This window comes from Salvia hispanica, chromosome 1, assembly GCF_029641045.1.
Source record: "Salvia hispanica isolate PSC_SH4W2 chromosome 1, Shi_PSC_v1, whole genome shotgun sequence".
NCBI classification, from domain to species: domain Eukaryota; kingdom Viridiplantae; phylum Streptophyta; class Magnoliopsida; order Lamiales; family Lamiaceae; genus Salvia; species Salvia hispanica.
The window spans coordinates 29,342,951-29,403,898 of NC_142692.1; the positions used below are offsets into that span (position 1 = coordinate 29,342,951).

At 34.9% G+C, this 60,948-nt stretch overlaps 1 protein-coding gene and 2 pseudogenes across 2 annotated transcripts; all 3 read left to right on the top strand.

Annotated features, from left to right (window-relative positions):
* Positions 1 to 31,057: 31,057 nt before the first annotated feature.
* On the top strand, positions 31,058 to 35,953 carry LOC148933566 (SKP1-like protein 21). Of its 2 annotated transcripts, XM_089062845.1 has the most exons (10): positions 31,058 to 31,217; positions 32,424 to 32,515; positions 33,021 to 33,242; positions 33,385 to 33,576; positions 33,665 to 33,775; positions 33,997 to 34,075; positions 34,391 to 34,512; positions 34,673 to 34,857; positions 35,083 to 35,210; positions 35,467 to 35,953. In XM_089062845.1, exons 2-10 carry the CDS (start codon positions 32,480 to 32,482, stop codon positions 35,505 to 35,507), a joined length of 1,116 nt encoding a protein of 371 aa, XP_088918971.1. In that variant the 5' UTR covers positions 31,058 to 31,217; positions 32,424 to 32,479; the 3' UTR covers positions 35,508 to 35,953. The 2 variants fall into 2 exon arrangements, with proteins under 2 accessions (XP_088918971.1, XP_088918972.1); XM_089062846.1 differs by lacking the exon at positions 32,424 to 32,515 and having other exon boundaries at positions 31,067 to 31,217.
* A 1,543-nt stretch (positions 35,954 to 37,496) lies between these two features.
* Positions 37,497 to 43,051, top strand: LOC148933567 (conserved oligomeric Golgi complex subunit 7-like; annotated as a pseudogene).
* Positions 43,052 to 51,350: 8,299 nt separating this feature from the next.
* Positions 51,351 to 56,682, top strand: LOC125221260 (conserved oligomeric Golgi complex subunit 7-like; annotated as a pseudogene).
* Positions 56,683 to 60,948: the final 4,266 nt, after the last annotated feature.

Consider the following 60,948-nt stretch of genomic DNA (forward strand, 5'->3'; position numbering starts at 1 on the left):
TGGCATGAGTGCTCACAATCACTTTCTGATCTCTGAGACTATAGAATTCATAAGCTTTCGTTCCTCTAGGGTATCCTATAAACACACAAACCTCCGTCCTAGATTCCAGCTTAGTTGGATCCTTTTCCAATTCATGAGCCGGACATCCCCATACTCTGAGATGTTCTAGATTGGGCTTTCGCCCATTCCACAACTAATATGGGGTAGTAGGAACTGATTTAGAAGGTAAGTGGTCTAAGAGATAGGTTGCGGAAAGCAACGCATGCCCCCAAAACAAAGTAGGTAACCGTGCATAACTCATCATCGATCGGACCATGTCTAATAAGGTCCTATTCCTTCTTTCAGCTACGCCATTCTGCTGGGGTGTGCCCGGCGCAGTCATTTGGGATTGAATTCCCGCCACTGATAAGTAGTCCAAAAACTCGGCACTTAGGTATTCGCCTCCGCGATCAGATCGCAGGCATTTGATAGTCTTACCATGACGCGTCTCTACTTTAGCCTTAAACTCCTTGAACTTGTCAAAAGTTTTAGACTTGTAGCGCATCAAATAGACATATCCAACTTTCGAGAAGTCATCTATAAAGGTGACGAAGTATCGATAGCCGCCCCTTGCCTCGGTTGACATTGGTCCACACACATCAGTATGAATGAGCTCAAGTACTTCCTTGGCCCTATTTCCCTTTGACCTAAAAGGTCTCTTAGTCATGTTGCCTTCGAGACAGGATTCACACTTCGAAAATGGTTCCTTCTCAAGACCTTTGATAAGATCTTGATCAACCATCGCATGAATCCTTCTTTCGTTGGCATGACCAAGTCTAAGGTACCATAAGTATGTGTCATTCATTGAACTTGAAGGTTCTTTTCTTTTCTTAGAAATTTTCGATGTTGCATTGAGTTCTGATTTACGTTGATTAAATTGTGTAGAAGTGATTGTGTACAGATTGTTTTCCATGATACCACGACAGATATAAGAGCCATCTTTCTTAATAATACAATTGTCATTAAACGAAATCGAATATCCATCAAAAGACAATTTAGAAACTGAAATTAAATTTCTTCTAAAAGAAGGTATCAACAAAATATTCTTCAAAATCAAAAATCTATCACTAGAAAAACGTAAATAAACGTCTCCCACTGCAACGGCCGCCACTTTCGTAGCGTCGCCCAGCTGGACTTCGATCTCACGATCATGTAACCGTCTTGTCACCTGCATTAAGTCAGGATCAAAACATATATGATCAGTTGCTCCAGTATCAATAACCCAAGTATGAGTAGATGTCGAAGCCAAACATGACTCGACTACTAGAATATGGTGCATACCTGTAGCCTTGCCCTTTTTAGGACAATTTGGCTCCCAATGACCTTTCTCTCCACATTTGAAGCACTTTCCAGTTTGCTTCTTGTCACTTCTCTGTTTCTTCTTTCCCTTAGTTATGTTAGCTGCCACTAGGTTCGGTGCCTTTTTCTTTCCTCTTCTAGGCTTAGACCCAGAGGAATTAGGCGCCAAACTTAGCATGGCTACCTTAGCTTGAACCATAAGGTCCTCCGCCGACTGAAGTTCAGTCAGCAGCTCAGCCAAAGTATAATCCCGCTTGTTCATCTCGAAGTTGAGCTTGAACTGCTGGAAGCTAGGGGGAAGACTCTGAAGGATTATAGTAACCTGGGACTCGGGATCGATCGTCCCTCCCAAAACCTCAATCTGATTGAGGTGGCTCATCATCTCGAGGACATGTTGCCTCACAGACGTGTCTTCCTTCATAGACTTCGTCATGATACTCCGAAAGGCTTGAGACTTAGCCGTTCGATTCTGAGTACCAAACAGATTTGTAAGATTTTGCATAATCTCGGCGGCAGTCGCCATGGCAGAATGTTGATGCTTGAGTACTGAAGACATAGATGCCACCGTTTATGCGCATTCTGAACTCCCACCGAGGCGTTAGCCGCGGGGACTGGAGGCTGCGGAGTAGTGAGTACAAACTTGTACTCTTCAGCTGTGAGAACGATATCCAAGTTTTGTTTCCATTCTATGTAATTTTGGCCCTCGAGTTTGTTTTCTTTGAGAATGGCAGAAAGAGGATTAAAAGACATCTTGACGGATTTTATTGCACTGCAAACAGAAGATTTTACTATTTGTCATAAACTTATGTAAGGAAATTGAGTAGATTAACCATAGAACTTTTCAAAATCTTACAACAGCAAAATTAATAAATTGTATCCTCCTTTGGAGGTTAATACACATCAAAACTTTGGCAATTTTACTGGTCACAACACCGACGCATCAATATCTTCCTCCTTTGGAGGTCAACACGCCTAATGTTGCCTAAGCACGACCATCAGATTTAGCATTACAGAATTTTATTTCTACAACACACTCCCATAACAATGTTCATGTGCTGATAACAAAAATCAAGCTATCTCATAAATTCTGATTGAACCCTGAAACTTGCAGTTCCTTAGGATTATTGTCCCCACTTTGCAGGTGGCAATAATATTGGGAACCACTTTCTAGTTCATTCTATTTATTATGTGAGAAGTCCGCCCTTATGAACTTACTGTTTTCGTAGGATTATTGTCCCTACTTTGTAGGTGGCGATAATATTAGAAAAGCAGCTTCACAAAATTTTGGCAGTCCAACCGATGGAGACCATATATAAACTTTTAGTTCATAATTATTGCTTAGACATTTTAGTTATGGTTTTCATCAATTATCCTTTAGCCTTAAGGCAGATTAAGACTAATTAAATTCTGTTGGTATTTAATTGACTGGATAATTAAATCTTTTATTATCTTTAATATCTTAGTTTAGGAATTATTAATCTAGAATTTAATTCTTATTCATATCATACTATAAGATATATCTAAAATAAAGTACATTATTTATAATCTTAATTAGACATGAAAAATTAAATTCATATAACTTCCAAGTTCAAGATTAGGAAGAAAATTAAATTATATTATTTAATGTAATCTTACATATATCTTATCTTATTATAGATTCTAGATATATTATATTTAGGAAACTATTAAATTATTCTTATCTATATCATCTAGGATATAAAATATTCATAGATATAGAAAATAATCCAAATATTCCTAAAATCTAGGGAAATCTTCCCTAAATATTTTATTTCATTAAATAATATTATTTTTAATGATTTCTATTAATTAATTAATTAAATAATCATTAAAATAATCTTTCTTCAATATCTTGCGATTCGAGGTTTGCACGAATCATCACGACGAAGATTTGAAGATTCCGCACGGAGACTCTTACCGGAGCGGCGTGTTCGCCGCCCGACAGCCGCCGGGAGTCCGCGCCGATGGCGCTCTGCTTCCTCCTCCCTTCCGCGGCATCGCCGCATCTCCCTCCGTCGACGTCAAGCCAGAAAACGCAGCCGGAGCCGCGACTTTCCGGTGATCTCCCACTGCCCGACGAGCTCGCGCGCTCCAGCAGCCGCCGTCTTCCGGCGTTGCTGCTCTCGGTCGCGCCTGGTTAGGACTGGGTCGACTAGGGTTCTAGGGTTAGGGTTAGGGTTTCGTCGGATTCTTGGCGCCTCGGCAGCTCTCGGACGAGCCACCACGCCGTATTCCTTCGCGCGACTTAGCAGGCTGCCGGCCAAGGATCGCTGTCTCGACCGGCGACGCGCACGAGCCCATGCTCGTCGGCGCGTCGCCGCGTGATCGCGTCCTTCGGCTCCCACTTTTACGTCGGCGATAGTCGAGCTTTGATCGGGGTCGGCTAGGGTTTTGCGGGTTCGGCCGGTGGCGCGCGCGAGTCCTATCTCGCCGACGCGTCGCCCCTTGCCCTTGACCCTCGGCTCCCACTCAATTCGACAACCCTACTCCGATCGCATGTAGTGCAATTCGTCCCGGCGTAAACGCCGACGAATCACACATCTCATACGTTCGAATAATTCAAGTTCTATGATTCGAATGTTCTTGAGTTCATCATGCAAAAACATAAATTATAAAAACACAAGAACATGCTTCGTAATCAAATAAGACATGCATACATATATTTCGCGAAATTTAAATCCAAATAATCAGAGCCAAAGACTGGCTCTGATACCAATTGATGGTGCTGGCAGCGGAAGCGGTTGCATAAATAACAATCACATAATAGTCAGATCTATTTAGCAGATTATTTAGACAAAACCTATTCGCGTAATTATCACATGTATCATGCTCATAACTTGAATTAATCATGCTTTAAAAATAATGAAACCTAAAACATGCTTTTCTACGGAGCAGAAAAATACCTAAATAATTCTCCAAAGAATTGAAGATGGCTAGCTTCTTCTCCACGTGTTGCTTTGAGTACTAGACCACAAATCTTCTCTCTGGTTCCCGAACTGTATCCCAATATCAGTGTGGGCTGATCTTACTAGAATACTAGGACTTAAATAAAGAAGACAGAAGAAATCCTTTTTGGAATAGGAGAGGAATTCGAAAATTCCTTCAGCTTAGGGCCTGAAACTTCCGAAAATTTTAATGATAAAATTGTGTTGTTTCTGTCTCCTTTATTCTCCTATTTATATTAAGTTCTTTTTGGGCCCAGACAGGGATCTATGGAAGGTTTTGGATATGGGCTCATCCAATTTACTTTTTACTAATTAAATTGAACCCACAATTTAATACAAGTTATAATTGGAATATTACGAGCAGCCACTACAGAAGTAATATTGAACTCTCCCCATCCAAATCCGAAATTACAAGTAATCCGGGTTTCCGTTTAACTTTCATTTCCCGTGCTTAAGATTAAAATGTCCATTAATTAATTAATGTCTGCTACTGACGTAATTAATTAACTTCTTATTAATTCCAAGAGTGGACTTAGCATGAAACACTTATTTATTATTCATAGAGTAATCAAACTCCAACTAGCTAGGTTCCGAATAATAAAACCTTGTTTCGCGCTCCTCTTGAGGACATTATCAAACGAGACTCTCCTCGTGCACGATTCAATATAATAGCAATCCTAGCACCGCTAGATATTGATCACCACTACCCAATATATCAGGATAATTGGGTTACGAAAAACCCGCACCATTTGATAAGTCAAAGTAGTGCATAATCAATACCGTATGCTCAATGCTAACCTACATTGATTAAGAAACAAATATTATCAAGACCTCGCCTTTCAGTAGATAGCCCAAGGCAAGTCTTGCTGTTAGATCCGTTCAGTGCTATACCACACCAATGTCGTCTTATTTCAGTAAGGCTTAGAAATATTCGGACTGACATTGCAACCTTTCTCGATGGATAGTCAAATTCCATCTAGGTTGTGAAATTCATCTTTTTCTTTGTTTAGAACTGACTGTGTTACCTTAAAGTGGACGATGCCCACAACCGGTCTACTAAAACAAAGACTTAGACTTTGTTAGGTTTAACTTATACATTTAAACATGCATTAACACCCATTAAATGTAAAACATAACAACATTATGACAAAAATAATCTGTTTTATTCCTTGGAAAATAAAATAAGAGTTTTACAGTATTCAATCACTCGAAACGTGATTTCTAGTATACAAACTCTAACAACCTCCCACTTATACTCAAAACACTTTCGAGTATACAAAATGTGCTAACTAACGTCAAATTCTCCCACTTATACTGAAAGCGGATTGAGGTCTTGAATTAGTCGAACTCCCATTCCTTCAACATGGCTTTCATACGGTTTTACCGCTAATGCCTTCGTGAAAGGATCTGCCAGGTTGTTTTCTGACTCAATCTTGACCACTTTTATGTCTCCTCTCTGCACTATATCTCGTATAATATGATACTTCCTCTCTATGTGCTTGCTCGCTTTATGAGCCCGTGGTTCTCTCGAATTTGCCACAGCACCAGAATTGTCACAATAGATGGTGATGCTCTTGGGCATATTCGAAACCACACCTAAGTCCATAAGGAAGTTCTTAAGCCATACAGCCTCTTTTGCAGCCTCCGAAGCGGCCACATACTCGGCTTCCATGGTAGAGTCTGCAATGCATTTCTGCTTTACACTCTTCCAAATTACGGCTCCACCTCCTAAGGTAAACACATATCCGGAAGTTGATTTTCTCGAATCTACATCAGCTTGAAAATCTGAATCTGTATATCCTAAAGGACAGAGCTCGGCTGCATTGTAAACTAGAATATAGTCCTTAGTCCGATTAAGGTACTTGTGTATGTTCTTTACGGCAGTCCAATGTCCTTGGCCGGGATTGAATTAGAGATGAAATTGAGAAAGGTGAGATGAACTTATCTATGAATGGAAAACAAAAAACAAATGAAACTTTAAAACGTGGACATGTCGAAATTGCACGAAACATTTTTTCAAGGACGGAAAGAGTAAATCATATTTTATTGAATTAAGTTAAACAAAATACTTAAAAAGTAACGCACAAGTGTTATAATAAAACAATGGATATATAAATGAGAGGAACTATAAACACTTAAAAAAAGAGACAATGTATTTATCAAATGTATTTTAAGACATACGTGAATCTATACCAACAAAATAATAGGTATTCATAGAAAAATCAAATGATATTTAAACCTCTTACAATATCTCTTAGTTCCACAAATGAACTAATAAGCAAAAAAACAGAAAATATCAGTAAATACAACATGAAAGGGAGGAAATATATCATTTTACTATTCACATTTACAACATGTATAAAGTTAAAACATCATTTAATGCTAAATTTTTCATATAACAAACTATTGAGAAGTCCAATTATTAAAATATTAAATTGAAACTTAAATAGCAATATTCAATATGAAATATTGAGAAGTCCAGTTACAAAAATATTAAAATAGGCATTAAATAGTAGATTCAATAGTAAAATATCATTTTACTATTCACATATACAACATGTATAAAACTGACTGCACATGCATAATTACACAATACTGAAATCTACAATCAAATTGTTTAGAAATAAAATAGAGAAGCAGAGTATATTGCTACAGTAAACACCCATGATAGAATTATACACACAAAACACTAATAGATTTTTTTTAAAAAAAATAACAACATATCAAAATATAAGAACCAATTTATTAGTCTATTGATATCAATATCTAAAGCTTGAGACAACGAAGTACTACGAAGTACTTATTCAAAGGTGATTTGTAAAGAAAATCTACTGGTATCCAAATATAATTTGCAATAGATATATAGTACTAATTCTATGACACTTAATATATCTTCAGCTAAACTGGATGTATTAAATATGTGCAATAATAAATAGTTTATGCATTGGAAATAAATTGGCAACATAACTTAACCTTGATGCAAATATTTATTATGGGTAGTGATAAAATGCAAACTCATATATTGCACAAACGTCATCGTTCATATAAAACATCTTCAGATAAAAATTTCCTACTAACAATCCAAACGAAATTGGGACGGAAAATTGAATAAGAAGATAATAAAGTAACAAACAAACGTCTCAAAGAATGAGGAGATGCCCAGATACTTGCCTCAGTAATACCATCAACATATTCCTTATCATCATCCAGCAAACCTAAAGCAAAAGAATATTAATTCGCAACATTAGCATGATAGAAAAGATCAATTTCAACTGCAGGAATTTCAAATGAAATAAACTTATCAATCTGCTCAACAACAATCATTCTGTCTGCCTTACTAAGAAAAAACAATTAGCTGAAATCACATGTTCTTAACTCACCTATTTAATATTTTAAATCTATATAGTTAATATTTTATATTTTTTATAGAATATTACATAGCAAAAAGTATATTATACAGTGTTGTTAAATTGTATATTATGTTGCTAAGGTTGGTACTACAATCTAGCCCAATGGATTACTAAACCCTATGAGGATGGATTTAACTTCGATCACTTAGTGAACACTATGCTATTGAGTCAGTACTACACCCTAGCTTCGCGGAAATAATGCGCATATGATGATATTGATAGTAACCAAATAAGTACGTAATCATGTATTATTTATACATGTGAACTTTAGTACTGCTATATAGTATCAAATTGTTATACCTGTGAACTTTTTTCATGTACATTGGAACTTTTGTAAATTCACATTCATAGTAAAAAGTCTTTAATTACTAATACACTTAACTTTATTATTGCGCATGATTACAAAAGGCATAAAATCTTATTCACATATGTTATTTTACTTACAATATTTAAGAATAAATATTTATTGAGTTAAATGGAGAAAATAAAATAATCGATAAATGAGGAAAAAGTAGGATAAATAAAGTAAAAGTTGAATAAAAAATAATTGGCATTTAAATAACATAGTTGTTATGTGAAATCATTTTAGATGAATAAAAATAGATTGTAAGAATAGGTGATTGTGCAAAATAATTCCTAAATAATAGCCTATAAATTAATTGCAATTTAACTTTTACATGTTTGCACTGTATTTGTTCTTGTGCTGTTCAGAATCAATGAAATATGTGAGGTCCAATTATCAGTCAATAATAAAGTTTTTGTAAATTTTCAAAATATCTGCTCGTGAAGAAAGGTTTACTTCGTTATATTTTTATTTTAACTTTGTAGGCACTATGTTAAATTTTTTTTATATAAAATATTAATTTATCTGTATAAGCAGGAAAAACATTCGACCATCACGTCAAATTTTTGAATCACCTATTTTGTTTTGACCTAGCCTCATCGATATCTTAACTAATGTGTAGCAATAGTTATGACTTATTAGGAATAGGTGAATGAAAATGCATGTTGGCACTTCTATTTCTCTTTTCTTACACATGTCAAATTGTCTTTTTTCTTACACATGTCAACTTTTTGTTATTTTATCATGCACTTCAACTTTCTTTACGTAGTAATCAAGTACTATTGGCAATTATTAAAGTATAATCATACTAATTTATCTTTCTATGTTATTTTTTAAAATAAATATTCATAAATATATGTTAATAATTTTTATAAATGTTTGATTATTTAATATTAAAAATAAATATATCTAATGGAAACTTGAATATAAATGAATTTTTTATTTTTGAATTTATTTTATGAACTGTAACTGATCTAGATCCTAATTAATTTTCGTATAGTACATTTTCACTTAATTTTTTAATTGAAAAATATATTCACTATCCTTAATTCTGCTACTCAAGTAAGATCTTATATGAGTCATCTACTTGTTCTATTCTTAGTTTGTCAAATTCATCCAATTTGAGATCTTGTGCTTTTTGTTGTAAACACAATTTGAGAGCAAAATATTTGGAGTCAAGACAAACAATTAAGGTACTTTTCATTTTCAGTCAAAGATAATGAACTATATAAATCTACAGAAATTAAGGTATTCTTCATTTTCAGTCAAAGATAATGAACAAAATCTCTGGAGTCGAGACAAACCATTTATATATTCCGTACATTTTTTAAAATTTCCAACAAAAGGAAGATTATGTCCTTAATATTTAAATTTAGGTAATTAATTGTAGGCATATATAGTTCTTGATATTTTAAATAGTCTATTGACTAATAATCTAATATATTAATAATTATTAAAAATTAGTATTTTCTTACGAAAGATGTTAAGAAGAAATTATATTTTATGAAAATGCAAGAAGGTGACAGTTTGATTGAGTATATTTAACTTAGAGAGGGCTAAAATATTCGTCTACTTTGTTAACATTTATGATACTATGTAAATAAGTTAGCATTAATAAGAATATTTTATTTAAAAAATTAATGAGTATAGCTTTTTTTTTTCTATTTAAAATTTAAAATTTTTATTTTTCATAAAAAACAATATTATAAGTTACTGTTATACATTTTTTTGTCTTTTTCGTAAAATCAATAAATTTAAATTATGGTTGTATGTATATTCCATGTAGCTATATTTACCATGATATAACAATTTATTAGAATAAGATGCTTGGTTTAATTTTGTTTCAATCTTACCTACATAATTATTAAATAACACATTAACCCCACAATACTATTAATAAATTACAACTATAAATTACACAATAAAATAGAATTTTCTAAGTAATTTATTTATAAATATTTATAAAAAAATTACATTAACTTTAGAATTAAAATATATTTAAAATACTGCAATAATATATAACATAAATCAAAACTAAAATACTGTCAGTATTTAATTTGACATTTCCTTTATTTTATTAAAAATAAAAAATTTACAAACAATAATATGGAATAATTATGTAGATTACAAAAAAAAAGAATCTAATTATTTTTAAAATTTTATATAGTTAATATTTATTTTTTATAAAATATTAAATTTTTATCTCATTCACGATATCATACAATAAATTAACTGTAGCATAACTTTTCCCAAATTTTCCCCTCATGTTGCAGTTTGAAAGTTGTCAGAAAATCCTTTAGAATTCTCCCAAAAAATTGTCAGTAAAGCTTGTAAGTACTATATGTATGGATTAAAGTATGGAAATAAATATACATATTTTTAATTGTATGTCTTGCACATCTTTGCCAAAAAATTGACAATGACCAATTTAATTTCATTTGATTTAGTTTCTAATTCAATTAATTTATTACGATAATATTTTTTCTTCTTTTTATAACTTTAATTTGATTGGAATTAAAATTTGGAAAAACTATACATATTTTCAGTTGTTTGTTGCATATGTATGCTAACAAATGATTAAATGAAAAAAATGGTCTCAATTTTAAAGTTTAGGCTAAAAAAATGCTGTCGACATTTTCAGTCTTTTTTCTAACATACCGTATGAAATTGATTGGTAGTAGTTGAGACAACTTGATAGTCAAAAAAAAAATGAAATAAATAGGATGATTTACTTTAAGGAATGAAATATGCATTAATCATTGATAATATTTTCGGATTAAAAAATTATGCTACTCTTTCCTACTTTTTCCTCCCATCTCTCCTACTTTATCTTTCCTCTCTTACTTTTTCCTTTTTTCTCTTTCTTATTTTATTATTAATGAATTAATTAACTAAACACCACTATCTAAATTCTTGTGCCAAAATAGAAACGTCTCGCTTAGGTAGGGAAGAAGAGTGCATAAAATTATATTAAAATAACAACCCATTTGAATTTCAAATCACAATATGGGCGAATATATGAGAGAATATTGGTAGCAAACATTAGTCCACTTACAACTTTTTGCAACTAAATAGATACTCACAGGTTCTAAAACTCAAATTTCTTACCTAGATCAAAGTATAAATATCTAACATAAAATCAAAATTAATAAATACAAAAAAATTAAATAGTGTCATTTTGATTTTGTAATAGTTGCTCATCTCTAACTATTAAGAAGTGGAGCATGCACATCAGATAATCTACACTATATATAACTCCTTAACAATCTTTATTGAGCAGTTAATCTACACTATATAACTCCTTAATAATCTTTATTGTGCAATTAATCTAGAACATATATACGCAATCTTTAAATTTGTTTGGGTCCAAATTTATTTCTAGGGTTTGGTTCACACTATATATAACTCCTTAGAGCATCTCCACTCTTTTTTGGGGGAAAACACATTCTTTTTTAAGAGAGAAGACCCCCTCTTTTTTTTTTTTTTCGGGAAAAACCTGCTCTTTTTTTAGGAGGATATTTTTTGTTACATAGAAGTCGCTTATTTTTTGGGGGAAAATCTTATTATGTATAATTGGGTTTGATACTATATTCAAAAGTTGATTTGATGTCTATTTGATTGTAAGTTTTATCAGCCTTAAAGTAGTGTTACTCACTATTAACCAATAGTTTTAATGCATGAAAGTACTTTTGTCATATCATAATTATTTTATCTCCTAATCAATAACAATCCTGCAGTGTTTTAAAATATTTTAAAAATAAATAAATAAAATGAAAAGGTTGTAATGATAGTTGCCAGATAGCTTCCTCTCATTTCCTTCCTAAACCAAAATTTCAATTCAGAAGGGAAGTCTCTTAGAATTCTCCCAAAAAACTCAAGATTACTTTATTACACAAATGTTTATTTATTACAGCATAGAAAGAATATGTTTACTATTTGGTTAATAATTGAAGCAATAAAATCAGCGTTTTAACTACTGGGCCAATATAATTTATACTTGTGTCAAAAAGCTAATTATTAGGCTGATAGCTCACCTTTTTTTAATATTCATGTTAGAAGTAGAGAATAATAATCACACGCAATGAATAATCTAGATATATGTTCCATAAAGTATACATTATGTTTCATGATCGTTTTTAATATTTTAACATATGATAGGAAGAAATTTTATTAAAGTGGGTGCCAAAATGGGACAGCAAAAAATTGCGGCTTTATATAATAATAATAATAATAATAATAATAATAATAATAATAATAATAATAATAATAATAATAATAATAATAATAATAATAATAATAAAGTATTAATAATGTATAATATTTTAAAAATTATTAAAACTTGTTAAAAATAATAATTAGTTCTATTTTTTAAGAGTTTTCATATCTAAAAATATTACTCCGCATAAAATTGTTGAAGTAAAGTCATGGGTTCCAATAATCTAAATATATTTTTATTCATATTTAAATATTTTTAAATAATAATTTCTTGGTTATTATCAATAATCAATAATTTAAATAAAGTAGAATTAGAATGAAATGGCTATTAAAAAAAATGAAAATTATAAATAGAATTAGAATGGAGTCGCCATGTAACAACAATAACAATCAAAATAATTTATTTATTCAATTAAATCAGTCATTAACTCTTTAAGTTAGATAGATCGATTAGAAAAAAAATGAAGAACGGTTGTCTTCCTCGTCTAAAAAAAAAAAACCAGATCTGAACTTTTCTGCAGCTTCTACCTCTGGACTTCCCCCATATTCCTCCTCTATTCTTCACAACGATTCTTCTTATTCCTCTCTTGTTTACTTTCAAAGACTGAAGGATTTGGCGGGGGTTGACCGGTCAAATGTCAATTATTCAGTTCCAGATAGAACGACTGAACGACCACATCAAATGACCTTGTATTGCTGCTTCTTATTCTGAAATTTCCTCAATTTTTCTTCGTATAGTGTGTTGAAGATGTTGGAACTTGGAAGAGAATTATATCTATTTATACAATGTTCATGTAATGGGTGGAAAAATAAATAAATACATTAATGAAAAGAAACTATAATAGTGAAACATTATAATAAGAAAAATAAAATAGAGATCACAAACTTTAATTATCTGCAAAACATAAATGGTGAACATAAACAGTGAGATATTAGAAAGAAAACAAATTAGAAAGCTATAAAGAAAAGAGATAAAAAAGTAATCGTAAAATTGTAGAGAGAGAAAGAAGTACCTGGTTTATGGCTGTCTATCATGGAATTGATATTTATAGAGCAATTTCTAAATAAATTTTGGCTTTTTAAAATTCAAATTTCAAACTTTTGGCTCTGAGAAAGAATAACTTCCCTCCTACGTATTATTTTATCTCCAAGACTCCAATCCGTCATTTTTTGTTGGGAGAAACCTTGTTTTGTGCCATTTGATTTTGGCTCTATATTAAAAAATGATGATGTGACTTATTTGATTGATTGGATCTTTTATCAGCTTTAAAACAATAATTTACACTATTGACTGTTGGTTGCAATGCAATATTGACAGATAATTATTTTATCTATTAGTTAATAACAGTTACTGCTCTCTAAAATACAATTTAAAAAAAATGAAAAAAAAAACGTTATCACTTTTGATTTAGAATTGGCAGAGAACTTTTTAATTATTTCCCCCTAAGACTGAAAATTGAAAAAGGAGAGAAATCCCTTAAAATTCCCCCCAAAACAACTGAGCTTTTAAGATATTTTTTTTGTGAATAGACATATAGCGAATGTGATCTCAAATTGTAGAGGATGAAAAAAATATGAATTTTGGTATAATTTTTATTTATTTATTTCATTTAATATATAAAGATATTTGAATAATAAATAAAATATTTATTGACCTATGAAATTGTAACAAATGGCATAATCTCATTGGTCAATAAAATGAATGGAGAGAGAGTAATTGATATCTTATTTTTATTTGATGGTTTAAAAATTATGATTTGACTAATTGACATCTTTCTTGGGAGTGATTCTTCTGACCATTAGTTAACATATTGGTTGGATTTGGAGTATTATAAATGAGGGAAATTCCATCTGATTTCCCCCTAAATTTCCCTCCAAAAAAACTGTGGCTTTATATATTTATATACATTTAATTTTTCATGTCTAGTTAAGATTATAAATAATGTACTTTATTTTAGATATATCTTATAGTAAGACATGAATAAGAATTAAATTCTAGATTAATAATTCCTAAACTAAGATATTAAAGTTAATAAAGGATTTAATTATCCAGTCAATTAAATACCAACAAAATTTAATTAGTCTTAATCTGCCTTAAGGCTAAAGGATAATTAATGAAAAACCATAACCCTAATATCTAAGCGATAATTATGAACTAAAAGTTTATATATGGTCTCCATCGGTTGGACTGCCAAATTTTATGAAGCTGATTTTCTAATATTATCGCCACCTACAGAGTAGGGACAATAATCCTACGAAAACAGTAAGTTCATAAGGGCGGACTTCTCACATAATAAATAGAATGAACTAGAAAGTGGTTCCCAATATTATCGCCACCTACAGAGTAGGGACAATAATCCTAAGGAACTACGAGTTTCAGGGTTCAATCAGAATTTATGAGATAGCTTGGTTTTGTTATCAACACATGGACATTGTTATGGGAGTGTGTTGTAGAAATAAAATTCTGTAATGCTAAATCTGATGGTCGTGCTTAGGCAGCATTAGGCGTGTCAACCTCCAGAGGAGGAAGCTATTGATGCGTCGGTGTTGTGACCAGTAAAATTGTCAAAATTTTAATGCGTATTAACCTCCAGAGGAGGATACAATTTATTAATTTTGCTGTTGTAAGATTTTGAAAAGTTTTATGGTTAATCTACTCAATTCCTTACATAAGCTTATGACAAAAAGTAAATTCTTCTGTTTGCAGTGCAATAAAATTCGTCAAGATGTCTTTTAATCCTCTTTCTGCCATTCTCAAAGAAAACAAACCCGAGGGCCAAAATTACATAGAATGGAAACAAAACTTGGATATCGTTCTCACAGCCGAAGAGTACAAGTTTGTGCTCACTACTCCACGCCCAGCTGTGCCGGCAGCCAATGCCGCGCAAGCACTGGGAGATGCGTATAGACGGTGGCATAAGGCGAATGAGATGGCTAAGTGCTATATGTTGGCTTCTATGTCATCAGTACTCAAGCATCAACATTCTGCCATGGAAACTGCCGCCGAGATCATGACGAATCTCGCAAATGTTTTTGGTACTCAGAATCGAACGGCTAAGTCTCAAGCCTTTCGGAGTATCATGACGAAGTCTATGAAGGAAGGATCGTCTGTGAGGCAACACGTCCTCGAGATGATGAGCCACCTCAACCAGATTGAGGTTTTGGGAGGGACGATCGATCCCGAGTCCCAGGTTACTATAATCCTTCAAAGTCTTCCCCCTAGCTTCCAACAGTTCAAGCTCAATTTCGAGATGAACAAGCGGAATTACACCTTGGCAGAGCTGCTGACGGAACTTCAGTCGGCAGAGGACCTTATGGTTCAAGCTAAGGTAGTTATGCTGAGTTTGACGCCTAATTCCTCTGGCTCTAAGCCTAGAAAAGGAAAGAAAAAGGCATCGAACCCAGTGGCAGCTAAGAATGCTAAGGGAAAGAAGAAACAACGGGGTGACAAGAAGCCTACTGGAAAGTGCTTCAAATGTGGAGAGAAGGGTCATTGGAAGCCAAATTGTCCTAAGAAGGGCAAGGCTACAGGTATGCACCATGCTCTAGTAGTCGAGTCATGTTTGGCTTCGACATCTACTCATACTTGGGTTATTGATACTGGAGCAACTGATCATATATGTTTTGATCCTGACTTAATGCATGTGACAAGACGGTTACATGATCGTGAGATCGAAGTCCAGCTGAGCGACGCTACGAAAGTGGCGGCCGTTGCAGTGGGAAACGTTTATTTGCGTTTTTCTAGTGATAGATTTTTTATTTTGAAGAATGTTTTGTTGATACCTTCTTTTAGAAGAAATTTAATTTCAGTTTCTAAATTGTCTTTTGATGGATATTCGATTTCTTTTAATGACAATTGCGTTATTAAGAAAGATGGTTCTTATATCTGTCGTGGTATCATGGAAAACAATCTGTACACAATCACTTCTACACAATTTAATCAACGTAAATCAGAACTCAATGCTACATCGAAAATTTCTAAGAAAAGAAAAGAACCTTCAAGTTCAATGAATGAAACGTACTTATGGCACCTTAGACTTGGTCATGCCAACGAAAGAAGAATTCATGTGATGGATGATCAAGATCTTATCAAAGGTCTTGAGAAAGAATCATTTTCGAAGTGTGAATCCTGTCTCGAAGGCAAGATGACTAAGAGACCATTTAGGTCAAAGGAGAATAGGGCCAAGGAAGTACTTGAGCTCATTCATACTGATGTGTGTGGACCAATGTCAACCGAGGCAAGCGGCGGTTTTCGATATTTCGTCACCTTCACAGATGACTACTCGAAAATCGGATACATCTATTTGATGCGCTACAAGTCTGAAACTTTTGACAAGATCAAGGAGTTTAAGGCTAAAGTAGAGACGCATCATGGTAAGAGTATCAAATACCTGCGATCTGATCGCGGAGCCGAATACCTAAGTGCCGAGTTTTTGGACTACTTATCAGTGGCGGGAATACAATCCCAAACGACTGCGCCGGGCACACCCCAGCAGAATGGCGTAGCTGAAAGAAGGAACATGACCTTATTAAATATGGTCCGCTCGATGATGAGTATGCACAGTTACCTATTTCGTTTTGGGGGCATGCTTTGCCATCAACAAACTATCTCTTAGACAACTTACCTTCTAAATCAGTTCCTACTACCCCATATGAGTTGTGCAATGGGCGAAAGCCCAATCTGGAACATCTCAGAGTGTGGGGGTGTCCGGCCCATGTATTGGAAATGGATCCAACTAAGCTGGAATCTAGGACGGAGGTTTGTATGTTTATAGGATACCCTAGAGGAACGAAAGCTTATGAATTCTATAGTCTCCGAGATCATAAAGTAATTGTGAGCACTCATGCCACATTCTTAGAGGAAGACTTTGTAATGAATCATAAGTCCAGCAGTGAGATAGCTCTAGAAGAGCTGACTCAAGTCACGACTTCCATTAACCAAGAACAATTACCTAGTGTAACAACAATTCCAGAAATTTCAACTAATACTCCAGATGTTGTAGTGCCGCGTCGCAGTGGGAGGGTCTCTCACGAGCCCGAAAGATACATTGGTTTGGGAGAGTGTATGGATCACTCCTCGGACAACAATGTACATGATCCCTGGAATCTTGCAGAGGCGCAGACAGATGTCGATCATTGCGAATGGGTGAAAGCAATGGATTCGGAACTACAATCTATGGTAGACAAAGACGTCTACGATTTGTCTGTCCTACCCGAAGGCTGTACTGCCATTGAGAGTAAGTGGATATACAAACGTAAACGTAGACCCGATGGACGAGTTAAAGTCTTCAAGGCAAGACTAGTGGCTAAGGGGTATACCCAAAAGGAAGGCATCGATTACGATGAGACCTTCTCCCCAGTGGCTATGCTCAAATCGATCCGTATACTTTTGTCTAGAGCAGCTTACATGGTTTGGGAAGTATGGCAGATGGACGTTAAGACTGCGTTTTTAAACGGGAGTCTTGAGGAGACAATCTACATGGAACAACCCGAAGGCTATGTAGTAAAGGGCAAGGAACACATGGTTTGGAAGCTTAAGAAGGCCATTTATGGCCTCAAGCAAGCATCTAGATCATGGAACCAGTGTTTCGATCAAACCGTTCAAAAGTTTGGATTCGAAAAATGCCCTAATGAAAGCTGTGCGTGTATAAGAAGGTTGAGAAAGGAAATGTTGTGTTCTTAGTTCTATATGTAGATGACATTCTTCTAATTGGAAACAATAAAAAGATGTTGTCATCAGTGCGGACTTGGTTGTCCAGCCAGTTCGAGATGAAAGATATGGGTGATGCGGGACACATTCTCAGTATCAAGGTTCTAAGGAACCGTGCAAAGAGAATGTTGTGCTTATCCCAAGAATCTTACATCGATACAGTACTTAGACGTTTTAGCATGCAAGATGCCAAGAAAGGTTTCCTACCTTTTAGACATGGCATCCATTTATCTCAAGAGATGTGTCCTAAGACAACATCTGAGATAGCAGAGATGAGAAGAATACCATATGCCTCGGCAGTTGGTAGTCTCATGTATGCTATGCTTACTAGACCTGATATTTGCTTTGCTGTTGGCATGGTAGCAAGATATCAATCAAATCCCGGCCAAGGACATTGGACTGCCGTAAAGAACATACTCAAGTACCTTAATCGGACTAAGCACTATGTTTTAGTTTACAATGCAGCCGAGCTCTGTCCTTTAGGATATACAGATTCAGATTTTCAAGCTGATGTAGATTCAAGAAAATCAACTTCCGAATATGTGTGAAGGCGAGCAAGCACATAGAGATGAAGTATCATATCATTCGAGATATAGTGCAGAGACGAGACATAAAAGTGGTCAAGATTGAGTCAGATAACAACCTGGCAGATCCTTTCACGAAGGCATTAGCGGTAAAGCCGTTTGAAAGCCATGTTAAAGGAATGGGAGTTCGACTAATTCAAGACCTCAATCCGCTTTCAGTATAAGTGGGAGAATTATTAGACGTTAGCACATTTTGTATACTCGAAAGTGTTTTGAGTATAAGTGGGAGATTGTTAGAGTTTGTATACTAAAAATCACGTTTCGAGTGATTGAATACTGTAAAACTCTTATTTTATTTTCCAATGAATAAAACAGATTATTTTTGTCATAATGTTGTTATGTTTTACATTTAATGGATGTTAATGCATGTTTAATTAAGTTAACTTAACAAAGTCTAAGTCTTTGTTTTAGTAGGCCGGTTGTGGGCGTTGTCCACTTTAAGGTAACACGGTCAGTTCTAAACAAAGAAAAAGATAAATTTCACAACCTAGTTGGAATTTGACTATCCATCGAGAAAGGTTGCAATGTCAGTCCGCATATTTCTAAGCCTTACTGAAATAAGATGACATTGGTGTGGTATAGCACTGAACGGATCTAACAGCAAGACTTGCCCTTATGCTATCTACTGAAAGGCGAAGTCTTGATAAATATTTGTTTCTTAATCAATGTAGGTTAGCATTGAGCATACGGTATTGATTATGCATTACTTTGACTTATCAAATGGTGCGGGTTTTTCGTAACCCAATGATCCTGATATATTGGGTAGTGGTGATCAATATCTAGCGGTGTTAGGATTGCTATTATATTGAATCGTGCGCGAGCTGAGTCTCGTTTGATAATGTCCTCAAGAGGAGCTCGAACAAGGTTTTATTATTCAGAAAACTGGCCAGTTGGAGTTTTATTACTCTATGAATAATAAATAAATGTTTCTTGCTAAGTCCACTCTTGGAATTAATAAGATGTTAATTAATTAAGTCCATAGCAGACATTAATTAATTAATGGACATTTATATCTTAAGCGCGAGAAATAAATAATAAACAAAGTGGAAACTCGGATTACTTATAATTTCGGATTTGGATGTGGAGAGTTCAACATTACTTCTGTAGTGGCTGCTCGTAATATTCCAATATAAGCTTGTATTAAATTGTAGGTTCAATTTAATTAGTAAAAAGCTAATTGAGGGAGCCCATATCCAAAACCTTCCATAGATCCCTGTCTGGGCCCAAAAGGAACTTAATATAAATAGGAGAATAAAGGAGACAGAATGATTCATTAATTTCTCTACAAAATTTGGTTCCTTTCTCTCTACAGAAGGAAGCGAATTTTTCTTGATTTTCTCCTCCGTGAGAATATCAGCTCTCCCTCCGTGAGGAATTTTTCTATCTTCTTTATTCGAGTCCTAGTATTTTGATAAGATCAGCCCACCCTGATATTGAGATACAGTTCGGGAACCAGAGAGAAGATCCGTGGTCTAGTATTGAAGATCATCACGTGGAGAAGGCACGATCAATCGACGATTCTTTGGAGAATCAAATCGGTAACTCTAAACCATAGAATTCATGTTTTAGGATTTATTTTCTTTGAGCATGAATTATTTGCGTTCTAGCATGCAATTATCTGTTTAACATGTGAATTGATTAATCGCATAATCGGTCAAATAGATCCGTATCTGATTTATTTGTTTTGTACAAATCTTCCGCTGTGCAAGGAGCTCCAAACCCCAGCAATTGATTGTCATTTTATGTTGATTTATTATTTGAATAATCATTACATATAATGATGACAAATTGATTGGGATTGTTGTTTACGTATTTTGTGTACGTGAATTTGTTTCAATTGTTTCCTAATGGAGAATCAAATCGTTCGCTTCATGATTTTGCGGAGATTTCCGCAAGGAATCTGACCAGCGCGTCGTGGCTGAGACTGGGTGAACTCCAGCAGCTACGGCGAGGGCAACTAACGACGCAGCTGCACAGATAGCAGCGGCGATCTGCCATCGAGATAGCAGGTTTCCAGCGGCGACAGTTTTACGAGTGCGAGCCCTTCAAGGGCAGTTTCCGGGCTCGGAGGAAGCTGTTGTCACAGCGGCTGCGAAGGCGACGTCGCAGCAGCGCCGGAGAGGAAGCAGCAGCGGTGTGCAGCGGGTGCGACGACGCAGCGACAGCAGCGTCGGCATCGTGCAGTGCAGCACCGGCAGAGCGACGACGATGCATTAGCGTCGGAGGCGTCACGCTCATCGAGCTCGCGAGACGAGTGGGAGCCCAGCAGCGGCTGCAGTTCAGTGGGAGTACGACAACGCAAGATTAGGGTTTCCCTATGCGTAACGTCATTTTGTCTCGTCTCGTGACTTCACTTTCCAAAATTAAATTAGGGTTTCCTAACCCTTAATTTTGGAAATAATTCAAAATTATTTTGAAAATTAGATTTGAATATATCTCGTAGATTTTATATATTATATATGATTTGATTTTGTATTAAATAATGGATTAATTATAGACTTTATCCTTATTTTATGGATTTGTAGGGATTTAATTCCTAGATGAATCCTAGTTAAATTTGGATAATGACAATTTAATTTTTATTTATATCCTATGGATTAATGTGGATTTATCCCTAGACAAATCCTAGTTGGATTTAGATAAATATAATATTATTTTATTCTTATCCTATGAGTTTATATGAATTTGTTCATTGATAAATATTAGATGGATTTGAATAATGATAATATAATATTTTATTCTTATCTTATAGATTTATCCTTATCCTTTGGATTTATATCCTAGATAGATTAGGATAAAGATGATATATAAGAAATCCTTATTTAATTGGATTTAGATAAATTTATTTATCTAAGAAATCCTAACAAATGTTTGATATATTCTGGATGTCTATTCTAAATAGAATTAGATTTGTATAAATCTTGGTTGATAGGATTTTATTTTTATCTTATGGATAATGGTGGAATTGTTTCTATCTGGTTATATCCTAGTACGATTTAAATAATGATAATCATAGATCAACGTTATCTTGAATTGTAGGATATGATTTTATCGAAATAAAATCTAGAATAATCCTAAATGGGTTTAGATAGTACATACTATCTTGATAAATCCTAAATGAATTGGATAAACATTATCCAAGATAAAACTTAATTATTTAATTGATTCTCCCTTGACTAGATTAAATAATTATCGTTAATTATCCTGAGTGTTTAAAATGTCATGCATTAAATAGATTTATCTGTTTATTTGGTGTTTATCTATTTTAAGTGGATTATCTGCTTTATCTGCTTATGTGATAATTATGCAAAAACCATACAAAATGTCTAAGTGATGATTACAACAATTGCGTTGTATACGGTCTCCATCGGTTGCACTGCCAAATTTTGTGAAGCTAATTTTCTAATATTATCGCCACCTACAGAGTAGGGACAATAATCCTACGAAAATAACAAGTTCATAAGGGCGGACTTCTCACATAATAAATAGAATGAACTAGAAAGTGGTTCCCAATATTATTGCCACCTGCAGAGTGGGGACAATAATCCTAAGGAACTGCGAGTTTCAGGGTTCAATCAGAATTTATGAGATAGCTTGGTTTTGTTGTCAGCACATGAACATTATTATGAGAGTGTGTTGTAGAAATAAAATTCTGTAATGCTAAATCTGATAGTCGTGCTTAGGCAACATTAGGCGCATTAACCTCCAGAGGAGGATGCAATTGATGTGTCAGTGTTGTGACCAGTAAAATTGTTAAAATTTTAATGCGTATTAACCTCCAGAGGAGGATATAATTTATTAATTTTGCTGTTGTAAGATACATAATTGTTTTGTGGTTATTTGTGATTATGTATTGAGCATGAGTATGTGATAATAAGTTTCTTTGCCAAATCTTCATTATGTCATTTAATATTTGTCTGCGATCCTTAAAGAAAGAAAACTCGAATGCCTAAATTATGTAGACCGGAAACGAAAATGGATAAAATTCTCATCGCTGAAAGCTTGGAGTTTATACTCAATGATTCATGTCCTCCATTTCCTCGACATAATTCCACGAAGAATGTTCGAGAATACATTATGCATGTACTTGACAAGCTATTTGAGGAATAAGGTCAAGCTATTTTCCTTTAAGTAGCTCGACAAATCTTGGTTAATGACGATGAAAGATGGTTATCAATAGAATCTGTTAAGATGATTCGATTGGAGTATCCTAAAGTGACAGAATGTTTTGAGGATCTTTTGATCACTCAAATAGTTTCTGACATAAGTCATCTCCTAAAGTAACAAGAAATGACTATAAGAAGGTTTAACTGAAAAGTAGAAAATCTTCAGAATAATAGTCGTTGTGTTACTATTAGAGGAAAGTAACATGATAGATGACGAATTCATAAAGGCTGCATTTTTCTTAAGTCCTAGTTCATTTGAACAAAAGAGTAGATATGGAAATGGGAGAGCCTGGATTGTCATCGAAGTTTGTTTAAAGCGAGAAAAGATGTTTTGTGAGTTGGATTGACCTATTTTATAGAAGGACAATGACTTACATGACAATGCAACTTCTAAGTAAGAGATCTTGATCCAGTTAGTTTTTTGTTGCAGTGGGAGCTATTAATGCTCAACTATTGTTTTATGGTTGATGCTTAAGGCATCATAGTATTAAAATAATATAAGTGCGACAAGGTTGAGTATTCAAAAACACATCAACTTCTTAATCACTGAATGATAAAGTATTTATGGCTCTTAGCCTTAAGGCCAAGAAAATTTTTAGAAATTGTTCGAACTGATCTAGACTATCAAGATTTTAACATTTCGTTAAATAGCTTGACAGTTGAGAAAGTCTGTTTAATGCACTATGAGTTAGAATCATTTGATTTTTCAAGAGATTCAGAATTCTTATAGAAGTGCAACATAGAAAGACTAGCAAGTCTTAATGGTTTACACCATAAGGAGACGAGCAAAGGGTTATGATCAGTAGTGGGAGTCTAATCTCCATTAACGAATCCAAGCATTCATCTAATGAATGGGATAGTTATGTAAGAAGGAATCTAAGTCTTTCTAAGACAAGTTTGATTAAGTGATGAGTTGTACTCATTATAATCTTATCATTGATCGGATAAACATTAAAGAAACTACCAACATCAGTACCTTCTACAAAACACGAGCTGTGGACTAGAGCGACTCTAGTCTAGCACATCTCAAGGTGTAATGTTGTTCCAACACGTGTTGGAAAAGTGTCCAAGAAATTGGAGTTGAGTACTGAGGCATGTTTAAGGTTTTGTCCCAAATGATGTAAGGTTATAAGTTCTGTAATCTTCAAAGATATAATTCTTGTATGAAGATCGAGAGATGAACTACAAGCCTAACAGCGTGATAACTCTCAAAATAAAGAGAGAGATATCAGATTTTCCACATTACCAAGAAATCATACCATTAGAAACTTTTGCACTAATAAAATCAACTTCACTACCTAAGATTGTAAGAACCATATCGTAGTGGGAGCGTTCCACTGGAACACAACAAGTTCTTGGGTCTAAGAGTGTCGTAAGACTCGGTCTTAGATTAACTTGAACATAATCCCTTTAACTACAACGTAGTATTGGTTAATTTGGATAATCATCTTTGAAAAGGTGATAGATTCCATATTACAATCTAAGATAGACAACATGTTTTACAAGACTTGCAATACTACCTACATGCTGTGTCAGTCAGTGGGAGCAAGTATCTTTGCAAGTGTAAATGTGGATCTCAAATGGCTAGACAATGATAATGGGTTATGCCCAAAGAGAATTATCTTCTCGCTATCGTTGTGCCAGGATTTATTCGATCATATTGTCTATTAGAACTTACATAAATTAGAAGTATGTATTATGATTGTCAAGACAGCCTTCTACAAATAGAAGTCTTGAGGAAATCATCTACTAGAACATTCTAATGGAATATGTAATTAAGGGCAAGAAACGCATGATTTGAAGCTTATAAAGACCTTCATGGTCTTAGGCAAACATCTAAATCAGAGTATATGTGTTTTATCAAAATTGTCAAATATCTGGAATTTGACTTTTGCCCATAGCAGTGCTGTAAGCACAAGGAAGTTGAAAGTGCATTACATATGGTATTATTGGTACTCTACGATGATGAAATCTACAAAAGTTGCAAACAACTAAGATTGGCATCTGGCGTAGGAAACCGGTTGTCTACCCAGTTTAAGATAAATGATTTAAGAGAAACTAATTACATTCTTAGCATCTAAGTCCTTTTAAGATCGCTAGAAAGAATGTTGAGATTCTCTTAGGAATCCTATATCTACACACTGCTTGGAACATTTAAGCATTAGAAATTCCATGAAAAGGTTTATACCTCTCAAGATGGAATTGTCTTGTCTCCAGTTAAGTGTCGTTTGACGCTTAGTGAGATCAAGAATTATGAGACTAGTTTCGGAGATAGTTGTCTCATGTATGCTATAATGTGTACTAAGTTTGATATTAGTTGTGCTTATGCATAGCAAGTATATATCATATTAACCATGGCAAATGATTTTTGATTGAGGTAATGAATATACCCTAGTGCTTGAGAAAGACTAGTAACTATATTCTAGTTTACCAGTCATTCATGTAATGTCTTTTAGGTTACACTGTCTTAGTTTTATGACTAATCAGTGATCGAGTAAGTCATCCTCTAAATATGTGTTTACCTTAGGAATATCTTCCTAATAGCTTTAATCGTAAGTTTGAGTATGCCTATGAGTATTATTTTTTTTATTACTCTAGTAAAGGCTAACTCAAGGGACACACGAGTTTATTAAGCTAAGCAATCACATATGGGGATGAAATTAATTAAAGATCAAGTACGCAGCAAAGACATTATGGTGAAAAAGATATTATCAGAGAACAACCAAGCAGATTTTTCTTTCACCTTGTGAAATGAATGGTGGTTCGATATATCTAGTACAAATACCTGCTTTGTGTATAAGTGGGAGAGTTTTTGGCAGTGGGTATACTCGAAAGCATGTTTTGAGTATAAGTGGGAGATTGTTAGGTTTGGTATACTGAAAAGCATGTTTCGAGCAAGTTTCGCTCGAATAGAATCTTGCTTGTATACGTAAAACTCTATAATCCACTTTTAACCCGATTCAGTATTATTCGAGCAGTTTTGCACGAATAGAATCAGTATATTATTACATTGTGTTTGCTTGTCCATTTATAAGATGTTTTATAAACATTTAAATGTATAAGAAGCAAACAAAGTCTAAGTCTTTTGCTTAGTAGACTGGTTGTGGGCGTCGTCCACTTTAAGGTAACACGGTCAGATCTATGCAATGCTTTGCAAAAGAAAAAGAAGAATTTCACAACCGAGATAGGCTTAGACTATCTATCGTGAAAGGTTGCAATGTCAGTCCGCATATTTCTAAGCCTTACTGAAATAAGATGACATTGGTGTGGTATAGCACTGAACCGATCTAACAGCAATACGTGTCTTTATGCTATCTACTGAAAGACTAGGTCTTGATAAAATACTATTTTTTAACCTACATATGTTAGCATTGAGCATACGGTATTGATTATGCACTACTTTGACTTATCAAATGGTGTGGGTTTTTCGCAACCCATTAATCCCGATATATTGGGTAGTGGTGATTAATATCTAGCGGTGCTAGGATTGCTATTACGTTGAAACGTGCGCGAGGTGAGTCTCGTTTGATAATATCCTCAAGAGGAGCTTGAACAAGGTTTTATCCAGTTGGAGTTTTATCGCTCTATGAATAATAAATAAATGTTTCTTGCTAAGTCCACTCTTGGAATGAATAAGATATTAATTAATTAAGTCCATAGCAGACATTAATTAATTAATGGACATTTATATGTTAAGCGCGGGAAATAAATAATAAACAAAGTGGAAACCCGGATTACTTGTAATTTCAGATTTGGATGGGGAGAGTTCAATATTACTTCTGCAGTGGCTGCTTGTAATATTCCAATGTAAGCTTGTATTAAATTGTGGGTTCAATTTAATTAGTAAAAAGCTAATTGGGGGAGCCCATATCCAAAACCTTCCATAGATCCCTGTCTGGGCCCAAAAGGAACTTAATATAAATAGGAGAATAAAGGAGACATAAATCATTCATTATTATTACTCATAATTTTCGTCCCCCTCTACCTAGAGGAGTTCGAATTTCTCTCCTAAGTGGAGAAGGATTTCTTCAGTCTTCTTTATTCGAGTCCTAGTATTTTGATAAGATCAGCCCACCCTGATATCAAGATACAGTTTGGGAACCAGAGAAAAGATCTGTGGTCTAGTATTGAAGATCATCGTGGAGAAGGCGCGAGCAATCGACGATTCTTTGGAGAATCAAATCGGTAACTCTAAACCGTAGAATTCATGTTTTAGGATTTACTTTCGTTGACCATGAATTATTTGCGTTCTAGCATGCAATTATCTGTTTAACATGTGAATTGATTAATTGCATAATCAGTCAAATAGATCCTTATCTGATTTATTTGTTTTGTACAAGTCTTCCGCTGTGCAAGGGGCTCCAAACCCCAGCACTCACTCTCATCGAGTGATGTGAACGTGTAGGTTGGTGAGGGAGCTAGTGCTCTTTCTATAGAGCAGCTGCGCGGGATCCAGAAGATAACAGATCAAGGAGCTCAGCAGCTAGCAGTGGATATCGAGTACTTGAGCAACGTGCTGTCAGCTCTATCGATGCCAACACCACCAGTTCTTGCCACGTTTCACACATGCTTCTCAGCACCAAGGGATTAGCTCAAGGATGTTGTCAAATCGGATTTAGGAAATCAGCTAGATCTTCCCACAGCTAACCTTGTGTGTAAGATGCGAGGAGTCAGGCTTGATTAGGGCCTATCTCCCAGCTCGCTTCAGCGATGAACTCATCTCCCTCCCAAATCCTATACAAATATTCGTATTTGTAGTGTACTGGAAAAATGGAAAATGAGATTGTAAAAATGCCAATATTGTGGTAGCTTCGTCGAAAATAAGTTTTTTTTTTTTTTTTTTTTTGTTCAGAGAGAGAGATTGATAGGGTTGAGAAATGGTATTTACTATATTTAGAAATCAAAATTTGAATATGGTGAATTGTTGTTAGTCTGTTATATACTCCGTAAATTCCTTATTGGCCTAATATAGTAGTGGTAGTAGTTAGTTCGTTGGAGGTAATGGTTAAAAGAATAAAAGTTAAATCAGAATAACTGCATTGTTGCAATGGCTTCGAAATAAAAATAAAAAAAAGTTCTACCATGAGTTATATTGTAAGTGCAAATCTTGACTCTTAAAATCAGTATATTTCGAATCGTCTTACGTGTGATTATTGAGCCAGATAATATTTTGAATATTTATATTTTCGTTCAACATGAAAATGATTCATTTCCTTATTTTCTATACTGAGTACTACCATTTCGCAGCAGTATTAAATTAATTCAAGTAATCATGCAGTCCAGAGGCCGGGAGATTAAAGATCTTTGTTAAAAAGTAAAATGAGGAAAATAAAACTCAAGAGCTCTTGAAGACTACATTGTGATTGATTTGAATTGTTCTTTGTGATACATTGTACATGGTTTTGATCTATGAAGGCCAGATTTAAATACAGAAACGGAACACGGTCATACGTAAGGCATTTTAGGTCATAGTTAGTTTATTTTTAGGTCATGAAAACAAAACATGACCTAAAATGATCTTAACATGACATAAACCCAAATCTTATAATATGACTTAAAACTACTTAATTATGACCTTCCGTGTTTTGGGTTAATTATTGACTAAGGATCATCTAATCCTAGGGCCAAGATTTGGGCTGCATTTCTGGATTTAAATGCATTCAATATTTTAAATTAGTAATACAAAAGTTTTAAATTTAAATAAATAATACTCCATCTGTCCCAGTTTTGGAGTCACATTTTGCCATAAAAGTCCGTCCCAATTTTAGAGTCACATTTTGCCATAAAAGTAAAATGCGAAAAATAAAACTCAAGAGCTCTTGAAGACTACATTGTGATTGATTTGAATTGTTCTTTGTGATACATTGTACATGGTTTTGATCATGAAGACCAGATTTAAATACAGAAACGGAACACGACCATAATGAAGAGGAGAGTCCCCTTTACATTATTCGCTTTTTTACTTTATTTTTTTTCCACTCTAGCTATTTATTTTTATTTTTCTAAAACATGTGTGGAAAAACAAACGTTTCACATTTAATGGGACAGAGGGAGTAGTTATTTTGTGAAATTTGATAATGCTAAAGAAGTAAATATGTTATAATATTTGTATATAAATTTTGAAAAAATCATTGTTTGCATCTCTAGCTTATAGTACTCATACTTTCTTGCATATCACAATCTCTCTTGCAGTTTCTATTTTTATTGTCGTACCAACACTGAAGAATACCCAATTGTAGTACTAGTTGAAGAGTGCAAATTAAACATTTCATTAAATTAAAGAGTAGAGGTCAATTATGACCGAAATATCAATTTAATCCAAAACATTCACTTTTTGAAAAACAGGTCCATAACAAATACAAATATTGCCAAAGTAGTCCTTTTTTAACGATTCCGTTAAAAAATTAACGATCAATACTAATTAACCACATTTAGACCTAATTAGAATATTAATCTATAATTAAGTAAAAAAATAAAATTAAAAATTTAAAAAGTTAAAAAACTATTCACCTTCTTTGTCAAAAAATCTGTCTCCACCAGCAAATCGCCGGCATAACCAGGGTACGCCCCTTTCGGAAACGGATTTCCAGCGCTCGCCGCTGTCTTCGCGGGCATGGTGCTTAAGCCTCTCTCTTTTCGACTCCGTCTCTAAAAGTCAGAGACAAACTCTAAATTCACGACTCCTATCTCTTTCTCCTTCTCCTTCGATAAAATTCTCTCCCCGGTGAAATTCAACCCCTCCGCCGCTACCGTTGCGGCGCCGCCGGTTCCCTTTCTCACGCTTATCCTCTCTATCTCCTCAATCCCAACCAATTCACTCTATTTTATGTCTCAATTCCAGCGGCCGCCTCTGTCAGTCCCTGCCTGCTCTTTTCCTCCGTCATAGCCAACGTGTGATGACGCCTTACCGTCGCCCTCACACTGTTCCAGATCTGCCTCCCTTACTTTCTCTCTTTCCGTTACGGCTTTCCCTTGTCTTTCTCGTTCGTTTCCCTGCTCACCACTACACCCTCTCGGTCATGCCCCTGTGCAATCAGCATACCACTTCCAAGCTCTCTCTCTCTTCGTGACGATTAGCCGGTGTGGAGCTGCTGCTTCCATGAAGATTCGCAGCTCACCGTCGAGCGGCTCCTCCAGACCGGGCTTCTTCTACCATCGTCAGAAAATGATTGTTAACTCAGCAATCGAGACTCGTGGGAGTCAGAAAATGGTTTGAAGGGTGGTTTTGCTGGGCGATTTCTTCATAGGATTTTCAATAGTGAATTGGAAGAGAATTATGGGAGTTGAGGTAGCGTGTTCTTGCAGAGAAGATTAGGGTTCTTGAGATGAACGAGAAGGAGAAAAAGAGATGGTTTGTACTAATTAAAATCCACTAATACAGTCAAAATATCACTAATCAAGAGTTGACCGTCAGTTTTTGACGGAATCAAAGGACCACTATGACAAGAATTTAATTTTTTAGGACCTGTTTTTCAAAAAGTGAATAGTTTAGACCAAATTGGTATTTCGGCCATAGGTTTAGAACCAAAATTGACTTTACTCTAGGCAAAACACATTCTTAGGTCCTTATACTTTAGTCAAAATGTTAATTAGGTCCTTGTACAATTTTGTCGTTTTACTAGGTCCTTATACTTTTCACAATATTTTTATCAGGTCCTCGTACGATTTTTCGTTTTAGTAGGTCCTTATACTTTTATCATAATTTTCATTAGGTCCTTGTACAATCTTTTATTTTAGGGTCTTTTTTACATTTATCTTGGATAATAGTATAAATTTAATTAAATTTAATGAACTTTTTAATATTCCATTATTTAACTTAGCATAGTCTATAAAGATAATATTATCTTGTTATCCAATAATGTCAATAAATTGTAGAGAATAATAAAAAGATTAACCGTGATGATTGAATATTAAAATCGAAGTTTTTTTTTAGAATAACTATCCGAATTTTCAATTGATTATTTATATTTATAGCGTGTTCTTGCAGAGAAGATTAGGGTTCTTGAGATGAACGAGAAGGAGAAAAAGAGATGGTTTGTACTAATTAAAATCCACTAATACAGTCAAAATATCACTAATCAAGAGTTGACCGTCAGTTTTTGACGGAATCAAAGGACCACTATGACAAGAATTTAATTTTTTAGGACCTGTTTTTCAAAAAGTGAATAGTTTAGACCAAATTGGTATTTCGGCCATAGGTTTAGAACCAAAATTGACTTTACTCTAAATTAAATTATGTTACCGGTTACCACACAAGATGAAGCGAATCCATGACCCGTGTCCATTTCTATGTGGGACAGTTCATATTTTAAAACCTAATCTTTTTCTAATTCATTATTTCGTCCATATCTATTCTCCTTCTCTCTTGCATCACATCTAATTTACAGCCCTTTTCCGGCAACCGCCATTTCCATATTCAAAGCCCCATTCAGCCTGAATACTTCATTGCAAGTGCGAAAATCTTCCTCCCTTCGTGCAGCAAGATAAAGTTCGTGTCTTGCTTATTCTAATTTGTTGTTAAGCTCGATTATACTTGACGGCCTAAGTGGGTTCGTTTGTCGTGTTGAATTGATTTGCTGTTTAGTGATGTGATTTCAAGTTCTTTTGTTCATTCAATTTCTCGCTGCGTTGATTTTGCTACGAAATTGTTTTGATTCATGAGTTGAGTGGACGGGTTTTGAGTGTGATTGGGGATTAGGGCTTTCCGGATCTTTATTTCATGATTTTAGGTCGGTTTTGGTTGTTTTTCATTTCTGTTGAATGATTAGTATTTGAATTGACACTCTTATAGTATGTGACTGCTGTGTGTCCGAATCCGAAGCTTGCTGGTTATTGAGAATTCATGCTTTAGTATGTACTCTAGTCAGCTTAAGAAATATTGCAGGGAAATTTTGGGAAACTGTTTGTTTTTTAGAGTGCATTTAGGGAATATGAACATAATTTCCACTAAGCTTGGCCTGTTGTGGACCATGGGGCGTCATTTTTAGGATTGTAAGCTGGAATACGAATTCCCAAGGGCTAGAATGATTCTGATAGTGAGGACTTATAGACTTGTCCCTTTTTGGTGTTTATTTAGGGCGTATGATAAATAAATACGTAGTACTCCTATTATTTGACCTTTTCTTCAACTCAGCCTTCCTTAAATAATTGCACAGGAGTGAATTAATTATTCCAGACAATGAAGAAAATGTTAATAGTTGACTTCTTCTGGACAATGTGCTGATAGCAGAAGTCCTTTGTGGCTTGTGCTGTCGATTATAAGTCCTGATTGTTGGGAAGAGACCAGAGAGATTGAGCATATGTTCAATCAATACATGAGTTCCGGCAGAGGGGTTTTTTTTTTTTTTTTTTTTTTTAATTTTAATTTTTGAGAAAGAGGATTATATAATGCTTGTAGTATAAGACAAATTGTTACCACTGAACTTCTTCTTATTTTGTTTTGATTTATATATTTTGGGTGTTTATCCATTATCTTAGACAGGCTTTTTTTACCTTCATTGGAAAAAATGTTATATTAATAAATAGCCAAAGACCTAAGCTCAAGTTAGGCATGTTATTTTCGTTTTCTTACAATCTATAAATATTTTCCATGATATTGTGGTCATATGAGTTCTGGGTTACTGTGTCGTTCCGTCTGTTTTATGTTGATTGTTGGGACATTTTCACAATTTCTGTACTATATTCTTGGTTGCAGATAATACTTGCGAAACTGCTTTCTCTGACTCCCTGCTTGTCTCAAACTCCAATATAATGATAGAAGCTGATAGTGAAATTATTAAGCCTGAGGTATGCTCTGCGTTACTGCTTCTGGACCTCGACGTCATGACGTTATCTTGTATTGTGATGTATGGTTCCCACTGTCTTGCCTGTTTATATGTGCAAGTATCCCCTTGACTTTTAGAAGCCAACTGTTTCCACCCATTCCATTTTATACCTTAATAGAAAGAGGAATATAACCTGATCCACCATTGGAGCTTGTGAAGGATCCCTCTGGGCTAAAATTAAGAAAATTAATTTGCCCAAACATGCTTTTTAATAGGAAAGTAAAAACTTAGTCAGAATACCCGACTCTTATCATCCACTGTCTGTTTTCAGATGAGACCATGAAAGTTCAAAATTATAACACTTGTGATTTACTACTATTATTCAACAGTGTGCGCTGGTCTTGTATTTTATTTTTCTTAACAACTGAGATCCTTGCATCTATATGCTCTATTTTACGGATTTGATGTTCTATATTTTTTTTCAAATAGTGCTTGTTTTTATATTGATGTACTGCTTTTATTGTTAGATTCTGAAGGCTTATGTATGGCTTCAAACTGCTGATGATTCAATACAGCAAGTTGAGCAAGAAATTGCCATGTTTTGTCCATTCATATGTCGTGAAATACATTCAGGCATGGGATCTTCCAAGAATCATCCAATCTCCCTTCCTCCACGAGTGAATCCTCCTATGTTAAGCCTAATTCTTGACTATTGCCGGTTCCATCAAGTACTGGGGCGCTCTAACAAGGTTATTAAAGATTGCTGGTGTTTGAATTCTGTTAATGCTATTGACTTATATATTGGGGGAAAAAGTCTGTTAGGCTTAGGCATTCAAGTCTCTGAGGAATTTGATGGATGATATATAATATAATCTTTCTACATTTATGCAGGAGAGGAAGTCCTTTGATGAAAAGTTTGTACGCTTGGGTACCAAAAGACTTTGTGAATTGACATCTGCTGCTGATAGCCTGCAACTTAAGCCCCTTGTTGATCTTACTAGTCGTGCACTTGCACGGGTGATTGAAGGAAAGTCTCCGGAAGAAATACGAGAGATATTTCATCTGCCTGATGATCTCACAGAGGTTTTCTTTTGTTGCAAAAGTTCTTGAAACTTTTACATAACCTACTTCTTTTATTCCTAATATAACTGTGTTTTTGTTGCTGAAACAGGAAGAAAAGTTGGAGCCCATTAAAAATACCATGGATGATCCAAGGATTCGGCTTTTGAATCGATTGTATGCTAGAAAGAGGAAAGAATTAAAAGAAAGGGAGAGACTAAAGGTGATCCGGGAAATTGTTTCCTGTACTGATTTGTGGTGTCCAATGTTTAAATACAATAGCTGCTTGAAAATGGTTATGACTCACTGTAAAAGTTTGCGGTGTGTGCTAGTTGGGATTATAGCTATCTGTACTATATTGAGTGAACTTCTTGGAAATGTCCACTATATTACATGGTACGACCCAGTTAAGACTCAGACTTTACCTTTCAATGGATTGTATAGAATATTGAAGTCGAAGAGGATCAAGTGGATGACCGTTCGGTGGATGATCTCATGTCATTTATCAATGGAGCCAATGAAGGTATTTTGTTTGTTATATTTCATTATTCCTCATCCGCTCGTCTCAGTGAATGTTGAAATAGATGCTTAGAAGTTTATAGGTGTAGAAAAGCTTTGAAAAGTTTTTCCTTGATGCTAACTCTCTTGATGATGAGTTATCTGTGATATATTCTATCAATGTTATTGATACAGAAATAATAATGACCCAACTTATTTGGCTCAAATTCAATACACTTAGCAAAGGAGTTTACTTTTTTTTTTATTTATTTTTTAGACCTCTGTCTACCTCCCCTCCTTTTATCATTTGAGGAACATTTGATACATGGTTAGTTTGCAGATTCCAAGGTGAGCACATCTTCTAAACACAAAAAGAAGAATCGGAAAAGAAAAGAAAATCACAAAACTGCTCCTTCAAACTGTACCGGTACTTCTGGAAGAAACGGTATCCACAATAATAAGGTAAAGAACTGTTTTCTGTAATATACTATTCGGCTTTATGAAAATACTGATCTCATATGGGAATTTAATGATTATAAATATTCTATGTTCTCATTCACCTGTGCTACGGAGCATGCTTGAATGCCTTTGGTGTTTGAATTAACATCATCTATTACTGCAGGAAACCGATGGTGTTGATTCGTACTGTAGCAATCCAGCATTACATGACAGTCTTCTGCACAATCTTTGTAATGCCACAGAGCTGCTTGATATTGGTGATGACAGAATTGCACCTGTAGAAGATGAGTTTGATTGTTGCGATTTAGATGATGACATTGATCCTGCTTTGAAAGAAGAAATTGATAGGTGAGCGTGATGCTATTTGACTAGCCTCATTATAATAGTATACAGTTTTATCCCTTTAAATTAGAATCATGTTGGCTGCAATGTTCATCAACTTGCCTTGTTCTGTTCGTTCATTATTGGATATATGTAAAACTATTTTTACATTAACTGGGTGTGTAATTTTCTCTTTGGTAGACCTGTTCAAAGGATTATAATGTTCTGTCACTGTACTTGTCTGATTGATAGGGAAGTGGAAGACTTTGCCAGACGATTAAACCCAGATTGGCCTGATAGAATCCAAGATATTCTGTTTCTGAGTCAGGGAAAACCGCTGCAGTTGCCTAATGGAAATTGTTCAATGAGGGTGTTCACGAGTGAGTCTTCTTCTTTGTTCTAGTTCTTTTTTATTTTTATATTTGTAAATAGATTCTTGGCATTTTCCATGCAACATTTCAACCCTTTGATGACATGTACCGTTCCTGCTGATTCACTTCTCTGAATTTGACAATTTAGTATGGCCCTTAATTTTCCATTTGCTTTCATTCATTACTGAAGCATGTTGTTCAAGAGTCAAAATTGATTTTGGTGCGATGTCTTGTGACTGCATGAAATAATTACTTTGCTCCACAGGTGTAGATCAGCGCCTCAATCATGGAAACCCATCAACTTGAATAAGTTTATTGCTGCGGAGGAAATGGCCCTTTTGTTCGTGGGCATGAGCTGGTTTGGATTAACACTCAAAATTCCATGGTCATTGGTATTATTTTTGACATTAGATATTCAATTTTGATGATCCAAGTTGAGCAACACAATAAGGGAAGTTATATGAGTATAGATGAGAAACACAAGCCAAACCATCTTGTAATCTCCCTTTCTCTTTAATTCAGTTTGGAGGGGTGCCTAGGAAAATAGGAATACTAGTAGATCATGAGACTAGAACAATCCCTTCTCTTTTTTTTCTTTCTTTCTTTCTTTCTTGTTTTGTCTTCTGGATACAGCTGGGGAATTTATAGCCGGCAGTTGGGGTTTGGGAGTTAGTTGTAAATATCACGAGATTTATGTAATCTTGAAGATTTTCGAGGTTAATGGTCGAGGCCTCTCTGTCTTTTCCTGCTTATATAGTTTGCATTATAAGCTTTAAGATATGATTGAACAGTGATGTCCTCATCTGGGAGAACATGTACACATTCCGGATGCCTAGAGGAATTGTATTAATAATGTTGAGATTGTAATTGCTTGTCCTGTTGAGCTGAATGCGTGGACAGTGCCTGTAACTGGTAACAGAAGATTAACTCTCTTGTTTGCCAATACGAAATTGTTTTGTGCATGTCAGATGAATTATAACACGAGACTGGAAAGGAGAGATGCCGGGTAGTTACTTGCAGGTCCTGTTGTGCATCACGGGCCCTCGCCCCTATAGGCTCGAGGTATTACAAGATTAGAGATACGAATGAGCTTTAAAGATGTTTGTTAAAACGAATCAACCCTTAGTGAAAGAGTCACTAGTAGTACCGGTATGAAAATATCACCAAATCCGCCTGATTAAGGGAATTTTGAGTAGCATCGGATAACATCTTCTACACTTCAAACACCACGAGCTACCTACAAGAAAGAACCAATAACAAAGTTGTAAGGCATCAAGGATTCTACTGCCTATAAAACTTTATATGCTGCTTCACTTCTGACATTCAAATAATCCAAGGAACGACGGAGATCAGGTCAAATAAGTGTATGTTTCACTTTTTTTTGCTATAAGTTGAAAAAAATAAATCAAAGTAACTGTATTTTTGGAACATGACTCGTTCCATTAAATATGAAATATTTGATTTTCGGCATGTGATTTTATGTAGTGTTGTTTTGTGAGTTAATCCAGAAAAATTAAAGTAAAATAGAAGAGTAAATATATTATTTCTATTTTAGGAAATATTTCATTTTTAATGGAACAATCTAAAAAATAAATAGTATATTACCCTATAGCGACCGCCACGAATCCACAAATAACAATTAGGCAATTACTTTTATTTTGATATACTAGTATCTCTTAAAATTATGCTATTTTTTTAGATGTGATTTATTTTTTATTAATAATATTTGAAGTTTTTAATTTCTCTCTTAGTTACTGATTGTATATTAACTCCTTACCATTTCAAAAGTAGTGTTTTGAAGCAACTTGGATCACCTACAACTTTTCCGAATAATTATACGGATAGGGGGGGAGGGATGGAACATGGAAGTAGTACTAATAATTATATGGGCGGGGATGCGATTAAATGAAAACTCTAAATATTGTACAAACTCAAAACTATGATCTGGACTATTGAAAAATGTCAACCGATCGCAAAAAAACATCAACGGGAAAATGTCAACAGAATTTCAACGGTAGTTAATGATTGATGTTGTGTTGATACTGTGTTGACATTAAAATCTTAAAATTTTACACTGTGTTGATATTGTGTTGAAATTGTGTTGAGTAGTTTTGAGTTTGTACAATATATAAGTTTGCATTTTATCCCTATACGATACTGCAAATTTCTTTGAAATAGAATCGCGGTTTAGACGTCGGAAACGCGATTTAGCAACGAAATGGTTTGGGAAATCGGATTGGAAGCCACGATTTGATGATTTAATCCGTATGAGAAAAACAGCAAACCGGCAAGATGATGGTGGATCTGAGCTCCTTCTCAGAGGAGAAATTCGATCCTAAGAAATGGATAAACGGCGCCGTACAGCAGCGCCACCCGCAGGATCCCGTCGAGAAGCATCTCGTCGATCTCGAGAGATGGTGTCAGAGGAGATCGCCGCCTCTCTCGAAGAACAGAGCTCCGCCGCGCTCCTCCGCGTCCCCCGTGCCTCCCGCGACGTCATCCGCCTCCGTGACGACGCGCTCTCCCTCCGCTCATCCGTCGCCACCATTCTCATCTCGCTCAAGAAGGTGCTCTGCTTTCTGTCTCGCATCACAACAATGTCGCTGGAAATAATGTTTCTCATCCTGAAATTCAGAATTAGACATGAAATGTATTCGGATGAATGCGAAATTTGTTTCACTCAAATGAAAAAGGTTACGGAGTTAATGCAGGCTTATAATAATTAGTTTGGAACTAGTAACATACTGATAATCAGAGATACGGAGTTAGTTGAAGGTGCCATTTAAGTATGAATTCGTAAAATCAGAGTATTTTGTTTACTGATTTAGAATGATTACACATGAGTCCAGTGCATAAGGAGTAATAGGAATAGTTAATTTTATGCCTGGAATTGTTTGCTAATATGTTCTCAAGTACTAGTTACTTAGTGTGACGTTTTGTGTCAATCGGAGTAGTTAATGTTATGCCTTAAATTGTTTGCTAGGTAGGCTGTGTTAGGATTGGTATACTGAAAAGCATATTTCGAGCATGTTGCACGGATAGAATTGCTTGTATACAATAAATTTTACAATCCACTTTTAACCCAAAGCGAGAAGAAGTAATTTTATCGCATTGATGTTTGCTTGTGCATTTATAAGATGTTTCTCAAACATTTAAATGTATAAGAAGCAAATAAGTCTAATTCTTCTACATAGTAGACTGGTCGTGAACGGCGTTCACAGAAGGCGACGCAGTCGGTTCTTTGTAGAAGAGAAATAGAATTTCACAACCTAGATAGGCTTTGACACCTATCGTGAAAGGTTGCAGTGTCAGTCCGCATATTTCCTTATCTTAGGAAATAAACGACACTGGTGTGGTATAACATTGAAGGATCTAACAGTTGAGATAAGTCTTTCTTGCTATTTACCGAAAGACGAAGTCTCGGTGATTGTTATTTCTTAATCATTGTTGACATAACATTGAGCATACGATATTGATTATGCACTACTTTGATTTATCAAATGGTGCGGATTTTTCGCAATCCAAGAATCCTGATATCTTGGGTAGTGGTGATCAATGTCTAGAGGTGCTAGTATTGTTATTGCAATGAATCGTGTGCTGGGTGAGTCCAGTTTGATAATATTTTCAAGAGGTGTTCGAAAAATGTTTTATTATTCAGAAACCCGGCCTGTTGGAATTTATTCCAGAATAATAAATAAAGATTTTGAACTAGACAACTCTTGGAAAAAGATATTAATTAATTAAAGTCAAATAGCAAACTTAAATTAATTAATGGATACTTATATCTTAAACACGGGAAATAATAAATTAAAGAGGCAAAGCCCGAATTACTCGTAATTTGGGATTGGACGGGCAATCAATATTATTTTACTGTAGTGGCTGATAATAATATTCCTTTGGACTTATATTAAATTGGGGCTCAATTTAATTAGTAAAAGTCCAACAGGTTTGGCCCAAGTCCAACCTCCATGGATCCCTAATCTGGCCCACCATAACTCAATATAAAAGGAGATTAGAAAGGAGACTTAATTGAATTTTAATCATTAATTTTCGTGCTCCCCTCTGGGAGTGGACGAACAATCGGTTTTTGACAAAACTGATATTCTGTCTTCTTTCTAATCTTGCCCTTTTCGATTCTGACAAGCTTTGCCCACCCAAAGGTCATAATCTGAGTTCGGGATACAGATTAGAAGATTTATGGTTGAGTACGAAGATCATCTCGTGGAGAAGGCGCGACGATTCTTTGGAGAATCAGATCGGTAATTCTAAACCGTAGGAAATCATGAATTAGAGTTTTAATTCCTTAAACATGATTTATTTGTGTTCTTGAATGCAATTTGATTTGTTTAACATGTAGATAATTAATCCCATAATCGGTCAAATAGATCTGTAGATCTGATTTATTTGTGTATGCATGTCTTCTGCTGTGCAAGGGGCACCAATCCTCAGCAATTGGTATCAGAGCCAATTATTGGCTCTGATTATGTGGATTAATTTCATGTTATGTGAATTGCTTGAATGCATGAGTTTCTTTGTTTGGTTTGGGTTTTATTTGTTTTTGGAATGAAACCCTAAAATGAAGAACGGCTAGGCTCCTCGTCGAGAGAAGTTTATGTCACGGATCATCAGTCATTTTCATAAGCGTTGGTTTTATCAAATTACGTGAATTAAGTGTTGATTTCTCTATCGAGTAACTTTTACCTGTTCAAGAATCAATTGATTCTTGTTAGTATTCGCGGAATCTGTATAATCATATATGAATTGATTACGTGTATGATTTATTAATCATATATGTGTGCAGTCATGTGTAATGATTACTTTGTTTGTTGATTCCAATTGTTCCGTGTACGTGAATCAATTTTATATGTAATCATTGATTACATGAATGCAAAATCTTGATTGTGCTGAATCAATTCGAGCTCGCGGTGAGTGTCCGTTTTTCACGCTACTTTGTTACAACAATCTTTGGCGGCGTGAATATGAAGTCACGGGGCAGCAGCGCGGTGGCGTTGTTGGATGCGCAATAGTGGCGATCGGGCAGCAGCGGGTGCGACGATGCAAAGACAACAGCGTCGGTATCCCGCAGTGCAGTGCCGGCGATCGCCGACGACGCAGCAGCAGCGTCGGAGACTACGGAACAGCAAATGCAGCAACGTCAGGCTGGGCAGTTTGCCAAGCAGCCCAGGTGGCAGACTGAGTGGGAGCCCGTCAGCGGCGCTTCCGCACTCGTTTGACTGTGTCAAAATTTTCAAATTAGTTAGGATATTCCTAATCCTAGGAACTAATTTGGAGAAAATTTTGAAATTAGTTAGGGTCTTATTTTAAAATTAATTCAAGATATTGTTTAGAATAATATTTGAATATATCAAAGTGGATTATTTAAAATTTAATTTTTTAATTAAATTATGGATTAAAGGTATTTTTATCCTTATTTTATGGATTTAGATAGTTTAAATTCTATCTAGATAAATCCTAGATAAATTGGGATAGTAATAATTAATTTTATTTGTCTTATGGATTTATATAGATTTGATTCTGAATAAATCCTACATAGACTAGATAAATTAATTAATTATATTTGGATTTTAGCCTTATTTTATGGATTTAGATATATTTAATTATATCTAGATAAATCCTAGATAAATTTGGATAATAATTAATTTTATTGTCTTATGGATTTATATAGATTTAATTCTATGTGAATAAATCTTAGATAGACTAAGATAAATTTTAATTATGTTTATCCATATCTTGTAGATATTGATAGATTCAATTTTTGTTGGTTGGATCTTTATTATCTTTTGTCTTGTGTTGATAAATTGAAAATCAATCTCACAAAAATAGTTAGATCAAGCATCATTAAATGGGTAATCCTTGGGAAATGGATCATAAAATACATGGATCCACATCAACTACACAATTTAACTAGGAGTTTTGCCAGGAATATTCTACTTGTATTTTCAGATTCAAATCAGCATGTGTTGTTGGAGACACTGAAGGCGGTCTACTTGCAATATGAAGCCTTCAAACAAAGGTAGTCTTATTTTTTCATATTGTAATTACTCCGCATTCTTCACACATTTATGATGGGATAGTATTAGAACTGTTTTTCCACACCTCTGTTCCTTGGTGTGATTTGGTATTTGTTTTGAGTTAAGAAGACAATTTCATATAGTGGAAACTCTTTTTCGGTAGAGGTTCTTGATTTTATTTATTTTTTATTCTGGGTATTGTTGTGTGTGGAGGATGCTTCTTGTTATGTGTGATGGACACTAAACAATCGATTTCTTTATTATAATTAACTCCTATAATTTCTCATGTAGGTATGGGCAAATGGAGCGAGGTGTGCTGTCTTGGGGCATTGTTGAACTTGATCTTAGGGGAGTTAGTACTCGCATTATTGGTGTCCAGGGAGTCGAACTCAGTGAAACAGTGAGAAGAATGGAAGAGTCCATCCCACAAGTCATTCTACTTCTTGAAGCTTCCACCGAAAGATGCATTAATTTTACTGGTGGTACTGAGTTAGATGACTAATCCTAGCCCTAGACGATGTAACATTACAGTATATCACCATCCTTCAGGGTAACCTGAAAGCACTAAGAGCAGTGTGTGGGGTGGATGTAGCCGCGGATAACATTGTAGGAAAGAAAGAAACTGGATCTGATAGGAAATATGCAGCTTTGCATGCACGTAAAATTGATTTTAGTTCCAATGAGGAGGAATGGTCTTTTGTTCAGGGTGCTTTGCAGATTCTCACCGTTGCAGATTGCGTCACAAGCCGAATTTCAGTTTTTGAAGCTTCATTGAAGTCCACACTTACTCGACTGAGCACTAATCTGTCTTTCTCCGTGTATGGTTCAAATCTTGACCATAACCAATCACATTTGGATGACAATGATGGAATTGGGGGCTCTTCAACAACAGGAAAAGCTTCCTTGGATGTTGCAGCTCTATGGCTTGTTGATGTTATTGAAAAAGCTCGAAAACTATTTAGCCTCTTAGAGCAGGTACATACATTATTCCCTTATTCGTAAGATTCAAGGGAAACAACTTTTTGGTGCCACCCTATATTATATTTTCCAACAGAAACTGATCATAAATCATTTGATCTAATTACTTAATGACTGATACATCCTGGGCTCACGAGTCTTAACGAGTTTCTCTTGGTTCTTGCAGTCAAAAGATCCCCGATTCCACGCTCTTCCACTGGCTTCTCAAAGAGTAGCAGCCTTTTCAGAGGCAGTTAATGAGCTAGTATACGATGTACTCATACTAAAAGTGAGACAACACTTCAATGGTTTGTCTAATCTACCGATATGGTCTTCTGTTGAAGAGGCAAGCGCTTACCCTGTTCCAAGCTTTAGCGCCTATCCTCAGTCATACGTGAACAACGTGGGTGAATACCTTCTTACTCTGCCCCAACAGCTAGAGCCCCTTGCCGAGGGAATTTCCAACAGTGACTCCAATGCTGAGGAGGCACAGTTTTTCGCAACTGAATGGATGTTCAAGGTAACTAAGCTCACTAATTTACTTTATACTCCAATGTTGAACCCGATCATGTGAACATGTAGGTTGGTGAGGGAGCTAGTGCTCTTTATATAGAGCAGCTGCGCGAGATCCAGAAGATAACAGATCGAGGAGCTCAGCAGCTAGCAGTGGATATCGAGTACTTGAGCAACGTGCTGTCAGCTCTATCGATGCCAACACCACAAGTTCTTGCCCCGTTTCACACATGCTTCTCAGCACCAAGGGATCAGCTCAAGGATGTTGTCAAATCGGATTCAGGAAATCAGCTAGATCTTCCCACAGCTAACCTTGTGCGTAAGATGCGAGGAGTCAGGCTTGATTAGGGCCTATCTCCCAGCTCGCTTCAGCGATGAACTCATCTCCCTCCCAAATCCTATACAAATATTCGTATTGTAGTGTACTGGAAAAATGGAAAATGAGATTGTAAAAATGCCAATATTTGTTTTTGTTTTGTAAAAATGCCAATATTCCTAAGACCACGAAGGTCTTTATAAGCTTCCAATCATGCGTTTCTTGCCCTTAATTATATATCCATTAGAATGTTCTAGTAGATGATTTCCTCAAGACTTCTATTTATAGAAGGCTGTTTTGACAATCATAATACATACATTCTAATTTATGTTAGTTCTAATAGACAATATGATCGAATAAATCCTGGCACAACGATAGCGAGAAGACTATTCTCTTTGGGCATAACCCATTGTCATTGTCTAGCCATTTGAGATCCACATTTACACTTGCAAAGATACTTGCTCCCACTGACTGACACAGCCTGTAGGTAGTATTGCAAGTCTTGTAAAACATGTTGTCTATCTTAGATTGTAATATGGAATCTATCACCTTTTCAAAGATGATTATCCAAATTAACCAATACTACATTGTAGTTAAAGGGATTATGTTCAAGTTAATCTAAGACTGAGTCTTACGACACTCTTAGACCCATGAACTTGTTGTGTTCCAGTGGAACGCTCCCACTACGATATGGTTCTTACAATCTTAGGTACTGAAGTTGATTTTATTAGTGCAAAAGTTTCTAATGGTATGACTTCTTGGTAATGTGGAAAATCCGATATCTCTCTCTTTATTTTGAGAGTTATCACGCTGTTAGGCTTGTAGTTCATCTCTTGATCTTCATACAAGAATTATATCTTTGAAGATTACAGAACTTATAACCTTACATCATTTGGGAAAAACCTTAAAACATGCCTCAGTACTCAACTCCAATTTCTTGGACACTTTTCCAACATGTGTTGGAACAACATTACACCTTGAGATGTGCTAGACTAGAGACGCTCTAGTCCACAACTCGTGTTTTGTAGAAGGTACTGATGTTGGTAGTTTCTTTAATGTTTATCCCATCAATGATAAGATTTTAATGAGTACAACTCATCTCTTAATCAAACTTGTCTTAGAAAGACTTTGATTCCTTCTTACATAACTATCACATTCATTAGATGAATGCTTGGATTCGTTAATGGAGATGAGACTCCCACTACTGATCATAACCCTTTGCTCGTCTCCTTATGATGTAAACCATTGAGACTTGCTAGTCTTTCTATGTTGCACTTCTATAAGTATTCTGAATCTCTTGAAAAATCAAATGATTCTAACTCATAGTGCATCAAATGATTTTTAATATTTAAAACGATACATTCGAATCTGAATAAAAATTAATTGTATTTTCTTAATTAATATATTTAATATTTTAAAACTAGATAGTTATATAAAAATATTAGACGCCCTAGCTTAATTAAATAAAATATATTAAATTTAATTAAAGCAAAGAAAAATAACAAAAAAATTGAAAAGATAATGAAAAAATAGTATATTATTTTATTATATAAACCAATCTGAATAAGATAAATGTTTAATATTTTACATATTTTTTCATATACTATTAAATGAATTATTTCATTGTTACTACATTGATAAAGTGTTTCAGAAAATTTAACGAAAAAAATAAGTTAAGAAAGAATAGCACAATGGATAAAGAAAAGGCTAAAAATTAAATTATAGAATGATTAAATAAAAATCTATTTGAAAAATCATATAATGCTATTTAAGTTATCAAATTATTTTACAATTAAATATAATAATTTAGTTATGTAGTGTGTTAATTAATACTGATAATTTAAATTACTGACTTTTTAATTAATTGTTTTAAAAATTTAAACGACAAGAATGATTTTGATTGAAAATTTTTTAAATTCATTACTCTAGTGCATGATTAAGTTTATCTCCAATTAACATATATGCATTTAGATAAGAATAACTAATTTGGTTAAATTTTCCTTAATTAGGTATATATCTATTTAATACTATAATGTTAGGGTAAATTAGTCACAATGTAAATTATATGTATAGAAAAAATACATAAGGGTATTATGGCTTGAAGACATTATGTCTCTAAATCACTACTCTTTATAGAATTAATTCTATTTAGAAAATATCCTAGTAGATTTAGATAATTAAATTTATCTCTATCTTATAGATATTAATAGATTTAAATCAATTTAAAATATATTTTAGTAGATTGAGATAATTATTAATCCAGTAATGTTATTATCTTTTGGGTTTAAGATAGATTTAGTTCTATCTAGTTAAATCCTATCTGAATTAATTAATATTAATTCTAGTTTATCCTAATTTTATGGATATAAATAGATTTATTCTATTTAGAAAATATCCTAGATAAATTTGGATAAAGATAATACAAGATAATCCTTATCTAATTGGATTTTGATAATATTAGTTTTATCTAGTATAAATCCAAATAGAGTTGATATATCCTAGTTTCTTATTCTAAATATTCTAAGATTTGTTTAATCTTAGAATGATTGGATTTTATCTTCATCTTATGGATTTGGATAAATTTGTTTCTATCCTTAAATATCCTAGTATGATTTAGATAATGATAATCCAAGATCAGTTTTATCTTGAATTTTAGGATTTGATTTTATTTTTATAAAATCTAGAATAATCCTAAGTGGATTTAGATAGATTAAATTCTATCTAGGTAAATCCTAAATTAATTTGGATAACCTTTATCCAAGATAAATTTATCTAATCCGAAATTTTTATTTTGGAATAAGATAAGGAATTAATTATTTTATTAAATCTCCCTAGATTTATTAAATAATTTAAATAATTATCAAGTGTGATTAATTACCATGGATTAAATGGATTTATCTATTTATTTGGTGTTAATCTGCTTTAAGTGGATTATCTGCCTTATCCGCTTAATTGATAATTATGCAAAAACCATGTTTAAAATGACTAAGCGATAATTACAACAGTGCGTTGTATATGGTCTCCATAAATTGGTCTATATTTGAAGTAGTTTCTAATATTATCGCGACCCACCTTAGTGGGAACAATAATCCTACGAAATAGCAAGTTCATTAGATTAGACTTCTTAACAGTAAATTGTTTAAACTAGAAGCATGTTTCTAATATTATCGCGACCCACCCTAGTGGGAGCCATAATCCTACGAAATTGCAAGTTCATTTGTTTAAACTTATTTATAAGATAGCTATGGAATTTTGTTAGTGGCGTACGACCTTCCCTAGAAGGAGTATCAAAACAGAAATGAAATTCCTAGATGCAAATATTTATGGTAAAAGCTTAGGCAATATTTGGCGGCCATGCCACCTTAGTGGTCTCTGGGCTATTCGTCGGTATTGTGACCAGGAAATTGTTGGAATCCGAATTTGTATGACCTCTCTAGAGGCGTACTTATTTTGGTTTTGGCAGTTGCGAGATACATAAATTGTTTTGTGGTTCTTTGCAATTATGTATCAAACATAGTATGTGATAAATAGTTTTATTTCTTCTCAGCCAAATTCTTAATAATGTCTGCGAACCTTAAAGAAATCAAACTCGAAGGCCAAAATTATGTAGACTGGAAATGTAAATGGATAAGATTCTCACTGCTGAAAACTTAAAGTTTGTATTCACCAAGTCATGTCCTCTATTTCCTTGACAAAATTCTATAAAGAAAGTTCAAGAATGCATTTTATGCATGTACTTGACAAGTTCTTTGAGATGGAAGGTCAAACTACTTCTTTTAAGTAGTAAGACACGTCTTGGTTTATATTGATGAAAGAGAATATTCAATAAGGACGATGTCCAGATTCTATTGGAATATCCACGAGAGATAGAATATTTTGAGGAATCTTCTGATTCAATTACTAAAATAGTTTCTACACCCAGTTCTTCGTCAAATGTAATAGGAAGTGATAGTATGAAGGTTGTTACTTAAAAGCTGGAAGCCTTCTACATGATATTCACTTTATTACTAATAGAGGAAGATACCATGATAGATGACAAATTCGTTAAAGCTACATCTTTCCTATGTCTTAGTTCAATCGAACAGAAGACCAGTAATGGAAAGAACGAAGAGCTGAATTGTCATCAATGCCTGCTGAAAGCAAGAAAGGCAAGATAAATTAGGTGAAAAGGCAAAGTGAAGATGCATTGTAAGTCGGATTGACCTCTTCTAAAGAAGGACAATGACTTAGATAACAATGTAACTTCTAAAGGAGAGATCTTAATCCAATTGGGCAATTGTTGAAGTGGGAGCTATTTATTTATGCTCACTTAATTGTTTTTTTATGTATTTAGAGTTTTGTTTTATTGGTACAGTCTTGTTTAGAATGAATTTATATTCAGTTTCTAAACTTGTTTATGATTAAGCGATGTTCGATGTCATTTTATAATGCGTGCATTATTAAGAAATGTGATTCGAATATCTATCATAGTACCATAAAAAAACAAATTATACATCATAGTACCTAAACAATATAAATGCAACAAGATTGAGTTTCGAACAACAGTTCAACTTCTTATACAATGAATGATAAAGTATTTATGGCACTTAGACATAAGGCCGAGAAACTACTTAGTAATTGTTCAAACTGATTCTGTCTAACTCAAGTGACTATCGAGATTTTAACAACTTGCTTGTTAAATAGCTCGAAAGTCAAGTAAGTCTGGTTGATGCACTATAAGTAAGGATCCTTTGGTGGTTCAAGGGATTCAGAATACTTATAGAGATGCAACATAGAAAGACTAGCAAGTCTCAATGGTCTACACCATGGGAGACGAGCAATGAGTTAAGATCAGTAGTGGGAGTTAAATCCTAGTTGACTACTCCAAGCATTCTTCTAAAGAATGGGATAGTCATATAAGAAGATATCGAAATCTCTCTAAGACAAGTTCGATATGGGAACAGTTTCACTCAATGATAACATATCATTGATGGGATTTACGTTGGAAACAACGAGTTATATCTTAAAGAAACTACCATAACATCAGTACCTTCTACAACACACGAGTTGTGGACTAGATGTAAGTCTAGTCCAGCACATCTCAAGGTGTGGAGTTATTCCAACACATGTTTTGGAAAAGGTATCCATGTAATTGGAGTTGTGTACTGAGGTATGTTTTAAGATTGTCCCAATTGATAGAAAAGGTACGGGTTCTATAATATTCACGGCAAGATAAGTGTTTGTTTACATCAATACTAGATTCTTTGATGAAGATTATGAGAAGAACTACAAGCCTAACAAGCATGATAATTCTCAAGATAATGAGAATATCTATTTTCCATCTTAACCAAGAAGTCATACCATTAGATGCTTATGCACTTAGAAAATCAACATTTGTACCTCGGATTATAAGAGTCATGTCGTAGTGGGAGCGTTCCTTGCGAACAGAACAAGTTCATGGGTCTAAGAGAGTCTTTAGACTTAGTTTTAGATCGACTTGAATCTAATCCCTGTAACTACAAGGACACATTGACTCATTCAGATAATCGTTCTTGATAAGATGATAGATTCTGAATAATAATCTAAGATAGACAAGAATGTTTGCAAGACTGGGCGCTAGTGGATCTGCAAGTGTAAACATGGATCTTGAAAGGCTAGAATAATGGCTAAGGGTTATACCCAGAAAGAATGATATTCTCGCTTGCCATTATGCCTAAGACGATCTGTATCATATTGTCTATTGTAGCTTACATAAATTAAGATGTATGTATTATGATTGTCAAGACAGTTTTCTTTAAGTAGAAGTCTTGAGGAGATCATTTACATGGAACATCTTACTGGTTATGTGCTACAAGTACAAGAAAGTTGAAAGTGCACTATATATGGTATCCTTGGTACTCTACGATGATAACATCTATAAAAGTTGATAAACAACTCAAAGGGTTATCTAGCGTAGGAAACCGAGCGTCTACCCAGTTTAAGGATGATGGATTTAAGATAAATTAGTTACATTCTAAGCATCTAAGTCATTAGATTGCTAGAAAAAGAATGTTAAGTTTTCTTAAAGAATCCTACATCTACATCATACTTAGACACTTTAGCGTTGAAAATTCCAAGAAAAGTTTTTACTTCTCTGTATGGAATTATCTTGTCTCTAGTCAAGTGTTTTTCGACACTGAATGAGATCAAGAAGAATGAGACAAGTTCTGTAATTGGAAGTCTCATGTATGCTATGATGTGAATTAAGTTAGATATTAGCTTTGCCGTTGGCATAGAAGCTTGATATCATATTAACCATGGCCAACGACATTGGATTGGTAAAGAATATACTATAGTATTTGAAGAAGGCTAAACGGTATGCTCTAGTTTACCAGACATCCATGTTATGTCCTTTTGGTTATATCGACTCGATTTTATTATTGATCGGTGATCGAGTTATCCTCTGACTATGTGTTCACGTTAGGAGCTGAAAACTGAGTCTTTAAGGAGTGTGATTACATCACAGGCTCTATCATGATAATTACAAGTGTGGTTTCATAGGAAACTACTCAGGTAGTTGTTCATCTCAGTAACTTTCTAAGCTTTGACCGTGATTCCGAGTATGCCTATGAGTATTATATTTTATTATGGTTACTCTAGACATGTGTCTAACTCGAGGGAAACACGATCTGATAAAGCTAAGCAATCACATAGAGAGGAAGTATGAAATTAATTAAGGAAAAAGTGCGCAGCGTGACATTATGGTTACAAGATATCATCAGAGAACAACCTGGCAGAATTATTCACAAAATGCCTATATGGCAACATGTTTTACACATGAGGTGAAAAGTATGGTAGTTCGATATATCATGATCCGAGACCTGCTTAGAGTATAAGTGGGAGATTTTTGGCAGTGGGTATACTTGAAAGCATGATTTTGAGTATAGGTGGGAGATTGTTAGGATTGGTATACTGAAAAGCACATTTCGAGCATGTTGCACGGATAGAATTGATTGTATACAATAAATTTTACAATCCACTTTTAACCCAAAGCGAGAAGAAGTAATTTTATCGCATTGATGTTTGCTTTTGCATTTATAAGATGTTTCTCAAACATTTAAATGTATAAGAAGCAAATAAGTCTAATTCTTCTACATAGTAGACTAGTCGTGAACGACGTTCACAGAAGGTGACGCAGTGTCAGTCCGCATAGGCTTTCACAACCTAGATAGGCTTTGGCTACCTATCGTGAAAGGTTGCAGTGTCAGTCCGCATATTTCCTTACCTTAGGAAATAAACGAAATTGGTGTGGTATAGCACCGAAGGATCTAACAGTTGAGATAAGTCTTTCTTGTTATTTACCGAAAGACGAAGTCTCGGTGATTGTTATTTCTTAATCATTGTTGACATAACATTGAGCATATGATATTGATTATGCACTACTTTGATTTATCAAATGGTGCAGATTTTTCGCAATCCAAGAATCCTGATATCTTGGGTAGTGGTGATCAATGTCTAGAGGTGCTAGTATTGTTATTGCAATAAATCGTGTGCTGGGTGAGTCCAGTTTGATAATATCCTCAAGAGGTGTTCGAAAAAGGTTTTATTATTCAGAAACCCGACCAGTTGGAATTTATTCCAGAATATTAAATAAAGATTTTGAACTAGACAACTCTTGGAAAAAGATATTAATTAATTAAAGTCAAATAGCAGACTTAAATTAATTAATGAGTATTTATATCTTAAACACGGGAAATAATAAATTAAAGAGGCAAAGCCCGAATTACTCGTAATTTGGGATTGGACGGACAGTCAATATTATTTTACTGTAGTGGCTGATAATAATATTCCTTTGGACTTATATTAAATTGGGGCTCAATTTAATTAGTAAAAGTCCAACAGGTTTGGCCCAAGTCCAACCTCCATGGATCTCTAATCTGGCCCACAATAACTCAATATAAAAGGAGATTAGAAAGGAGACTTAATTGAATTTTAATCTTTAATTTTCGTGCTCCCCTCTGGGAGTGGACGAAAAATCGGTTTTTGACAAAACTGATATTCTGTCTTCTTTCTAATCAAGCCCTTTTCGATTCTGACAAGCTTTGCCCACCCAAAGGTCATAATCTGAGTTCGGGATACAGATTAGAAGATTTATGGTTGAGTACGAAGATCATCTCGTGGAGAAGGCGCAGACAATCGACGATTCTTTGGAGAATCAGATGGTAATTCTAAACCGTAGGAAATCATGAATTAGGGTTTTAATTCCTTAAACATGATTTATTTGTGTTCTTGAATGCAATTTGATTTGTTTAACATGTAGATAATTAATACCATAATCGGTCAAATAGATCTGTAGATCTGATTTATTTGTGTATGCATGTCTTCCGCTGTGCAAGGGGCACCAATCCCCAGCAGGCTGAGGGATCCTCTGCAGAGTCAATCACCGCCCTTGTTAAAATTGATACAGTCAAGCGGAGGATGGAAGCTGCATACGAGACATTGTAGGTCTAGTTTTGATTTAAATTCCTTGTTTGAGACTCGCTCAGCTGTCGGTTGTTTGTTTCTTGTGGGTCATTGGAAGTTGTTTATGTTGTTGAACAGGATGCTGCTGGATTAACACAATTAAGCTCAACTGTGGAGGATGTATTTTCCAGTGGCAATCTCTCACGTGCTGCAGAAACGTTGGCTAACATGAGACACTGTCTTGCTGCTGTTGGGGAGGTATCTTTTTCCTAACCCTTGCAACTTTTTTAGTTTACAGCTGAGAATCTGTGAAATAGTGTCACTCATGAATTTTTGATGATTAGGTTGCTGAATTTGTTAATATAAGGAAGCAGCTTGAAGTTTTAGAAGATAGACTGGACACAATGGTTCAGCCTCGTCTCACAGACGCATTGAACTACAAAAAGGTAGCCTGGATAATGTAGTTTACTTCAAATATAAATAGTGCTTTTGTCTTGGTGATATTGTTCTAGTTGTTTCCATTTTTTATTTGACGACAGGGAACTTAAATATCCTTTCTCTTTCTTTCGTAGGCTAATGTCGCTCAAGAAATGCGGGGAATCCTCATTAGAATTGAGAGATTTAAGTCTTTAGAAAATTACTACACAAAAGTCCACCTCAGACCCATAAAGAAGCTATGGGAAGATTTTGACTCAAAGCAACAATCCAGTAAACTTGCAAGTGAAAAGAATGAAGTGGAACAGATTTCACGAAGTGTGGATTCGAATGGGCCAACACTATCTTTTGCACGATGGTTACCGAGTTTCTACGACGAGTTGCTACTTTATCTTGAGCAAGAGTGGAAGTGGTATTACTCCTTTAAATTCGCGTATTGGCTTATATTGCGTTTATATATATTTGTCTACTGTCATCTTCAAGTGTAATATTGTTTTTGATTGAAGTAGTGCAGTTTGCTCTTCCTCTTAAGTTAGCAGTAGAGTATCATGTGGCATGTTTTCTAGACAAATAATGCTTTAGCAGTAGAGTATCATGTGGCATGTTTTCTAGACAAATAATGCTTAGTTTTAGATGTTTTAAGATAAATTTGAAACTTATTTAGACTCTAATTTATTGTCACTAGATATGTTTTAGTAAATACTCATTCTTCTACAGGTGCATTCTCGCTTTCCCTGAAGATTACAAAACTCTTGTTCCTAAATTGTTGACTGAGATAATGGCATCCATCTATACAAGTTTTGTATCTCGTGTTAATCTAGCTACTGGTGATGTTGTCCCTGAGACTAAAGCATTGGCAAAGGGTCATTCTCAATCTTCTTTTGTTGTTTTCAGTTTCTGTCTCTGGATTGAACCCTACAGTTTTCTTAGACTCACTATGTTGTTTTGCATCTTAAGTTTATTTGTGAAGAAATGGGCCAACGCGTTGATGAACGTGCGCCAAAGTAAACAATGATCTTATCTTATCCTTTCTGACATTGCCCATTCTATAGTCCAATGAAATACTGGACCCACTATAAATATGCAGTTCTCTAATTGTGAATATAACCATATTTTAACCGTTATAAATTTGGATATCAAGCTGTAGCTGACTAAACGACAAATCAATACAACCTGCAAACTAAGGAAATGGTTGTGGATGGCTGTTTACTTCTACTTTGCAATGTTAGCATCATTTAATTGCCCATTCAATTTGATTTCTAAGTGTAAGATGATTGACTGACTAGTTGTAATTCATGGAGTTCTTTTACAAAAAATTGGTAGAAACCGTGCACAAATTTAAGAAAATGGTAAATTCATAAAATTTGACAAAATTACTTGTTTCTTTCGACTTTGATTTAGTAGAGGAATTATACGTGATATTTTTCCTTTTAGTTAGTAGTTCACTCCCAGGAATCGAAAAGAGTTCAGCCCACCCCATTCTTGCCTTGTATACTTTCACCTCATTGAAGTAAACAAAAGCTTGGTTTATTATGATTCAAAAGGTAAATAGGTAGGATCATAAGCTGGCGTTGATGGAGTTTCAAGTTATTGCTCATTTGAACTAGTGTAGAGACTAAATTAATAAGTTTCCTCATCTATGTATGGTGTGGCATCATAAAGATGGCTTTAAGACTATTAATATGTCCCACTTTGTGAAACTGATCTCTTGTAAAAGTTGTTTGCTTCACTGGAAGAATATCGATTGACTTCCTCGATAATTTGGTATTTTGAATCCTTCATAGTCTATAGTTAACTGCACTTGAAAGTATTCTTCATGGTTAATTGATCTGATAAGCTCCAAGTTGACCCTTTTCGCTATTGTATGGGCTATATATTTCAGTAAAAAGTTTGAATCCATATTGATTTCGTCGTGTCCCTCTCTTTCAGGTGTGTTAGACATCTTGTCTGGTGTTTAACCAAAGGTGCCAAAATTCATACAAAACATTTAGAAGCTCTGATAGAACTACTGATACGATCATGGAAGTCGTGCGTCAAGGATTTCAACTATAGTTGGATTCAACTGGAAATCGTCCTATTGAGATGACATCCGAAAGCTATGAAACTACCACCATTGTCTTCGTCTTGGAAACGGCTTCGCGTGGGTATCTTGCACATCCCGATCGGAGTCCGAATGAAGGAGTTATGGCGGTTTTACGGAAGTCGCGCAGAGAAGGCCGGGAGCTTCGGGAAAAACGCCCGACCGTGCGTTTCGCTTGTGAAAATCGCCCGGGGACAGGGAAAACGCCCGGGCAGGTCATTTTGGCATGTGAAAAACGCCCGACCGGGCGATTATGCCGATTTTTAGATTTTGTGGGCCAACTTTCTATTTTTGGACCCATAGTATAAATATCTTTTGATGTCATTTTTCATTCTAGATTAAGATTGTGATTGAAATTATCTCCCTAGTGAGTTTTTTCTCTTTGAAGAATGTATCCAATTCCTTCCTTGAAGGTTGCTTGTTTCAATTTCGTAGATTGATTCAAGTAGAGGTATGCATCAATGGAGTGTATCCATTGAGTAGTGGAGCCAAGGGGTGATAGAGCTAATGAAAGTTGTCTAGGGTTGTCTCCATCTTTTTGGTTAAGGTCCTATGGTTGTAGCTCTCTTATCTCATCTTTATACACATGCTTTCCATTCCTAATCTTCCATCCATTCTTGTTTAGATTCAATTTTTGTTGGTTGGATCTTTATTATCTTTTGTCTTGTGTTGATAAATTGAAAATCAATCTCACAAAAATAGTTAGATCAAGCATCATTAAATGGGTAATCCTTGGGAAATGGATCATAAAATACATGGATCCACATCAACTACACAATTTAACTGGGAGTTTCGCCAGGAATATTCTACTTGTATTTTCAGATTCAAATCAGCATGTGTTGTTGGAGACACTGAAGGCGGTCTACTTGCCATATGAAGCCTTCAAACAAAGGTAGTCTTATTTTTTCTTATTGTAATTACTCCGCATTCTTCACACATTTATGATGGGATAGTATTAGAACTGTTTTTCCACACCTCTGTTCCTTGGTGTGATTTGGTATTTGTTTTGAGTTAAGAAGACAATTTCATATGGTGGAAACTCTTTTTCGGTAGAGGTTCTTGATTTTATTTATTTTTTATTCTGGGTATTGTTGTGTGTGGAGGATGCTTCTTGTTATGTGTGATGGCCACTAAACAATTGATTTCTTTATTATAATTAACTCCTGTAATTTCTCATGTAGGTATGGGCAAATGGAGCGAGGTGTGCTGTCTGGGGGCATTGCTGAACTTGATCTTAGGGGAGTTAGTACTCGCATTATTGGTGTCCAGGGAGTCGAACTCAGTGAAACAGTGAGAAGAATGGAAGGGTCCATCCCACAAGTCATTCTACTTCTTGAAGCTTCCACCGAAAGATGCATTAATTTTACTGGTGGTTCTGAGTTAGATGAACTAATCCTAGCCCTAGACGATGTAAAATTACAGTATATCGCCATCCTTCAGGTAACCTGAAAGCACTAAGAGCAGTGTGTGGGGTGGATGAAGCTGCGGATAACATTGTAGGAAAGAAAGAAACCGGATCTGATAGGAAAGATGCAGCTTCGCATGCACGTAAAATTGATTTTAGTTCCAATGAGGAGGAATGGTCTTTTGTTCAGGGTGCTTTGCAGATTCTCACCGTTACAGATTGCCTCACAAGCCGAATTTCAGTTTTTGAAGCTTCATTGAAGTCCACACTTACTCGACTGAGCACTAATCTGTCTTTATCCGTGCATGGTTCAAATCTTGACCATAACCAATCACATTTGGATGACAATGATGGAATTGGGGGCTCTTCAACAGCAGGAAAAGGTTCCTTGGATGTTGCAGCTCTATGGCTTGTTGATGTTCCTGAAAAAGCTCGAAAACTATTTAGCCTCTTAGAGCAGGTACATACATCATTCCCTTATTCGTAAGATTCAAGGGAAACAACTTTTTGGTGCCACCCTATATTATATTTTCCAACAGAAACTGATCATAAATCATTTGATCTAATTACTTAATGACTGATACATCCTGGGCTCACGAGTCTTAACGAGTTTCTCTTGGTTCTTGCAGTCAAAAGATCCCCGATTCCACGCTCTTCCACTGGCTTCTCAAAGAGTAGCAGCCTTTTCAGAGGCAGTTAATGAGCTAGTATACGATGTACTCATACTAAAAGTGAGACAACACTTCAATGGTTTATCTAATCTACCGATATGGTCTTCTGTTGAAGAGGCAAGCGCTTACCCTGTTCCAAGATTTAGCGCCTATCCTCGGTCATACTTGAACAACGTGGGTGAATACCTTCTTACTCTGCCCCAACAGCTAGAGCCCCTTGCCGAGGGAATTTCCAACAGTGACTCCAATGCTGAGGAGGCACAGTTTTTCGCAACCGAATGGATGTTCAAGGTAACTAAGCTCACTAATTTACTTTATACTCCAATGTTGAACCCGATCATCTCACTCTCATCGAGTGATGTGAACGTGTAGGTTGGTGAGGGAGCTAGTGCTCTTTATATAGAGCAGCTGCGCGGGATCCAGAAGATAACAGATCGAGGAGCTCAGCAGCTAGTAGTGGATATCGAGTACTTGAGCAACGTGCTGTCAGCTCTATCGATGCCAACACCACCAGTTCTTGCCACGTTTCACACATGCTTCTCAGCACCAAGGGATCAGCTCAAGGATGTTGTCAAATCGGATTCAGGAAATCAGCTAGATCTTCCCACAGCTAACCTTGTGCGTAAGATGCGAGGAGTCAGGCTTGATTAGGGCCTATCTCCCAGCTCGCTTCAGCGATGAACTCATCTCCCTCCCAAATCCTATACAAATATTCGTATTGTAGTGTACTGGAAAAATTGAAAATGAGATTGTAAAAATGCCAATATTGTGGTAGCTTTGTCGAAAATAAGGTTTTTTTTTTTTTTTTTTTTGTTCAGAGAGAGAGATTGATAGGGTTGAGAAATGGTATTTACTATATTTAGAAATCAAAATTTGAATATGGTGAATTGTTGTTAGTCTGTTATATACTCCGTAAATTCCTTATTGGCCTAATATAGTAGTGGTAGTAGTTAGTTCGTTGGAGGTAATGGTTAAAAGAATAAAAGTTAAATCAAAATAACTGCATCGTTGCAATGGCTTCGAAATAAAAATAAAAAAAAGTTCTACCATGAGTTATATTGTAAGTGCAAATCTTGACTCTTAAAATCAGTATATTTCGAATCGTCTTACGTGTGATTATTGAGCCAGATAATATATTGAATATTTATATTTTCGTTCAACATGAAAATGATTCATTTCCTTATTTTCTATACTGAGTACTACCATTTCGCAACAGTATTAAATTAATTCAAGTAATCATGCAGTCCAGAGGCCGGGAGATAAAAGATCTTTGTTAAAAAGTAAAATGCGGAAAATAAAACTCAAAAGCTCTTGAAGACTACATTGTGATTGATTTGAATTGTTCTTTGTAATACATTGTACATGGTTTTGATCTATGAAGGCCAGATTTAAATACAGAAACGGAACACGATCATAATGCAGAGGAGAGTCCCATTTACATTATTCGCTTTTTTACTTTATTTTTTTTCCACTCTAGCTATTTATTTTTATTTTTCTAAAACATGTGTGGAAAAACAAACGTTTCACATTTAATGGGACGGAGGGAGTAGTTATTTTGTGAAATTTGATAATGCTAAAGAAGTAAATATGTTATAATATTTGTATATAAATTTTTAAAATAATCATTGTTTGCATCTCTACCTTATAGTACTCATACTTTCTTGCATATCACAATCTCTCTTGCAGTTTCTATTTTTATTGTCGTACCTGTTAGGTTTGGTATACTGAAAAGCATGTTTCGAGCAAGTTTCGCGTGAATAGAATCTTGCTTGTATACGTAAAACTCTACAATCCATTTTTAACCCGATTCAGTATTATTCGAGCAGTCTCGCACGAATAGAATCACTATTATTATTACATTGTGTTTGCTTGTGCATTTATAAGATGTTTTACAAACATTTAAATGCATAAGAAGTAAACAAAGTCTAAGTCTTTTGCTTAGTAGACCGGTTGTGGGCGTCGTCCACTTTAAGGTAACACGGTCAGATCTATGCAATGCTTTGCAAAAGAAAAAGAAGAATTTCACAACTAGATAGGCTTTGGCTACCTATCGTGAAAGGTTGCAATGTCAGTCCGCATATTTCTAAGCCTTACTGAAATAAGATGACATTGGTGTGGTATAGCATTGAACGGATCTAACAGCAAGACGTGTCTTTATGTTATCTACTGAAAGACTAGGTCTTGATAAAATACTATTTCTTAATCTACATATGTTAGCATTGAGCATACGGTATTGATTATGCACTACTTTGACTTATCAAGTGGTGCGGGTTTTTCGCAACCCAATAATCCTGATATATTGGGTAGTGGTGATTAATATCTAGCGGTGCTAGGATTGCTATTATGTTGAAACGTGCGCGAGGTGAGTCTCGTTTGATAATATCCTCAAGAGGAGCTCGAACAAGGTTTTATTATTCGGAAAACTGGCCAGTTCGAGTTTTATTACTCTATGAATAATAAATAAATGTTTCTTGCTAAGTCCACTCTTGGAATTAATAAGATATTAATTAATTAAGTCCATAGCAGACATTAATTAATTAATTAATGGACATTTATATCTTAAGCGCGGGATATAAATAATAAAAGTGGAAACCCAGATTACTAGTAATTTCGGATTTGGATGGGGAGAGTTCAATATTACTTCTGTAGTGGCTGCTCGTAATATTCCAATATAAGCTTGTATTAAATTGTGGGTTCAATTTAATTAGTAAAAAGCTAATTAGGTGAGCCCATATCCAAAACCTTCCATAGATCCCTGTCTGGGCCCAAAAGAAAATTAATATAAATAGGAGAATAAATGAGACAGAAATCATTCATTATTATTACTCATAATTTTCGTCCCCCTCTACCTAGAGGAGTTCGAATTTCTCTCCTAATTGGAGAAGGATTTCTTCTGTCTTCTTTATTCGAGTCCTAGTATTTTGATGAGATCAGTCCACCCTGATATCGAGATATAATTCGGGAACCAGAGAGAAGATCCGTGGTCTAGTATTGAAGATCATCGTGGAGAAGGCGCGAGCAATCGACGATTCTTTGGAGAATCAAAATCGGTAACCCTAAATCGTAGTATTCATGTTTAGGATTTATTTTCTGTGAGCATGAATTATTTGCGTTCTAGCATGCAATTATCTATTTAACATGTGAATTGACTAATCGCATAATCGGTCAAATAGATCCGTGTCTGATTTATTTGTTTTGTACAAGTCTTCCGCTGTGCAAGGGGCACCAAACTCCATCAATTGGTATCAGAGCCAATTTTTGGCTCTGATTATGTGGATTAATTTCATGTTATATGAATTGCTTGAATGCATGATCAGATGTGTTTTCGTTGTTTGATTGTGTGTTATAACATGCAATCTTCGAAAATCATAAGTTCTGCGTGATCTCCCCTAATTGCATGACTTGTAAAAATTGATTACGGTGAATCTACTATTTGTAATCATTGCTTTGAGTTTATGATATTTAATTTTAAATGGATTCGGTACCTTAAATCAATTTGAGTCAAAGCACTTATATGAGGGAATGGTGGCTGCTGTCGGGAGTTCAAGGTGCTGTCGGTGATCAGAAGCGACACCATATCAGCGTTGGAATTTTCGCGTTGGGCAGTAGGTGCTGCAAAGCCGACGTCGCAACAGTAACGACGACGCAGCAGCAGCACCGGCAACAACGCAGAAGCATTACCAACGTGCGTGCGGTACTGCACCGGCTGTAGAGACGACGTTGCTGCAACAGCGACGACGCAGCAGCCCTTGACGTGATCCAGCGGCTGCAACAAGAGCAGCGACGCAGCTGTACCTTTAGCAGCAGCGATCTGCAAGCGCGAAGACAGCGACCTTCGTGAGCAGCCGGAGATGGAGCAGCAGCGACAGCAGCTCCGGAGGAGTGACGTTGACGCAGCAGCGTCGGAGACGTCAGGCTCGGCGAGCTCGCGAGACGAGTGGGAGCCCAGCAGCGGCTGCGGTTCAGTGGGAGTACGACGACGCAAGATTAGGGTTTCCCTATGCGTGATGTCGTTTTGTCTCGTCTCACGACTTCGCTTTCCAAATTTTGATTAGGATTTCCAAATCCTTTGATTCAATTTCGGAAATAATTCAAGATTAATTTGGAAATAAGATTTGAATATATCTTTTGTGGATTTTATATATTATATAAGATTTTATCCTTATTTTATGGATTTGTAGGGATTTAATTCCTAGACGAAAATCCTAGTTAAATTTGGATAATGACAATCTAATATTTATCTATATCCTATGGATTAATGTGGATTTATGCCTAGACGAATCATAGTTGGATTTAGATAATAATAATAATATTATTTTATTCTTATCCTATGAATTTATATGAATTTATTCATAGATAAATTCTAGATGGATTTGGATAGTGATAATATGACATTTTATTCTTATCTTATAGATTTATATGGATTTGTTCCTAGATAAATCTTGGATAGATTTGAATAATTATAATATAATATTATCTAATTCTATGGATTTATATGGATTTACTCCAAGAAAAATCCTAGATGGATTAGGATTAATATTTATATTAATTTATTTTCATCCTATGAATTTGAATAGATTTAATTCTATTAAGACAAATCCTAGATGGATTAAAAATAAATATTAATCCAAGTTATCCTTATCTTTTGGATTTATATCCTAGATAGATTAGGATAAAGATGATATATAAGAAATCCTTATTTAATTGGATTTAGATAAATTTATTTATCTAAGAAATCCTAAGTAATGTTTGATATATTCTGGATGTCTATTCTAAATATAATTAAGATTTGTATAAACCTTGGTTGATAGGATTTTATGTTTATCTTATGGATAATGATGGAATTGTTTCTATCTAGTAATATCCTAGTACGATTTAAATAATGATAATCCTAAATCAACGTTATCTTGAATCGTA

What these genes read in the sequence shown, in the direction of transcription:
- LOC148933566 (XM_089062845.1), top strand. Translation starts at nt 32,480, where the DNA reads ATGATAGAAGCTGATAGTGAAATTATTAAGCCTGAG. An exon ending in ACGGTATCCACAATAATAAG is followed by an intron (nt 34,513 to 34,672) that starts GTAAAGAACTGT and finishes CTATTACTGCAG; the next exon opens with GAAACCGATGGTGTTGATTC. An exon ending in TTGAAAGAAGAAATTGATAG is followed by an intron (nt 34,858 to 35,082) that starts GTGAGCGTGATG and finishes TCTGATTGATAG; the next exon opens with GGAAGTGGAAGACTTTGCCA.